Consider the following 65,082-nt stretch of genomic DNA (forward strand, 5'->3'; position numbering starts at 1 on the left):
CAAGAAGGTTTTCATTAATTCTCACCATTGTTATTCCAAAGAGTCAGCTTCAGCTAATGCCATATACTTCTTTAATTATGTGCAACTATGCTAGGGCATTCTTGGGGAGAAAAACATAAAAAGCTCCCTCATAACCCTTTCTAAGAATCTGACCACGGGGACTTTACTCTTTTTTAAATGAAGAATCAATCCATTATTAAATATGTCCTAACCAGCTATTACTCTTATTGGAAAAGCACCTCTATGAGTTAAGACAGTAAAGGTAGGAGAGACACAGCAAGACTGACCTGACTGCTTGGTTTTTATGTAATTCACCATCACTTCAGAGAAAGTTTTGTTCAAAAAAAAAAAATAGAAAGCGTGGGGAGAAGGCTGGAAGGGATAGCACTGATAGAGATGCATTATAGGCATAAACTGGACAGGCTGAATTGAAACCTGCACAACTATCTAAAGATAATAAAAAAGTAAATTAAAATCAAAATACCTAAAGCAAAAAAAAAAACAGTCAACAAATAAAACATAAAGTGTTGTCTGCACATTTCAAGCAGTATTCCAGACTGCATTATGTACAGTGAAATTGGGTGTTAGACTTTAAATAGAGACAGAATGAGCTCACTAGGGAATGAGACATCTTTGACAAGGAAGCAGGAATATTTAAAGCATCTTTAGAAGTTCTATAAATTAGATGGAGGGCTTTCCCGTTTTGATGACTATTTGTCCTATTCTTTGTTTTTGATGTTAAAATTATAAGCAGATAGCACCTAGATTAAATGCTGGTATATAATATATGTATACAATGCATAAATATTTATACACATCTGTTCAGAGTGGCCTATTTAAAATCATAATACTTTATGCTAACCTCCTATTGTGAATACTTAAACATACATTCTTCTCTTTACATGTACAATACAGGATACACACAGATAGAATAATTTCACAATAATGTGACTATTTTAAACTACCCTTTTCATTTAAAAAAAAAAGGGCTAAAAGTTAAACAACTCACTACCATCCAATAACTTTCTTAAATGTCTCATGACTACTTTTAGGTATAAACTCAAATGAAAAGAAAAAGATTTGGATAAGAATAATAACCTGGGGCTGGAAAGGTGGCTTAGTGGTAGAGCGCTTGCCTTGCATGCATGAGGCCCTGGGTTCAATTCCTCTGCACCACATAAGCAAAAACAAAAAGTTAGCAGTGTCTCTGTGGCTCAAGTGGTAGAGCTCTGTCCTTGAGCTGAAGAGGTGAGGAACAGCACTCAGGCTCAGAGTTCAGGCCCCACAACCCACTAGAAAAAAAAGAAGAAGAGTTTTAGCTAGGCACTGGTAGCTCACATTTGTAATGCTGGCTACTGAGGTAGCTGAGAGCTGAGGATTCAGTTTGAAGCCAGCTTGAGCAAGAAAGTCCATGAGACTCTTAAATCCAATTAATAACTAAAAATCTAGGGCTGGAAATGTGGCTTAGTAGTAGAGTTCTTGCCTAGCATTCATAAAGCCCTAGGTTCAATTCCTCAATACCACATAAACAGAAAAAGCTGGAAGTGGCACTGTGGCTCAATTGGTAGAGTTCTAGCCTTGAGCAAAAGAAGGTCAGGGACAGGGCCCTGAGTTCAAGCCCCAGGACTGACCAAAAAAAAAAGCTAGAAGTGGAGCCATTGATCAAGTAGTAGAGTACCACCAGCCTTGAACAAAAACACTAAGGAATAGCACCAGGCACTGAGTTCAAGTCTCAGTACACACACCACACACACATACACACACACTATTTTCTCCTCACACAGCAGCTCTAGTCTTTGTCTATCATGATCTGGAAGCCTTTGCCATGCAGATGTGAGCCAGTGATGAATAATACATAGAACTCACAACTGGGCTCCTCAGCACCACTATTGTCAACACAGCTGTTACCTTGAGTGTGATGGTTGGAGACCATTGCAGGCTACTTGGTATCTACCCCTAACTCCCTCCCCGCTCATGTCCCTCTCTCCCAGCATCCCTCATGGGCTTATCATCACCAAACATGGACATTCTGGGACATATCCTTTGTGAGTAACTCAGAAATACTCTCAACCATGAGTGATCTAGATTCACCAGCTGATAATACAGCAAAGTAAGAGCAGCCTTAAAGGGGGCCCTATTCTGCATCTTTCTTCAGATCCCAGAAACCCTTTGAGGTCTGGATTAACTCCCTGATAGGTTCATTTTTTTTTTCAGTAAAATAATCTTGGGAAGGATCTGGGAATAATATGCTTTTCCCAGTTGTCATTGCTTTCAAACTTCCTTAAAAGATATCTTTTTTTTATTTTTTATTGTAAAGATACTGTACAGAGGGGTTACAGATACATGAGTAAAGTAATGAATTCATTTCCTGTCAAGTATTGTTACCAGCTCCTTTGTTTTTCCCCTACCATCCCTTCCCTCCCTACCTCCCCAACTCCTCCTTCCCCCCTCCCCCCACTGAGTTGTAAAGTTCATTTTCAACATAGTGTATTGTGCATCTCATGTTACAATGGGTCAACCTATATCCTTGTTTCAGCATTTTGTTACTTCCCTTCCCCTCCCCAAATTAGAAAAATGTATATAAAAGATGGAGGGTACTGGAATCAAATACTGTGAAGACAGGGGTTATACCATGGGGAAGAACATACAAAGGAAACAAAAAAATCATGTTGTTTTTAATGTACTTAAAAGATACCTTTAAAGAAAAAGCAGGGACTGTGAAACTAGACGACTGCAATCTTTACAACACAAAAGATCAATTGTAAACAACTGTTGGGTTGGTAAGAAGTTACCCATAAGTAGAAGTAAATCTTCCATTTAAAAGTACAATATTAGTTGGGCACCGGTGGCTTACTCCTGTAATCCTAGCTACTTAGGAGGCTGAGATCTGAGGGTCAAGGTTCAAAGCCAGCCTGGGCAGGAAAGTCCATGTTATTCTTATCTCAATTAACCACCAGAAAACCAGAAGTGGCACTGTGGCTCAAGTGGTAGAACACTAGCCTTGAGCTGAAGAGCTGAGGGACAGCTCCCAGGCCCAGAGGTCAAGCCCCACAACCAATGAATAAATAAATAAATAATAACTAATAAATAAATGTGCAATGTTATTTAAATTCAGTCTGAGGGGGAGAAAGAAGAGAAGGAAGAAGGGGGAAAAGAAGAGGAGAGAGAGAGAAAAACAGACGGAGCTAGAGAGCTTTTACCCAGCACCTGTATTTAGAAGACCAGGGAACTCCATCAATGCAACCCTTCAGGGCAGCCTTCTGAGATACACAGCAGGAGGAGGGTGACTTAGGAAAGGAGAATGTTGAGCCCAATAACTTCCCAGACCTTCCAAGGCCCAAACCTATCCGAGATGGAGAAGAGAGGATCCATCCTCAAACAGTCCTTTTGGCAGGAGAATACTGTGTGAATTTTAAAATAAGACATACTCAAATTTAATCTTCCTAGAAATGAGCTGTAGGCACCAGGATGTTAGGTTTCTCAATAAAGATAATGGAGCAATCCTGTTCATGAGGGAAATCAAGGGAAAGCATCTGCTTAGCCTGTTTGGACTCATACAACAAAATGCCTTAGAGAAAATAGGAATGTATTTCTCACATTACAGGAGGCTGGAAGTTCAAGATCCATGTGGATTTGGTGCCTGGTAATAAAGAAGGGCCCATCTTTGCTCATATAACCTCACGTGGTAGAAGGGGTAAACTAATCTTCTTGGACCTATTGTGTGTGGTGGCCAGGGAGAGTGTGTTTGTGCTGGTCCTCGGGCTTGAAATCAGGACCTGAGTACTGTCCCTGAGCATGTTCTACTCACAGATAGCACTCTACCACTTGAGCCACAGTTCCACGTCTGGCTTTTTGATGGTTAATTGGAGTCTCACAAACTTTCTTGTCTGGGCTGGCTTTGAACCACAAACATCAGATCTCAGCCTTCTAAGTAGCTAGAATTGCAGGCAGGAGCTACCACTACCAAGATTTAGATCTATTTGATAAGGGCACCATCCCTGAGTCAGGCTCCACCCTAATGACCTCCCACAGGCTCTATTACTTCACCTTTGCCACATTAGGTCTCATCATAGGAATCTGACCATTCAGATCAGAACAGCATCCAATGATGGACTTACCAGTGTGGTTAAGTGGAAGCTGTTGGTCTACAGTTCTTAACTATACCATGTGGAGCTGTGCAACCTTTTCTTGCTTTCTGACAAAGATCAGAATGGCAACCATAATTGAAATAAGCCTTTGAACCTGCCTTTTGGCACAGAAAGTAATTCTTTGAAATTAGGTTCTATTCCTGGGAGTCCCAAGAATCTTGATTCTTCGTGCATTCAGCCAGCTGATAGCTCGAGAGGAATAGCCAAGAAAGATGAGTAAAGGCAAGCTAATTCTCCAAGCTCTCCTCTCTACTGCCACAGGGCAAACAGTGGCGACCATTTTGACCCCACCTGACCTGTGTTGAGACCTGTAAACATGCATTTGTTTGGAGGGGGTTTTCATTTGCTTTTAGTTCATGTTTCTTCCTTATTAGTTGTATAATGTGTAAGTTTTCATTGGAATATTCCTGCATATGCATATCATATATTTTGCTCATACTCACTACCTTTCATTATGTATAGTGTAGCATGAAATACGATGTTATATGTATATGTATGCATATTATATACATCATATATTTTAATAATAAATTCAATCTGAGAAACAAAAAACTCAAAACTTACCTTCCAAAATCAACCTGAAAAAAACATTCTACTCCCTGTTACTCTTCTTTTTCTTCAATCCTTTACTATATCAAGGTAAGCCTCTCTCTTTCCTTTTTCTGTAATCGGATATAAGTAAAAGATTCGATTAGTCTCTTTTTAACCTTAGCAAACACATCTAAAGATCTAGAACTATCATTCCATCATCCAGAATTCAGCTTAACCAACTATCACAAACTGATTCTGGGAGCAGATGGCTCATATCTGTAATTCTAGCTACACAGGAGGCTGAGATCTAGAGACTCACTATTAGAGGCCAGTTAGGTAGAAAAGTTCACTAGATGCCATCTCTAAAATAACAAGCTATAGGCAGCTTTGGAAGTGGGTGCAAGTGGTAGAGTACTAGCAAAGCAAGCACAAAGCCCTGAGTTCAAACTCCACTACCACAAAAAAAAAATCTACCAGCTTAACTGAATCATCTTGTTGTCTTATTCAGTCATTTCTTCTTTCTTATTTCCTTCTCTTTATTCAACACATTCCTATGGATTTGGACAGAGAGAACATGATATGTATTTTTCTTAAATATGAGAGAGCAAATTAAATTTTCAAACTAAAGAATGCTTTGAAGTTATTCACTTTTGTGGTTTCTACTTTATATTTGTAAATTAAAAATGAATAGAATGAATGGATAAATGGATGGCTTTTCAACTATGGCACAGAAACTAAAGATTTATAATGAAACAGCTTGAACCCAGAAGACTCCCAGCAACTCTAGGGAGATAATGACAATGATACAGAATTCCCTTCATGGATGGAAACGCACTGATGTAGATGGATTATCAAATACCAAATGCAGAGTATATATCAAAAAGGTAAAGCATTAAGAGTCCTATTGGTTTTTGGACAGAATTGAATTTATCATATACAGTATGTTTTAATATATATGTATGTATATGCATACATTTATACATCTCTCTGTATATATATATATATGTGTGTGTGTGTGTGTGTGTGTGTGTGTGTGTGTGTGTGTGTGTGTACATACATATTGTAGGATGGTGCAATCTAACTACTTAATAAATAACTACCTCACATAGTTACTTCTTTTGTGGTGAGAATACTTTAATATCTCCTCTGCACTTCCCCAGAATACAATATCAAGCCTTTAATGTAGTTGTCATGTTGAGTGTTAAGGTTCCTGAATTTCTTCCTCCTATCTACGTGTGAGTATACATGCTCTCACTAGTACAGAGACAGACAGACAGACAAACACAGAAAGACAGAGAGAGGCAGAGAAAGAGACAGAGAGAGAGAGAGATCAAATACCTAGCACAGAGCCCCGTGACCTGGCAAACCACCATTCTGTTCTCTATGTCTAGGAGGTCAACTTTGTTTAGAATTCACATATATAAATACTTGGTATTTATCATTTATCTTTCTGTGTCTGGCTTATTTTTAATTGACAAATAGAAAATGTATCTATTTGCTGAACATGTTCTCCACGAGGTGTTTTGAAGAATTCTATTGCCTTTGTTCCTAAACTCCATTGAAAAAGAACTTCACCCTCATCTTTGGAATAGGTGAATTTAAAAGAACAAAGAATATTTATACTCAGATCAGGACCAAACCTGGAAAAGCATATTGATTCCATAATGACTCCAACACGGTCTCTTAGGAAATCTGAACACTTTTCAGTGAATCCCGTTTCATGAAGTTTGGCTTAGAAAACAATCCAAATGCATGGGTGAGAAAAGACACACATAAACAAAAAGGCAATTGTGAGACCCTCAAGAGTGACATGAACAAAATGATCCACCTCCTCCCAAGAGACAGAACAAATATCAAACGTCCTAATAGTGGAGGCGGTCCCTCACGACGGAAGATATGGCATGCACACAATTCCCAGATAAGAGCAAAATCATGACACTTAAACAGTAGCAGCCCTGTTCATTCCATGGGATATTTGAAAAATATGACAACTGTCTCGATCTGTTCAAGTAGCACTCACTGTAAGGGTGAAATTTTATCAACATTGGCTAACTTATGGTGTATTAGGAAAGTAGCAAGGAGATAAATTGACGGATTAAAAGATAAACTACTCACAGGCAGACAAACAGAAGGACAGATAGAGTTACAGTCAAATGTGTGCTTTATTCAGACAGGAAGAAGTGATCTATCTCCCAGAAAACCCTGAGTACAGCAATTTTTTTTTTTACTATTTTCAATTTAATTCTTCCAGTGACATACTCGAGATTCTCTAAAAGTTCTTTAAAATTCTCTAAAATTTCTCCTCCCCTTCTTTCCCCTTCTCCACTTCCTCTTCTTCCTCCTCCTCCTTCTCTGGTTGATAGTCTCCATGACACAGTTTACTTTTTCCAATAGGGGTACAAATATTTTTCCCCTAGATAAACCTGGACATTAATCCAACGACCTGTACTTCCTATGTAGCTGACATGACAAGCAAGTACCACCACACCCAGATTTTTACTGTTGAGATGAAACCTTACTAACTTTTTGCCTTGATTGGCCTGGGACTTAGTCCTCCTGAAGTCTGACTCCGAAGTAGCCTGGATTAAAGATGTGTGCCACCTTGCCCAGCCTTTCATACAGTTGGGGCTTGTTTTGTTTTTGTTCTTGTTTTTAGGTAAAGTAAGCATGCTATATGTGGAGGGTCCAGGAAAACCTACCTTCTATCAAGCTAGCTGGTGCCACATCATTTTCTTCAGTAATTAGAGTTCACTCTGTAGACTGATACACAGATGTGAAATGGTGAAGCATTAGAATACATGGCCAAGAGACCTAAGGAGGATCTTTCTTCAAATGAGTAGCTGACTATCTTTCTAGAAATGACTTAAACACAGGCTGATGGAGACAGACACTTTGTAGGTCCTATCTAGTTCTTACTTCATATGGAAAATAATTTTCCCATTTAGAAAACTACTACGAGATACCCAGGGGTAGACAAAAAATACAAAGTCTATTCACCCTCAGACATTTCTTATCAAAAAAAAAAGTGCCATAGCTGCCAGGCACTGGTGGCTCACACCCTTCACGCCTGTAATCCTAGCCACTCAGGAGGCTGAGATCTGAGAATCACCATTCAGAGCCAGCCTGGACAGAAAAGTCCATGAGACTCTTCTCTCCAATTAACCAGCAGACAACCAGAAGTAGAGCTGTGGCTCAAAGTATATAGCACTAGCCTTGAGCAAAAGAACTCAGGGACAGTGTCAGGCCCTGAGTTCAAGCCCTATGACAGACAGACAGACAGAAAGGAAGGAAGGAAGGAAGGAAGGAAGGAAGGAAGAAAGAAAGAAAGAAAGAAAGAAAGAAAGAAAGAAAGAAAGAAAGAAAGGAAGGAAGGAAGGAAGGAAGGAAGGAAGGAAGGAAGGAAGGAAGGAAGGAAGGAAGGAAGGAAGGAAGGAAGGAAGGAAGAAGAAAGAGAAAGAGAGAAAGAAAGAAAAAGAAAGACAGAAAGAAAGAAAGAAAGAAAGAAAGAAAGAAAGAAAGAAAGAAAGAAAGAAAGAAAGAAAGAAAGAAAGAAAGAAAGAAAGAAAGAAAGAAAGAAAGAAGAGAAAAAGGCATAGCATTCTTGAAGACTTCTGGAATCTTAGAATGATCCAGGTCAAAATCTCCTTTGAAATGAACTCACCTACCCTCTTATAATTATTATTGTTATCATTATTGTTTTCATTCATATAACTCCTGCCTTCCATGACACCTAGTCTACACACAAAGCAAAGGAGTAAGAATGATCCTTCTATTTTCCTCTTATGCTTCATGGAAAGCCAACATGCACTTGTATTTACCTAGTCCTCTGTAAAAGCAAAAATTGACCCAATTTTGGATCATTGTCAGTAATGTGTAAATCCTGAATTAAGAACTGAGAATTTGTGATTCATGCCTGTTATCCTGGCTACCCAGGAAGCTGAGATGTGAAGATCTTGAAAGCCAGATGAGGCAGGCAAGTCCATGAGACTCTTATCTCAAAAAAACCACCAAAAAGAGCTGAAAATGGAGATGTGGCTCAAGTGGTGGAGTGTTAGCCTTGAGCAAAAAAAGCTCAGGGACAGTGCCCAGGCCCTGAATTCAAACCCCAAGGCTGGCACACTCACACACACACACACACACACACACACACACACACACACACATACATTCATCCTCAGGTTCAGTCACTGACCTGATAAAATGAAATGGACCCTGTGGAAGATTCTGAAGGTTCTTACCAGGTAAATGTTCTACCAAGATTAGGCGAGAATGGCCCAGCATGGCTTCCCATAGACCATGTCTTTTAAATGTACCTGCATTTGTCTCCTGATCCCCCTCCATGCAAGATTGCTCTTCAGCACAGAAAGTTATGTCACTTAACATTTCAAGTGACCTCATTACAGTTATTAGAAATGCACACTAGGCAGAAGTAGGGAATAATAGGTAAGAAAAAAAGTTTCATTTCTTCTTTGAGCTTGGCAGGGCAGATTCCTAACAGGTTTTTCTAGATTTCATTTTCCACTCAACTTACATGTTTCTGCAAATAGTAAGTTTTCTTTATTCTGGGTCCTTACTTTTATCTCTCTTTGGTTCTAGGATAAAACTACTCAAGTCCAAGTCAGAGATTTTATTCTCACTGGGTAGTTCTGGGACAAAGTTCTCATAAAGTGAATTCCTGAGATCTTGTATTAGGCTCAAATCAATCTGATTACCTGAGCAAAAATTTGCTTATGGGTCAGAAATATCCCAGAAGCTCTCTGTCTTGCCTGGAATGAACTACTGTGGACAAAGAGCAGACATGAGCTTCTTGTATTCCCTTATACACAAACATTTTTCCTTTCCTCCTCTCTCACACATTTCTGACGCTCTTCATCCTCTAGGAAATATATTTGCTTTCCCTGTCTCTGCATGTTTCCTTTTTGAAATGTCCCAAATGGAATTCCTCTACTTCTTACTTCCAGAGGATTCTGATCTCCCAGATCTACTCATCAGTTCAGGGTACTAGTTAACATTTGGGACTTAAAAGTTAGGAATATTTAGATAAAAATCATGCCACTTAGCAACTAGGTAGCCTGAGTATTCTTACCCACTCTAGACTTCAGTGGTGATAAGCTTGGATTTTACCAGCTCAATGATCTTAGGCCAGTGACATAATCACCCAGTCCCTCACAGTCCTTATTCATTGAGTATCTACCTTGAAATGTTGACAGAAGGAAGAAATATGATGATCAATATGAAAGTGCACAATGACCAAATCAACTAAGTACTTTATAAAATATTAGTCATTATAATTATTTCTAATTCAAATCACCAGATCCATCTTGTAGGTATGAAGTTTCCTGATTTCCCTGTGTTCCCAACAAACACTATGTCTAATACTTATACTCTATGACATCTCATGAGCCAAAGGCTTTCTCTCATGGCCCACAGACAGCTCGGGGAGCAGACAGCATAACCACACTTTACACAGTCAAGGTCTTGCAGGCGGGGATCTGAAGGTGAGTTCCTTCACACCACATCTCTTCCATATGCTCCAGCTTACTAAGGGATCAGCTTTCTCCTAACTGCATCAAACATCCAAATTATGATGAGACTGATGACTACCCAAAAAAGTCATTGAACTAAGGGCCACCCTGCAGAGGTCACAAAGGGAGAATGGATATATGTACCAAATGCTTCAGTCTCCCATAGAGGGGAAATGGATGCTCCAATTAAAGAGAATCTCAGAGTGTAAGAAGGGGAGGGGGAGTGTAGTGAATTAGTTACCTCACTGAACCCAGGTTTGTTCAACTGAAGTTTCTGGTAACTTCAAAGTCCTCTTCATCTCTCATTGCTCTTAGTCCCTCCTCTAGAAAGCAAGAGCAACAAAAAGCAAGAAGATATGTTCCCAGGGAGAAGATGTTCCTTCCAGAAATTCCAAGGAAGTTTACAGGTTGCATTTGTAGGATGATGTTGACAAAGTCAAAAGCATAACATGTTTCAAATAATACTCAAGAAAAAGCTTAAGGTTTAGATTCTGTTGTTCTAGGTGATGATGCTGATGGTAGCTTCTCTCTAAGCTCTCTAAAAAATAGAGAATTAGAATACAAATAATATATAAATCATTTTTACTTAGAAGGATTAAAATTGGAACTATGGAGGACGTAAAAACTGGAGACATTTACATTAAAAATACTTTTTTAATATTTCAAAAGACAATATTGTACCAACAGAGCAGGTTATTTTTAAATCAGTATAGTTTCACCATATATGATCTTGGAGCCAAACAATGAAGTTACATTTGGTAAGGACTTACAAGTCTTAAAAGACCGTCCACAAACACTGATCAAGTATGGTATTACATTAATATGGTATCACAGTAATGGTCAGATCACCAAATTATTTTCATACAGATGGTTGTTGTGGCTTTATTTTCTGAACTGGTTATCAGTTCTATAAGGGAATTCTTTATTGCTGTTGTGGATGGAAACTCTGATTGGCAGATTAAGTGAAATCTATAAAGCAGCTTATGTCTTCCTCATTCCCACAAATTACAAATGAAGTTGAAAGCTACAGAGTTGGAGAATGTTCTCTTCACTGATGGACCCAAGGAATTTGTTACTATACTGACATTGTTTCCTGCCTGGTACTGCATATACTAAAACTTACAAACAAAACCCAGACATATCATTTGCATTCTAATAGAATGCCCCTGAAATTCCTTCTGCACCAGATTTGATTGAAGAATCCTGTATTTGGAGAGTCTGATCTCCCCCATGGGTAGCATTAGTTCTTTCTTGTTTATAATTTGTTAGAGAATGTGGAGGGTGATGTTTGGCGGGGCATCCTCGCACACATGTTCAAACTTCTTTACGGAACAAAAAAGGCAGGAGGGAGGCATCCACATTGAAATGAAGCAGGCATTTCAGATTTCCAGAGGCAACTGTGAAGGGAACATCTGTTCGATCTCCTGGGTTTGGGGGCAGTCTGTGTAAGTCTTCATATCTCTGAGCGTGTGCACATAGTAGAGAGGGTGGAGCCTTCCATCCCTAAATCTTAAAAAAAAAAAAAAAAAAAAGGAGAAAGAAGGAAAGAAAGGAAGGAAGGAAGGAAGGAAGGCTGGTTGAGATATCTCAGCAGGCCCAAATGTACAAAAGGTCAGAGAAATCAATATACAGGCCCCACTGCAAAAAGAGGGGTAAGGTTGGGATAGAATACTGCTGCAGAAGAGATGCCCCGGAGAGGTAAGAGAGTTTCTGAATAATTAAAAAGTTAAGAATAAGCAAACTTGGTTGCTATGGGGGAAAGAGGTGGGTTGAGGGGATTTAAAAAAAAAAAAGAAGAAGAAGAAGAAGAAGAAAAGAAAAGCAGTTGATGTGGTAATTAAGAATTTGGTGGGAGCCTGGGTAGGTCACCTCCTTTCTCAGATCAGAGCCCCATCAGAAATTCTTTCAAGTGTCCTTCTGCGTCGCCAAAGATGACAACAGCAAATCAATAAGTGCTTGAAATGAAAGGGGATGTTGGCTAGCCCCCAGGCTACAGATTTCCCGCTGCAAGCCTTTTCTGAACTCCTATAGCGTGCCGTTACACGGCCTCTCTTAAGAAGAGCTACCTTTTATTCCTATTCTCCGGACGAAGGTAAGTGCTCAGTTAGCATATCTATTAAATGTCGGCTTTGACTCCAGATCTCTGATCGCTCTGAAAGCGTCTAGCCGCTGCTCCCACAGCCTGCTGTTGGGACAGGGGGACAGAAGAAACTTGGTCAGGCAGCCTGCAGTGCCCCCACCCACACCTCTGAAGCTGGCCCAGAATTTCAAAGCTTGGGGCTGGCTTCTGGGTGAAAACTGTACCCAGGCAGAGCAAAGGACCTGAATGGTCGCGACCAACCAACTACCTCTTTCCCTTTCATTTATTTACAAGCAAACACAAGTCATCACCAGCAGAGAAGAGAGACCTGGGTTGCAAAATTAAATTCCATTCTGAGTTTGAGATGGCTGTCGGTTATTCTCCTAATATTCATCTCTCCCCTAATAAGTCTTGATTTAACAATCTTTCCTGCGCCTAGCCATTCCCCAGGACGTTTTAATGAGGTAATTCATTAGTGAGTCAATACAGACATTTATATATTCTTTTAGCTCAAGTGGTTAAGTACTAATTTCAAAATGATTATAAAACACCAGAATAGGCAACGCATAATAATTTTAATTTATATGCAAATCAATCAGTTCATCTTAAACGCCTTTTTAAAAAAAAACAATTATTGTATCTTAACATCAGAGGTACAGATCAAACCTCTGGAATAGATCGTTCGGAAACAAGATCTGGATAGGGAAGAAAATTTAGAAGAGCTAACAAATCAATAATGTTTGAGGCAGTTAAACACCGCTAGCCATTGGTATTTACATACTCGCTTGTGGTCAGATAAGGAGCTGGGGAAATTGCTTGCCAGGGTTGAGATCGTAATCCATGGTGAAGAACGCAAATGGTAGCACACAGCCCGTCGGAGCTTAAAATAATACTGTACCTTTCTCGAATCCTGACTTCTGGGTGAGAGGGTTCTGGCTGGGGTCATCCCACATTTGTCCTTGTATTTTACCTGCTGTGAGCACAAAATACTTGTTTCTCTCAGCTTCCGATCTGGGTTCTGGTTCTAACAGTTCTAGCACTTTGCTTCAAGATAGTGTCAGAAGGAATAAAATTCAGAACCTCCCTTTAACGTCCCTGAATGCATTTCCGGGGTATGTTTCATGAGCTGGGTGCCCACATTCAATGAAGTGTATCATAGAAAAGTCAAAGTGAGTGACGGGAGGAAATGGGGTGATACACTGCTTGACTGAAAGGCAATTATCTTCAGATAGTATTCAAAATTATGGGAGGGGGAACACAGAAAAAAGATATAAGCTGGGAGTGGGGAGGTTTAAGATCTTCTACAACCAGTGGATTGTACCGGGGCTAACCAGAGGATCGGAGCTGGAGTTGTTTATGTAAAAGGGTAACAGCCTTGAAATTCACAGATCCACAGCTCCCAGCCTCCCCATCCCTGGCCTCCAGCCTCCAGCCCAGGCAATCTGGCTCAGAAGGAGCTGGTACCTTTGATGCTCCAATCTTGTTTACAGCTGTGGGCAGAGAATTACTCGCTTTGCTTGGACACTGTCTCTCCACCCCCTTGTAATTCGAAGTAGTAATCAGAATCTAAATACAATCACCGTGGCCCACTCTTCCATTACCGCTTTGACAGGGGCCGTGTGTGTGTGTGTGTGTGTGTGTGTGTGTGTGTGTGTTGGGGGTGGGTGGGGGGAACAAAATCTGAAATCCAAGTCTTAAATCAGCTCGGTAGTTTGTAGCCTCCCCACACCCAGACTCCTCACTGCATGCTTAATGTATTCCCTGGTGATTCTGGGCATTAATTAGTTGTTTAATAGGAGTATGACTAAAAATGTAAAAGAAGGATTAGGAGCGTGAAACGTATGTCCAGCTCCTTCCACACACTCGAGGAGAGAATGAAAATCATTCTGTATCTTCTATTTCTCCAGGAGCCATTTGCATTTCTCACCAGCTGCTCACTTCAGCTGCACTAGCCCTGGGTAAAGCAAGGACCCAAAAGCTCCGTTGACTGAGGCTGCCGGGGCTGGGGTTAAACCAGGCCCCGGCAGGCGAAACTCCAGACAGAAGTGGGGGTGGGTGGATGAGGGAAACGTGAGCTTTCTTGGAGTCCCTGCCTGCTAGCGTTGGTTGCAAAACTCTGAATTCTGCAAAAGGGGAGAGTTGCATGCATCCATTTGTGCGTCTCTGCTGCTCAGCTACTTTTCCTTTTCCTGGGTCTCTGGAGGATGTCTGAACCTTCCTGTCTTTGATTTTCACATTCTTTCAAATTTTCTAGACGATTTCCCATCCTTGCCACCAGCTAAAGGCTAGGCCCTTCTGCTACAAGCATCGCTTAATCTCTGCAAAAATGAAACGATGAGGGGGTCATATTTAACCCATTGCTCAGGAAGATGGGGGGGAGTACCCCTAAACATTATGAGAGATAAAAAATATTGTTCTTAGGCTAGCTTTTTCTGTATGCTGTGATTGGACTGGGGGTGGGGGGTGGAACGGGGCGGGGGAAGGAGAGGGAAGAACTTGTTGAAGGAATTTGATTTTTAAAAAATCTAAAACAGTAGAATTTTTTTACAAAAATCTCAAGGACAGAGAGGAAATTAAAAGTAAAAACATCACGTGGGTATTACCCCCCCCACCCCGCCCACCCCCACAACACTGTCTTGGGTTTCCACTGTGTAAAAGGAGACAAGTTTGACTTTCCGTGGATATTATTTGGAGGTTAGCAATGGCTTAAAATGTAGATCTCTCATCCGTTTTCTTCGTGGCTGAAGAGGAGAGGTCTTTCCATAAAACAAGTCCATCTGTCGACTGTTAGCTATTTCCAAGAGAAGGGATTTAGCACTCAAAACAAATTGAGCAAGTTTGTTTGCCTGTTTTTACTGCTAACTCAAATGAATTCAAAACACGGAGTAATTCAAGAAAACACAGAACACGTTGCCGACGGTCCCCAACTGTAGAGGAAAGCTCAGAATCTATGTGGCGACCCTGCTCAATGCCTGGCTTTTTACATGTGTTTCGAACAGGTCTTCCAACAGGACATCGCATGTGCCTAAAATGGCGTGAATTGGTGTCTTGATTTAGGAAGAGCAATACAACTTTTAGATGGAACTTTGATCTCGACTGGGGATCAAAAAGAAGAGTTCTTTAATGGCGGGCCTGATGGAGTTTTGCACCTACAAAGGAATGCCTAGTGGTTGGAGAACCCAGACCCAAGAGCTAAGTCCCACACTTTTCAAAAAAAAAAAAAAAAAAAAAACATACATTCACAGGACGCCCTTGAGATTGAAAGAACTTTTTCCCAGATGCCTGGCAGAAGCCTACGCACCTGGTCCTTCAGGCAAATCGTATTTATAGTCCTTCTACCCAAAGGCAAGTCGGAGCCCAAAGATCCTGCCCGCTACCAAAATACACACTGCTTGCTCCAATCAAGGAAACGGAATATCGGGGTTCAGAAACAGGGCACCCCGATCGGGTGAGAATGGCCCTCCAATCTCCCCCGCAATCTTCGCTTGGCGGAGCAACTGTGAACTCGAAGGAAGCTGCTCCCCGTCCACCACCCCTTCCCCCCACCCCCATCCCGTGCAATTTAACACCACCGCCATCGTCAGGAACCTTAACCTCGTCATTTTAAAAAATGAGATCCCCGTGACCCGGGGTGAACTTGTGGAGCGTAGGTACAGCGGAGGAAATTCTAGACTCAGCTCTGAGCCACGGCCAGGCGATCCCACCGTGAACACTGGTCGGTGTGTGGCGTCGCCTACCTGCGCCCAGACGCTCCACTCCGAGCGCTCCTGGTCCACCCGCCTGGACTCCAGGCGCGGTGTCCTGGCCACGCTGGACCGAGCGTCCCGGCTTCCTTCCACTACCAACCTGACTCCTGGGTTTTCTTCTCCCCCACTCAATCACCCCATTTTGTTTTCTTCTTTTTGTCTCCAATGTCTCTCAATCATCCTCTCTTCCTCCCATCCACCCAACCTCCACTCTGGCCCTCAAATGTCTCCTACTTTCTTCTTCCACTACAGTCCCTCATGTCTGTGACCTTTTCTCCTCCATCCCGTAGGCCCGAGAGGAGTTCACAGGCGCGCATGCACACACGCACTCACACGCACATACACACTCCACACACGTCTCGCTCCAAACCAACCCCTGCACACTATCCTTTGTTCCATCTCCTGGGCCACTTTCCCTGCCCCTTCCTCCCCAGCCGTCCTGATTTGCCCCCCTTAGAGCAGGTTTCTGCCCCCTCCTATCCCAAGAAGCTCTGATTTATTAGGGCTCCCGCTCTGGCCCAGATTCCTTTTTTTCCCCCCTTCTCTCCTGCCTGCCAGCAGGGTCGGCTGTGGTGTGAGCTCCCTGCCCTGCGCCCTCTCCTTGTCTCCCTCGCCGATCTTTTCTCGGGGCTTGCGCGAGTCCCCAGCCCCGCTGCCTGGACAGCTCGGCTTGCCCAGGGCTGCCCGGCCCTGCCTCGCCTCGCGTCGCCCCTGCGCACTGGCCCCGAGCGAGCGCGCGGTGTTGGCTCCTTCATCGCCCGCCGCGCAGCCCCGCGCGCCCGCCCCGCGCGCCACTGTGCAGTGGAGTTTGGTGGAATCTCTGCTGACGTCACGTCACTCCCCACACAGAGTCGGAGCCCGAGGAAAAGAGAGAGAGAGCGAGAGAGAAGAGAGAGAGAGAGAGAGAGAGAGAGAGAGAGAGAGAGAGAGAGAGCGAAGAGGGAGGGCGATGAGAGGGAGGGAGTGGAGAGAGAGTGCAAGACTCAGCGTGAAACCTGCAGAGGAGGAGCAGAAAGAAACTGCCTGCGATCGCTGGGTTTTTCGAGGCTAGCCCCCCTCCTCCCTGCGCTCTCCTGGACTTTCTCCGATCTCGGCACCCTTGGGAGCCCTACAGTCCTCTCCGATCCGGCTTTCGGGGCGCAGGCAGTGCAGCCCGAGCCCCAGCTTGCTGCAAATCGCGCCTGGAAGCGGTGGGACGCGAGGACGGACAGCAGCTCTTTTTTTTTCCTCCCCCCCGGTAGCTGGTAAGTGGAGGCCGTCTCTCCCGCAGGGATGTGAGATAATGCGAGTCTGGAAATTTGTTCCACTTTGGAGAATCTTCACAGTAGGTGATTTGTGGCTCTCCGGGCTGCGTTTCTTTCTCTCTCTCCCCCCCCCTCCTTTCCTCCCCACCCCCCCCCCCGCCACTTCCCGCACCCAACCCCACCCCACCCCCCCACCCCTGGAGGTAACGCAGTTGGCAAACAGACCTTGCAAAGCTCTGTTTCTTGCGTTCCCCCGCCGCAGAAACTAACAATCTACGGGGCGCTGAAGTGGAACGCTAGACCACGGCTGGCATTTAAAACGAGGTATCTTCCCTGAAATCTCGATGCCAACGGCCCAGGGACAAATCACCCCGCCGAGGATTAGCATTCTCAAGATAAAGAGCTCTGTACAAAGTTTCAGCTGCTGGAAGATTAGCCTCTTTCCCATTATTTCCATTGGAGAAAGAAATTCCATCTTTAACGGGCAGTTAGTGACCTCTCAGGCCCAAGCGAATTACCTGGGGACCCAGGCCTAGGTGCCAAGTCCGCACAATTACTTTGGATTATCAATCCTTTAATAAATTGATCACCAGACAGCTCCAATCTCACACTTGAGGAGATAAATTTTAAATGAATGCAGGAAGAGAACTGTTTTCCAACTGGCAGCTAAGCGAGGGGGAAGGAGGAAGGGGATGATGGTAAACCTGAGAATAAGTTTTTTTGTTCCAATTTATCCTCTTGACTTTTCTCTAAGGAATCGAGCTATTGTGGTTGTGATATTCTTACTTTCTTTTCTGTGTGTGTTATGTCTTATTAAAGTAAACTTAAATAGAAAAAAACTTAGACTGTAACAATAGAAATTCATACATGCTAAAATATTTTTATGAAAAAAAATCTGAGGGAGAATTCTTTTCATTGCTTCTAAACCATTCATCACAACTAAAGATGCTCCTGTTGCATGAATATTAATATCAGTTCAGAGAAAATCCATCTAAAATTCAAATACCAACCATGGCAGACACAAAGCATGTAAGCAAAATAAACTGAGAATTTTGTTGGTATCGCATAAAATAAGCATATAACTCCAAAAATCAAACTTTTCTGAAAAAATAAATTGTCACTGACTGTATGAGATGTTTTAGTTTACTTCTCAAAAAATGATAACTTATTATTCCAGCTCTTTGTCCTTAAAGTTGATCATGTTTGTCTTTAAGTATTACGAAGCCATGGATATTAGTTTGAAAAGGTTTGCACATGGTAAAATGCAAACTGTAGTAAAGCCATTTTTTTAATTTCCTTAAATGATCGCCCACTGCAAATTAATTTACTGGCTAATCACACCAATTTAGCTCATTTAAAGCATATGTTCTTATGCTGTTTATTTTTAAACTTTCCATTAATTATTCTGTTACAGGGTAACAAGATAAATGGAAAGAAAGGGAGAAATGTGGGAGCTTTTGCAATTACTAGAAGTATGGTTTCTTCTTGTGGTGTCAGTCCTCAGAGATTATGTCTAAGCAAACTTTTATTTCTTGGGGCTTGCCTGTCTATCTTACCAATGTGCTTTTTCTGTGTACACTAATTGTTGTGCTGTGCTTTTTTTCCCCCCTGCATGGCTACAAAATAAAACATAAGTTGGCCAAAACAGGATTCCAATCAGAATATATATGAACTTTAGGTGGGGGGGTGGGGAATAACTAGCCATCAGGAAATGTTCCACATCTCAATTTGTGAGATAAGCTTTCAAAGCTATTCCCAAAGTCTGGCAGCAAAATTTGCCACACAAGATTTGTCTTGACAGGGCAAGTTTAAGAATTAGCAAGCAGGTATTGGAGGTCTCTTTGTGTGTGTGTGTGTGTGTGTGTGTGTGTGTGTGTGTGTGTGTGTGTGTGTGTGTGTGTGTGTGTGTATTCCCAACTTATTTAGGCTGAATCCATCTGATTGATCTGGATATTATAAAAAGCATAAAAGTCAGACCTTGGGGCTCATCGTGCTGCAAAATGAATTCCAAAGTCACAATGACATGTAGGAGTGAGCTAAGGAACACGCCTTGACCCTTCTTTGGTCTGTACAGGAAGCCCTCAAGATCTTGAAGATTTGTTTTCTATGGCTTTGTTTGGTCTTCGATGTTGGAGCATAGGGTAGGGGCAGAATGTGTTATAATTGACTGACTTTACACCAGACGATCGGATCTTTCTCTCGTGAATAGCTCATTTCTTTAAAAAGTAAAACAAAATAAAATAAAAAATAAACTATTTGCAGTTACCATCTGCAGTGCTCGAGCTACCCACTAATAATGCAGCCAGTTCAGACATATAAAAAAAAAGATTATCGAAATGATGATGACATGCAAATTTCCCCTGAAATTATCATAAGTAAACATTTGAAGTCTGGACTAATAAAATCCCATCTGTGTTACTTCATATCGAGTTAGTAGAAAGCTGTGATAATGAATTTTGTAATATCTCACGAACAGACATCTCAATCAGGGACTAATCCTGTGATTTTACGGCAGAATCACTAAATCTGGGGCCGCCAAACTGCTACTTCTGGGCCCACGGGCCCACAAGGATCGGCAGAGTCCCCCGCTTGGCGCTCCCTAGCTGGTGAGAGAACCGCCAGTCGATCTCCACCCCGGGCTCCCCCCACCCTCACCCCCACCCCTGCACCGCACTGGGCAGCCCCTCCTGTGGCCTGCGACCTTGGCCCAGAGACCCCTGGGGGCCGGCTCTCCCCAGGAGAGGTTGAAGAGCGCGAAAACGGGACTCAGGCCAGAACTAGGCCCCTAGTGCCCAGCCCCGCCTCTACCCCTCCAACCAGCCCAGTATTGCCGGCTTCCACCCCAGCCTAAGACTCCAGGCGAAGCAGGGGAGGGGGGGTGGGGGGGGGCATCCGATCACCGGCATCCCCTTGTTAGCCAGAACCAAAAGACTGGGGAGCCGGGATCGAAGAGGCCTGGGGAGCCCTGGACCTTCTTTCTTTTCTTGTCTCCGTTTTATTAACTCACTCTTTCGGGCCCCTACTGTCCCGCCACCTACCTTTCCTGCTTTCCCTGTGGCAAAAAGGCGGGTGGGTATGCATTAAATGCTTGGCTGTCTGCTGTCTGCGCTGTGGTTGGAAATTTAAAAAAAAAATTAGCTTGCCTGGGAGAGGAAAAGAAATAACTCGAGGAGGAGTTTTCCCCAGTACTCTTCCTTGGCGCTTGGCGGGTAATAAACCCTTTTAAGAATGCTTGTTCTGCTCTCCACTGTCTCCCTGAGTCCTCCCCGTCTCAACGTTGAGATCTTAAATCATACTTTAGGGTAAATAAATGGCTGGATGAGTATCTCCAGGGGGGAAAAAATGTGGCTAAATATGGAAAAAGTGGCTCCTGATGAGGCCCGAAGTCAAACTCGCTCCTGGATCATCCAGGCCCCTCAAAAAAAGGAAAAACAAAATCCTTTCCTTTCAGAAAACCGAAGAAATCTTGCTGTGTGTGACACGAGAAAGTTGGCAAATATTTACTGAGTTCCAATTAATGGACATTGTGCCGAATGGTCTCCTTCTCAAACAGAAAGATCCACTTCACCCATCGCCAAATTGCGTGTATATGCTTAAGGCATATAGAACACGGATCCTTTGGAAAGTAGTTGTGGCGGCCTCCCCAGAGCCCGGCTGTTTTCTCGGCCTTCATCCCCTGTCTGGACCCATCTGCTGCAGTTCTTGAGATGGATCACCTGCTGGTATACAGCCAGAGGTCCTGGATGCGAGGCTAGGTTGGGCCTGGAGCTGGGGCAGCCCTACAGCTGTCAGGCCCTAGACGCGCGCCCGCAGCCCGGTACCTAGTAGGCGCAGAACAGCTAGACTTGAAGTTCACCTCGGCACAAGTAGTCTGCGACTTGTGCGCCCGCTGGACGGCTGCCGTTGATCACAGACGCTACTCTTGTATTTTTCAGATCACGGGGAATGGAGACCAACTGTCGCAAACTAGTGTCGGCGTGTGTGCAACTAGGTAAGAGCCTGTTTCTCCTACTCGGGTCACTGCATGGGAGACGGCGCCACGTGAGGGCCGCGAAAAGGCAAACGCTCCGGGGCGAGGCCCCAGCCATCGGCGCTTTTTCGAGAGGCCAGCTAGGCAGGAAGGACATTGCATCCTCTCCCCTTCTGGGGAGGTCGGGGAACAGTGGATCAGGAGGAGGCTGGGCACAAGAGTGCCTAAGGCCGAGACACACACTGCTGCAGCAGCGCTGGCAGCCAGTGAGGCGCGGAGAAAGTTCTCCACCCGGCGCTGGTTTGCAGATGATCCGGGGGATGGCATGCGTGGGCTCTTTCCTCTAATCGAGTCTTCGCTCTCTGTCCCTCTTTCTCGTACCCACCCGGGCCCTCGCCCCTGTCCTGGGCTCCTTTCGGCCCTTGGAGTTGGGCATCGCTTTGCGCCGCACGGGGGCGAGGGGCGCGCGCGCGCGCGCGGCCCAGGGCTGCAGCCAGCGGCGGTACCACGTTTCTTCTCCAAAGACTCCGAAATCAAAAAGATCGAGTCCACAGCTTCTCCGGGAAGCCGAAAAGAGGCCGCCCGCCGCAGGCTGTGCCCACGGCCGCCACCCGGCGCTCAGGGTAAGGCCGGGAGAGCAGCGCAGGCCGCGGCGCGCTGGCGCCCGCCTCCGGGACTCGGAGCCTAGGCTGAAACTCCGGCCGGCGGTGCCGCCAAAGCCCCAACTTTCTACGGCTTGAACTTAAGACTTTGGCCCCAGGGTAAAACGCGCAACAGCCGTCCCCGGGACGTTAATTCCTTTTCCCCGTTTCTAGTACACTCCTGAGACCCAACACCTCTCTGCTTCTGCTCTCTCTCACTCCCTGTGGTCTGATCTCTTCTGCAAGCCGCAGCCTACCTCGGCGCCTTGAGCTGGCGTGGAAAAGTGGTCCAACAGCGACCTCTGTCGCTAGCCAAGTCCCACTGCGCGCAATGCCGCCAGGGCCCACCGGGTGGGCCTCTGGGGCTCTGCCACCGCCCCACCTAGGCTGGTTGGGTGCGGAGCGAACGGCGCCAGGCGGGCACTAAACACGTGTTGGCGGCGAAGGTTCGTCCCGGCGGGTTGGGGTTCTGAACACTGCCCCTGCGGGGTCTGGGACAGAGACGGCGTGTGCAGTCGCCGAGGGTGGAGGAGAGTGTGAAGCTGGATGCATGCACCTGCTTTCTGTTGTGCTGATTGCCAGGCCTGGGCTTTTGGTGATGTCATGGCTTGATTGGCTGTGTGCATCTTAGACGAGTCTGTAGGCTGGTGTCGTCGTTAAATTCACGTCTCCCATCCACTGCGCCGGCCTCTGCGGAATGGAAACTTGTATTTGAGATTGGGAGGTGGATGGAGGGTTTGTTGGTGGTGGTGTTGTTCTGTGTGGTGTTTGCAAGCGGAGAAAAACTCCCAAATTTACCGTTTCCCATACGTTCTCCGACTTTTCCCTGCTCCGAAATAAATAAGTGTCTAGCCTTAGGAGATTGTTGACCTTTGATAGTGTGAGGAGATAAAGACTCCCTCCCCCCCTCCGCCCTCCGGCCCTAACCTCCTCCTTCCGGATTAAAGTGTAAGGACAGAACGTAATATGTGGAGAACTGGGAGATTTGGGACATTGGCCAAGTAAACAAACCAAATTACTCAGAAGAAAACAAAGACTCTCCATTTAGGCTTCTCCACGTATCTGAGAGATGGGGGGGCATGGTGGGGGGGGGTGGTTAGTGGATTATTTGTTAAAAATCAAATGTCTAAAGCGAGCCGGAGATTCGCAACCTGCCCCTTACACCATTATTGCTAGTGGTCCTTCTGGGCCAGTTAAACGCTCACTTGTCTGGGATTAACCCCATGGGGTTAAATGAGAGCAATGCAGAGATAATGTCGGGTGATTTCTGTCATTAAGATTGTGTTAAATTCTTCTTCTGTTTGATAATCGGTCGTAAAAATAAATTATTAGACCGGAGAATGTTTGAGATATGGTTAAATATCAAGAGCAGCGATGACTCCCGGGGAAAAATGCTTTGTGTAAGTTCAGGACCGGCTCTAGCCAGCCCAGAAGAGGTTCAGAGTGGTCCTTTCGCTCGGAGCGGGCGGGCCGGACAGGGCGGACGCGTGTCAGTGTGCACGGAGCGGGAGAGAATCCATCTGATTCCTCCTCCTCCTCCTCCTCTTCCTCCTTCTCCACCCCTTCCCACCCTCTCATCTACCCAAGTTTCCTTGACCCAAGGGATGGTTTCTGAAAAGCAGGAGTCCAAGAAAGGAGAGAAAGCCTCGGAGACTAAAATCGAGGCATGGGCGCCCGGGGGGAGGGGGTCCTCTTTGGGTAATTAGCAAGGAAAAAAAGGAAAAATAAATAAATAAAACTCGAAGTAATGAACGATTGGATTATTTTTATATGCGTAAAAGACTATTTCCTTACCTTGCCAATAGGTCTGTTTTCTACCTTTTGGATCGAAGAGAAACAATTACTGCCCAAACATGTTTCATGTCACTAATTAAGAAGAGGCATGCGGTGGGAAGAAATGGTGAAAATGTTGGTTTTATTGGCTTTTAGGGAACTGGCAGACCAAAAAAAAAAATAATAACAATAATTGTCGTACCCGAGTAAGTAAAAATAGAGCTTCACTAAAAGAAGGTGGTTAGAATAAATAACTCTGTAGCCATTCTAAGGTCATTTGATGAATACGTAGACTCTTGGCCAAGCCTGCTTTTTAAAACAAAAGCAATAATGCATTGCATTTTTTAGCATTTCTTTTACTTCAAAAAATGTGTATAATTTAATGTGCTTTTGTTTTAAGAGCTCTGATTTTGTATTGGTGGCCTGTCCTCTCTCTCCACAAGTCCTTTTTACAGGCTAGATAGGTGAGGCCGATCTATCTCCCTCTGAGAGGTCACAGCCCCGCACCCCTTTCCAGCTGTGGCCCCTTCCCCTCGATTATCATTGATAGGACCTCAAGACCAGTCGAAACTCACCAATTTTTAGGGAAAGTGTGGACGACTGACAAACCCTAAAGTAGATTGTTTGAGAGGGTTCAGAGGGATCGCTGGGCACCTGGAATGGGGTAAAAGGTGTCAAGGCAAGTTAAACAGTTATGTCCTCTCCTCCCATCCGCCCCCCACCCCAAAACAGGTGCAGACTCCCCACTGAATCTCAGAGCCGAGGTTGACTTTCTTCTTTCGGGTATCTCCCATGGAGCATTTTGAGGAACTCCTTAAATGGTCTCGCCTTCAGGAAAGAGCCAGACTGACCTTTTCCTATCAGTCGTAGGTACGGTCTCTAGAAACAAGGCTCCAATCCGGCGAGGCCCGAACACCTGGCTTTGCCTTGTCACGTAGGGCTGGTACTTCGCCCAGCCTCCCCCCAGCGGTGCCATTAATTTTTAAATAGCTTTACCAGGGGCTGTTGAACTGAACGTGGTCCGTGGGGACCCAAGTCTAACTGTGTCCAGATCCCTGTGGACATTCCTAATGGTGACCCAAGCCTTTCTCACAGGGCGCCGACAGTTCAGTCGCAACCTCCTTCCCAGCACGCGGGTTAACTCTGGCCTTCTCGTGGCCACTCGCTCACTCCTCTGCGATCGTGCATTCGTTCAGCCAATGTCTGCCAAGCTCATGTTAGTTAGACTCCTAGTGTACCCCGCACACACAAGCCAATAACCCAGTTTTCTGTCGCCTGTATGAGGTGACATTAATACTAACAAAGAAACCAGAGAGATGAGGTGATCTACAGCAAAATGCACAACACAAATCGTTGATGCGACCTATGGGCGACCAAAGTCCTTGAGAAAGAAAGTGGAAGAGGGCTCTCACGGTGTTTCCAAGGCCAGGGACAGGTGCTTGTCAAAGAAAGAGGCTTGAGGCTTCCAGAAAAAGAAGGGAGGGAAAAAAAAGCCAGAATACATCAGGAGAGCTGGCTAGTGAACAGAGGTTTCCATTTCTTTTCTCTAAGCCGATACCACCACCACCATCAAATCGGTGGCTTATTTGCAGAAGCTGCCTCTCTGCTTTGTGGTGGGTTTTGGTTTTGGGTTTTTGGTTTGCTTTTTTATTTTTCTTCTATCGGGGAGTGGGTATTGTGTCCATTCTCCAAAGGTAGACAGTCCCTGAGGATCCTGGGCAAAGCAATCTATTACAGGTCCGGTCCCTTCTCCAAGACTCTGCTCTCCAAGTTTCTCCAGGCTGCTTGGGCTTCCACTCCGCACGGCCCGCTGTTAATCTATGCAGCAGTTGTTAGAGGAACCCGGGGGGAAAAGGAAATGTATAACGAAAGCTTATTCGTGAGCAGGAATATACTAATGGAACAATCTGATGTCCTCTTAATCCTATGTAAAAAGCTTTGTCGTCTTCCTAATATTGACTGAATGGGTAATTAATGGCTCTTCATCTAGGCGAATACCCTGTAATCCAAGATAGGCAAAAGACAACAAGCCCAAGGTAAAAGACAAAAGGCCCAACTGCAAGCGCAGGTTCCTCCCCAGGGTATCCAATTGGGAAAGTTTCCTCTCAGAAAAGAAAAAGACATGAACAGGACAATACACCTACCGCATCAGGCCTAGACTTAACCACAACACCTGAGCACCCCGTTCAATTCTCCACTATTTAGTCTCTTCCCTTCCAGTCTTGCTTTTGGCATTTTTTTCTTCTACAGCCATTAGTATCTCCCCACCCTTAATTAAACCCCAACCTTTCATTTAGGGAAGTGATCAATACACACAAGGTCCCCAAAAGGTTAGTACTGCATCAAGCTCCTTTCTAATCTAGGAGATTTCTTTCTTCTTTCCTTCCATCCTTCCTTCCTCCCTTCTTCCTTCTCTATTCCTTTCTCTCTCTCCCCTTCCTTCCTTTCTTTTCTTTCTCTTCCTTCCTTCCTTCCTTTCTTTTTTCCTTCCTTCCTTCCTTCCTATCCTTCTTTCTTTCTTTCTTTCTTTCTTTCTTTCTTTCTTTCTTTCTTTCTTTCTTTCTTTCTTTCTTTCTTTCTTTCTTTCTATCTCTCTTCCTTGCCAGAGCTAGGGTTTCAGTGCTGTCCCTTAGCCTTTTCTGCTCACGGCTGGCATTCTACTTACTACTTAAACTATACCTACACTTTCAGATTTTTGGTGGTAGTTTTTGGTTTCCTGGCTAGGCTGGCTTCTAACTCGATCCTCAGATTTCAGCCTCCTGTGTAGCTAAGATGATAGGCTTGAGCCACAGGCACCCAACTTACAAACCTATTTCTTTTAAAGCTCAATGCATAAAGTCTGTGAAGTCTAAGTTGCAAAGAGAAGGAAGAAATGAATGGAGAGAGCATCTGCAAAGGTGTATATATGTGTTAGAGAACAACGGAGCGTAATTGAATCAACTTCTTTGTGTGGATTTGACATGAAGAGTGCCCAAGATTCTCCTAGCATGTTTCTAACAGGCTGACATTTTAATTTAAACCTTTAGAAGTAATTTATTACTTGGGTTACTACAATGAGGTGGGTTCCTTTTTTTGTTGTCAGCTGACAGCTTTTAAAATATTATTTCGCTAGGGAAATAAAAGCTTCATCTCAGATTATAGGTGGGTATTTTTGGATTTATGTGATTTATGGTCGCCATGACAACTAATGCTGAATGTTAGCTACCAGCATGTCTGGGAGAGAGAAAACAGAAAGAAGGTAGAGGGAGAGAAAGAAAGGGGAGATGAGCTGCAGAGAAGGAAAGAGAAAGAGAGAGGAGTTTCTATCTAATTGTCTTTTTTTTTTTAAGTGGCTTTTTCTTCCTCTTGCCACTTCCTTCCTCCCAAACCTGAATGTCTAGGTTTAACCTCACGGTCATTCATTCCCTTCCCTCCTCTTCTTTCCTCTTCTTTCTTTATTTCCCCCTCATTTCCTCCCCACTTCTCTCTCCCCCCTACACTTCTAACACACATTTATATAATATCATTCTCTCCCTCCTTTTTAAACTTAGTTCCTCCAAATCCTCACTTTCCAGACATTAACTAAACACCTAGTTGACCCATAATGCTCATATCCAAATGGGTGAAGAAAACACTGGCATGTGAGCTTAGACATTTAGGTACTCTGTCCTCAATTCCCCTCTCTTCTCTCAAAGTGAGGTGGAGTTTACCCCCATTAGCATCTTCTAGGCTGCCACCCTTACTTCAGCAGCTTTTTGGCGGCGTGAGTGTCATTTGGGTCTGCAGGGATGAAGAGGGAATGACTTCTGATTTGGGTCTGCAGGGATGAAGAGGGAATGACTTCTGATTCAAGAAAGAGTTGCTTAAGCAAGTCAGTGCCTATTCATTCCTTGTAGGGAATGGGGCAGGGGAGGTGGCGGGGAGGGAAATCGGTCACAACAAAGCTCTTGATTTTGGGGTCAGATTCACGGCAATGGGCAAAGGGGCACCTTTTCAGCTTACTTTGTGAAAAGCCTGGCTGTAGAAAGAGGAGAAAGAAAGGCCAATCTAAGGGCAAGGTGCAAGGTCTCCTTCTGACCTCTGGGCATTATACCACCCACCCTCACACGCACTCACCACCCATCACATGTCTGTGAGCTGAGTCGGGGCAGACCTCATCCTTGAGCTGGCCCTGGGCTGGGCAGCACTCCGGGGGAGGGGGGTCCCCCTTGGTGGCCTGACAGCTCTGAGAGACACAAGGACACAAGCCATCTTCTGGGTGAGCTGTGAGGACAAAAGGCTTCTAGAATTTTCAGGATCTCTTGTTTGGGTCCTAGCCCATGCATACTTTTTGTAGCTCCCAAAAGTGACCACCCAACCCAGCTGTGCCCAGAGATGACCAGAAGGAGTTTGCGGGGAGGGAAAAGGGATAGAAATGGAACACTAAATAGGGTGCAGTTGAATAAGACTTTAAGAATGGTAATTGGTGGCAAATAGGAGCTCAAAACATGCCTGACCCTGCAGGGCACATTTCTCTCCTGGAGGGTCCTTCTTTGAAAGAGTAAGCAAGAATAGCCAATTGAGATGACCGACCCCGGAATCTCCTAGACTCAAAAGCTCAAACTAGCCCTGGGTTTCCTGTTTCCCCTCCCACCCCCCACCCTGCCCAAGGGGAGACTTGTTTCTGAGAGCCAAGCTCATTCTTTTCTGGATTGAAACTTTCTGTGATGAAATCAGTCGTTTCCAATCAAGAATCCAATCGAGAATCCAATTTTCTGGCTTGCACCAATCCTGTAGTGTTGAACTTAGTAGTGCCTGCAACTTGAGTGTGCAATCCAGCTTCTTGCTGCTCTATGCCTGCCAGTGTCCAGTACAAGTCTTCTGCAGGTTAAATATTCGAATCTGTCCACCGCCAGTGCCACCTTGAAAGGATCATTGTAAAGGGAACATTTCTTAGTCTCCCACCACACCCTTCCTTTTTCCCCCATGTAGATTTCATGTTGGAGTCAGTCCTGTTGTTCTGGGGAAAAAGTGTCACTCAATTGTGGCTGTTCAGAGTGTATAAAGTGATTAGGAGATTAGGAGAGGGTTGAGACTCCAACTAGAAAAATGCAAAGAAAATCCTCACTTTAAGTCAATTATGTGGAAAGCTAGGACTCTGTGTGTGCGTGTGTGTGTGTGTGTGTGTGTGTGTGTGTTTATGGGTATGCAAAGATCGATAGATATTCTCTGTATATAGATACTATCTCAATATATTCTGTATATTCTATATCTATATATTTATAGAAATATATGATGAAGCCGGGCGCTGGTGGCTCATGCCTGTAATCCTAGCTACTCAGGAGGCTGAGATCTGAGGATCGCAGTTCAAAGCCAGCCAGGGCAGGGAAGTCTATGAGACTCTTATCTCCAATAAACCACTAGAAAAAAAAACTGGAAGTGACACTATGGCTCAAGCGGTAGAGCACTGGCCTTGAGCTGAAGAGCACAAGGACAGCGCCCAAGCCCAGAGTTCAAGCCCACAACCTACATAAAAAATAAATAAATATATGATAAATGTATATATATATATATTATATTTGAGAAATAAAGCTTTAAGGAGCATGGAAATATGGAGCTCACAGATACACTAAGATTTAAAAGATATATGCATATACATATATTTATATATATCACATATGGGTGATAAGTAAGTTTTGTTTTTGCTCTAACCAGTATTCTAGATTACTATCTTTATTGTCCTCTTGATTTCAGTAGACCCGGACAATTGAAGATTCTTGCTCTTTTTTAGGCTTCAGGGCTACCAGCAAATCCCCAAGCATTTCCAACATGTCTCATACTTTGGCACTATAAGGAGCTGTCACTTACACTTGGGGTTTTCATCCACTTTGGTGGCTGGCTGGCTGAGGTCTTTCCTGTGTGTGTAGGTTTGACAGGATGAAAGTTCCATAGGAAAAGCAGAACCATCCTAGCTTAACAACAACAAAAGCTACGTACATCATAAAAGACAGAGCTGAGAAATGTATATGGCTCTTCAGAGCATCTCAGGTTTTTTGGCGGGGGAAGAGGGGTGAGCATTTTGAAAAAATATCCACACTTCAAACATATCATTTCCTCCAAAACTAAAGTTTTGTGGGGGGGGGTGTTGTTTTTTGTTGGTTTTTTCTTTTTCTTGCAGTTCTGGGATTTGAATCCTGAAACAAGGGAGAGAAAATGCTGTCTATAATGGAATTTTTTTCATTGTTTGATATGATGAAGTCTATTCATGAAGTGAAGTTTTAAGGGGAATGGTATCATAGGAATCATACTGAGGTTTAGAAGAAGAATCTGGAATATGATTAGTAAACACACTGGGCCGAAAAGAGCTGGATTCTTATTGACTTAGTTATAGGTCATCGGCTGGTAGTGCAATGGGAGAAAATATTTACTTTACACATATACTTTATGATCTTGGGGGAATTAGAGGAAATTCAATAAGAAAATGGCTAGAAACATTTAAAACCCTTATTTAAAAGACTTAAGCAAATTAGAGTCTTATCAGATTAAAAACCACTACAAATGTAAGAACATTGTCTTCAGTGGAATGCTGTGGGGTCTGAGAAGGAGATCTTCTGCCAAATCTCAGGGATAAAACACGTCATTTAAGCACCAGATAATGAGCAGAATGTAAATTAATTTCACCTTCTTTACCAACAGGCTGCTGGTATAATATGTATAATTTAGTGATAAGATTGCAGAACCTAATATAGCTAGAGGTAGAAGCTTCAGTTGATGCAGGCCTGTCACGTGGGGTTGTGTTGTCCTCGGAGCAGGTGAGTGTGAGTGTGTGTGTGTGTGTGTGTGTGTGTGTGTGTGTGTGTGTGTGTGTTACATGCGCATGGACTGGGGAGAAGTGGAATAAAAGGTTAAAACCAGAAATGCTGATTGGAAGCTTACCATTGAAGCAAGATTCCCTAGTAGCTAACTGCTTCTTACAGTCAGATAATGGTGGTGGAAGACTTTGAAATGATCCTCGCTTGCTTCGACTTCTCCCAGGTGTATTTAAAATGGGGGAGGAATTTTTATAGATATGATTGGACGCAAAGCAAAGGGGAGAGAAATTTTCTAACCATATTTGCGGTCAGCTTCCTCTGCTCAGTGCTAGACTGAGTAAGTTTTTCAATATGGTGAATAAGGATTCGGAGAGAATTTGTGGCTGAAGATACCTTATGGTGGTGCTGCAAATCATTGACAGTAACGTCAAACAAGTCCACATTCAAAGATGATAACACTAACTCCACAATAAAACAATTGTCAATGCAGAAACCTAGGGGAGATTACTTTGTGTTCTTCAACTGACCTAAGCCAGAGGACAAAAGGACTTTTTTTTTTTGGTCCTGTTACTTTCTAGAGCACTCCTCCGCTACAGTCCCAGCCATGTAAGAAGACTTTGCAAATTTATTTTGCATATATTGCCCTTAGTTCTTTAATTTCCTTGAAATAGAAAATTTCCCTGGGAATAATACTGTAAATAGTTGATTTCCACTACTCCCCCAAGGTGATTTTGTGTTGTTTCATATAAATGAAAAGGGCTTTGTGTGTCCTAGTTGAACGTCGTATCTAAACTTAGCTCACACTCTATACCTCTGCCTGTCTGTACTTTAAATCATTCCAGACAGTCTTGAGTTCCCTAGGAAAAGAAAATGACTGTTAAAAAATTATCCTTGAAATTGGTTATTTGGCAACATCCTTAATTGTATGGAAATTCATTAAAGCATATTTTATATATAATTAGCTCAAGGTTGTTGATTCTACAGGCTCTATGGATTTAAATGTGATTGATAATAAAGTAAACAAGAGAGTCGAATTTAAAGCATGGCTCTCTCGGGTTAGGACGAGCTTAATACAGTGTACAAGGAATTTGAAAGATCTAGGATGTGTGTCTTAATCAGCGTTAAGTAGAATGGATAAGCTTTCCGCGTTTTCAAAACGCTGGGTTAGGGTTTCTCCTCTATTGTGTGCTGCTTTCTGTCTAGGGACTAATAAGCATTACCAGGACGTGATTTGAGGCGACTTTTTATTCTTGTATAAATCCAGAGTGAACCACCAAACAGTTGTTCGTCTACAGCCAAAGTGATTTTCTTTTGACGGGTCCATTTTCTCCTCGATTTCTAATTTATTAGCCTGCCTTCCACCCCACCCCCACCCCACCCCCAGGACCCTATCTCCTTTGCCATTAAAGTAAAGCTTCCTTAGATTAGCGCGGCATTCACCTGACAGACAGTTTGGGGGGGGGGGGGATGGGGGAGGGAGGTAGGGGAGTGGAATTAAGCACGGAAAGGTGATTTGTGGAGGTTTTCATCATTTTGGAGTTCTAGGTAGGGTGTCTTTTTAGACAGAGCTGAGCGGGGCGGGGAGAGGGGAAGAGGGGGGAGTTCTCACTACAAATAGATGTCAGGAGACACAAAAGCAGGAGGCGGGGGGCAAGGTGGCTTGTGGATCCTTCCAACTGTCCACTTTTCTTTCCAAGCTCCATTCCTCCATCCCCAGCACCTATCTTAAAGCCAGATCGCCTGTGGCCGGTGTGGCTGGGCAGGGGCAGAATTCCCAAGAACTTGCCTGTAGAGACCGGGTGGGCGCAGCTAGGAATTAAGCCGGCCCCGCACCGCTGATAGGTGCAGACAGCACAAGGCCTTCCAGGGCGGCTCGGAGCCTCGGGATTGGTGTGGAGTCACGTCACTCCCAGCCGGGGGGAAGGGTCTAGGGAGGAGGAGGAGGAGAAGAAGGAGGAGGAGGAGGAGGAGGCGGAGGCGGGGAGCGCCGGGGAGGGCAGCTGCAGAGTGACGTCTCAGCAGCAGGAAGCCCGCCTCTGGTTTTAAGATGTTAGGCCAACAGGGAAGCGCGGAGCCGCAGATCTGGTCGGACGCTGGCGGGGGTGCTTGGAGCTGAGCAGCGCTGGGGCCCGGCTCCGGCTCGACGGGCCGGCGGAGGGGGGTGGTGTGTGCATGCGCTCTGCCCGGGGGGTGTGCTCGGGGGGTCCCGCGCCGCTGCTGTGGCCCAGGCCTCCGCTGCGGGAGATCTAATATCAGCTACCTGTCCCTGTCACTCTTGACACTTCGCTGTCAGGGCTGCCGCGCCGGGGGCGGGCGGAGCGCGAGCGGCGTTAGCTTTCCTTATTGGAGAGGTATTTGGGGGAGGGAGGGAGGGAACGAGGGGGGTCTTGGCCCATTCTTGTTTCGCTTTGGATCTCCGAAGCCTGCTCCCCAAAGACGCTCGGAGCGGGTGCCCTCCCGCCCACACTCCCCCCCCCTTCCATGTCTCCGATTGCGCGCCGCTGACACTCGGTTGTTGGACTTTTTTTTTCTTCTTCTTCTCCCGCTTTGAGCCTTCCGGAGGAGACAGGGGGCGGCTTGGCTGCAGGACTTGGCGGGGGTGACGTCCCCAGGCTCTAGCCCCGGTCGCCAGCGCAGGGGTAGGGAGGAGGGAAACTCCGCGCCTAGAGCGCAATCCAGGAACGGGCGGCGCGGTACACCCCCTTGGGGGGTCGCGGGGCGCGAGCCCAGGACTCGTAGCGCTGCTCACTCCCTCGTCCATGAACTGCATGAAAGGCCCGCTGCACTCGGAGCACCGTGCGGTCGGGACCAAGCTGCTGGCCGCCTCCTCGTCCGCCTCCTGTCACCATCCCCAGCCACTAGCCATGGCTTCGGTCCTGGCTCCCGGTCAGCCCCGCTCCCTGGACTCCTCCAAGCACAGGCTAGAGGTGCACACCATCTCCGACACCTCCAGCCCAGAGACCACAGGTAAGGCGCCTCGCCGCCCCGCGGACACCTCCCAAACCGCCCGGCACCGCCAGATCCCTGGATCTCAGCGCCCTTCCCATCCCGCCCCGAGGAAATCGCCCCTCTTAGGGAGGAAGGGGGGGGGGAGTGCGGTGGGGGAGTGGTCGTCCCGCTGGATCTCTGCAGAACTTCCGGGAGCCGGGATTCTGAAGACCCGATCTTTACACTCTACCTTCTCTAACCTGGCTCGTGGGGCGCGAATGTCTCGTGCAATACACCCCCACCCACCTCCTAACCTGGCCTCCTTTCTGTGTCCTGGGTCACCAAAGTTCCACCTCTTGATTCAAGGGCGTTGGGAGGCCACCCCACCTCCACTCTTGCTCGCCTCTGAAGGAAGGAACTCCCCTGGTTAGGAAAGGATTTTCTGAAACCACTCCGAAACGCTGCTCTCCGAGAGGTTCCCTTACCCATACTCTCCCTCCTACTTTGCCCCCCTCCCCCCCCCCAAAAAAAAGAGCTGGCGAACTTGAGTGCCTAATCGAATCCCAGCGTCTACTTCTCCGAGCCTTTCCCAAACCGCATGGAAATCGGAGATTTCTCCGGGGGGGGGGGGGTGTGGAATACGTGGGGGGGGGGGGGGAGTCTGTAAAACGCGCGCGCGCGCGCGTCCCCAGAGACTTTGGTATGTCTGCGCACAGAGGCGGAGAAATCCACTTTGAAAGCGCGGGCTATTAAAAAAAAAAAAAAAAGATCGTGCCGCCTCCATGAGATAAACATGTAAATAAAACGCGCGGGCGCTGCGCGGGGGAGGGGAGGAGATGGGGCGCACACACCCACACTTTCATCTGCACACCCCACCGACCCAGGGCTCCCTTGGCCACGTCCGAGCCGCCGGCTGGCGGGCCGCGCACCGCACCGTTCCGCACCGCCTCGGCCGCCCGTCGGGTCCAGGGAAAAGACGCGGGTTGCAGGTGGGCCCTCTGAGCCAAGTCTTTGTGTGTTTCATTTTCAGAGAAAGATAAGAGCCAGCAGGGAAAGAATGAAGACGTGGGCGCCGAAGACCCCTCCAAGAAGAAACGCCAACGGCGACAGCGGACTCATTTTACCAGCCAGCAGCTGCAGGAGCTAGAAGCCACTTTTCAAAGGAACCGCTACCCCGACATGTCCACGCGCGAAGAAATCGCCGTGTGGACCAATCTCACGGAAGCCCGAGTCCGGGTAGGAGCCAGGAACTCAGTTTTGGGGAGAGGGTTGCGGGCATGGTGGAGCTGCAGGCCCGGTAGATGTGCGGGGCAGGGAGCGGGGGAATGGAGGTGGTGGCTCGGGCCCCCTGCAAGGCGCGGGCGAGGAGCCTCTCGGCTCGGGCGCCAGGCTTCCGAGCAGCGAGGGTAACAAGGTAACAGCTCCCCCTTCCGAGGCCGAGCTGCCCCAGCCAGGCACTGGCGCCCGGAGCCGCACCCGCTCTCTGCCCGCCATCCTGCGCCTACCCAAGCTGGGCCGCGTGGGCATTCCTCTCCAAAGGGCATTGTGTTCCCGGCTTACAGTCGCCAGACGAGCACTAATAAAATCCCTCCCGGCCAAAAGCGGCAAACAGGCTCCAACCTGTGCTCCTTTAACAAGGAAAACCCGCCCGAGACAAGCAAGGGTGGGCCCTCACTAAACAGCGTTCCCTCCCCGCCTGGCCCAGCCTCTTCTCTCTGGGCCTCGGTCGCACACCTTACAAGGCCTTTTTTGGGGGGGTGGGGGGGTTGACCGCTCTGATCTCTCTCACACCCTATCCTCCCCTAGTTCTGTAATTTCCGCGAGCAAACTACGATTCTGCTAGCTCTCTTAGAAAGAAAAAAAGGGGGGGGGGGACTTTTCAATTTGGTTTATTTATCTTCTCTCAGGAGTTGAACTCTTTGAAGACTGATTCACCCCTCCGCTTAATTATAATCATAGTTTTTTTTTTTTAAAAAAAGAGAGCTTACCTTAGCTTTGTAGCAAATCTGCACTTTATGGATTGGCAACAAAAAAAAAAAAAGGAGAGAGAGATTAAATAAAATCAACCAATAGCAACATCCTGGTTTAGGCTGGTCGATGGAAATTTCCAAAATTGTTAGGATTTCTGGAAGCAGAAAACAGAACTAAGCAGCATCCAGAGGCCTTTTTGGTTTTGGTTTTGGTTCTTGTATTCTGTATAGAAAAATAAAATTCTTCTGGGTAAAGAATGAAAAATAAAGAGACCCTTAGATAATAATAATAACAACGAAATAAAAACCCAGAGGCGCTCCAACCATAAAGGGAAGGAAATTCTGGGTGGCACTTGTGCGGGGTCTGAGGCTACGCTAGTAGATAAAAGAGCCCGGCTGGAGTTGGAAATGGTTTTACTTTAACCGCTCGGGGCCCGAGCGTTCGGGCAGGGACCTCGTGGTTTTGCGCAAGGTCAGCCTTTCATTCGCTTTAGAGCGTCTGGGAACGGGCCTTGCACGTACTCCTCTCGCCTGGGCAAAGTTTAGAACGCTTAGGGTGGAAATGGCAAGTCATTAAAGTGAAAAGGCCGTTCGTGGTTCCCTGGACTCTTTGGGAAAAGCCTCTCCACTCCACTGGCTTTTTCTGCAGCCCTCCCAGGTCCAGTGCAGCGCGGTGCACGTTTCTCTCTCCCCCTCGTTCTTTGGGTCAGCCAAGTGGGAGGGAGGGAGGCGTGCTTTTTATAGCAGACGGGTGCAGAGGACGGAGGATAAAAAGGAAATTGAGAATGGAAGGGGGGGAAAAAGGAAGAAAAAAAAAGGCGGATTAGGCGGCTGGGCCCGCCGGAGATGTGTAATGTGAAACATCACTGGTGTCTGCTTAGGGACGTGGAGCCAGGCCTTGCTCCAATACACAAAAGCCGCCGTCTGGGGCCACCAGCAGGCCCGATGTGGATTGGGAGAGGGGTTGCGGCGGGGCCACGGGACGCAGATGGGGTCTGGCCTGCCTAGGCAATCACCGGAGAAACCAAATTATCCCACTGGGCCGGGCCAGGCTTTAGGTGGGCAGAGAGAGCTAGGAGGCTCTGAGGGTAGGAAGTGGAGGGAATGGGCTGTAGATGGACCCATGGTGGGTTCTCCAACTTTTACGCGCCCAGCTCGTGGGATTTAACCCGGAGCTTTTTTATTTGGTTGTTTTTTTTCTAAGCGTAGAAGAATGCGGTGTCCAGGCCCGGGTTTCAGGACCGCGTTGGCGGGGGTGGGGTGGTGGTGGGAATGTGTGGAGGACGGCGGCGGAGGTGCTAGGGAGGAGGGAGGAGCTGCGGGGGGGAGCGCAGGCCCTCAGGTGCCCTCCCAGGCCCTGGTCCTCGTCGCTGGGTTTGTGGCTTTGGAATGGAAGCAAGATTGCCAGGTCGGGGAACGGTTGGGCCTAAAGCTGACTGATCCCGGTTTCTTTTAGACGAAGTGTTCTGGGATCCAGGGGAAGGGCCTGGGTTAGCGATCCAGCCCCCCGCAGGCCACTGGGCGTCGGACTAGGGATTGTGACCCAGCCTTGGGCCCAGGATCGCCCGAGCGGAGCGGGCTGCATCACCCAGGACAGGCCTCGGTAGCTTAGCAGTGTGGGCGGCGGAGACTCCTAACCCTGAAGACGCAGACAGACGCGCGTGCGCGGCTGGGGGGCGGGAGGGGGGTGGGCTCCGATGCTTTGATCGATCATGATTTTACTAATCTGTTCTGTGGCCTCTGTTTGTTCCCTTGCCCTCCCCCCACTCCCCCTCCTTTCCGGTCCCCTCATCATCCTCAGGTTTGGTTTAAGAACCGCCGGGCTAAATGGAGAAAGCGAGAGCGCAACCAGCAGGCCGAGCTATGCAAGAATGGCTTTGGGCCACAATTCAACGGGCTCATGCAGCCCTACGACGACATGTACCCCGGCTACTCCTACAACAACTGGGCTGCCAAGGGCCTCACGTCGGCCTCGCTGTCCACCAAGAGCTTCCCCTTCTTCAACTCTATGAACGTCAACCCCCTGTCGTCGCAGAGTATGTTCTCCCCGCCCAATTCCATCTCGTCCATGAGTATGTCGTCCAGCATGGTGCCCTCGGCGGTGACGGGCGTCCCGGGCTCCAGTCTCAATAGCCTGAATAACTTGAACAACCTGAGCAGCCCATCGCTGAATTCCGCCGTGCCGACGCCCGCCTGTCCTTACGCGCCGCCGACTCCGCCGTACGTTTATAGGGACACGTGTAACTCGAGCCTGGCCAGCCTGAGACTGAAAGCCAAGCAGCATTCTAGCTTTGGCTATGCCAGCGTGCAGAACCCGGCGTCCAACCTGAGCGCTTGCCAGTACGCCGTGGACCGGCCGGTGTGAGCCTGAGCCGCGCGCGCGTGCGCGCTGCGCCGGGAGCCTAGGACTGTGCCGAAGGGGCAGCTCCGCCCTTGAAAAGACTTGGGAGAAGGTCGTGCGCACTAAAGAAAGGCAGAGGAAAAGAGGATAGAGGGGGGGGAAAAGGAAACCACTGATTTCAAGAGAGATAGAGAAAGAGAGAGAGAAAGAGAGAGAGAGGGAAAGAGAAGGAAAGAGAGTTCCTTTGATTTCAAAGGAATGGTCTCCGTGTCTGACATCTTTCACTCAAAAGTATTTCTTTCCAACACTTGCAAGGACATGTTACACCAACAAAACGTTTGACTGGATATGACATTTTAACATTACTATAAGCTTGTTATTTTTTAAGTTTAGCCTTGTTAACATTAAAATGACTGAAAGGATGTATATATATGGAAATGTCAAATTAATTTTATAAAAGCAGTTGTTAGTAATATCACAACAGTGTTTTTAAAGGTTAGGCTTTAAAATAAAGCATGTTATACAGAAGCGATTAGGTTTTTTTCGCTTGCGAGCAAGGGAATGTATATACTAAATGCCACACTGTATGTTTCTAACCTATTATTATTATAAAAATGTGTGAATATCAGTTTTAGAATAGTTTCTCTGGTGGATGCAATGATGTTTCTGAAACTGCTATGTACAACCTACCCTGTGTATAACATTTCGTACAATATTATTGTTTTACTTTTCAGCAAATATGAAAAAAATATGTGTTTTATTTCATGGGAGTAAAATATACTGCATACAAATTGGTCTGGATTCTTTCTCCTCCCTCTGCTGTCACCTAGCCAGGGAGTCTTATTTACTGACCCCCTAAACAAAACCAGTCTCCCCTGGCTCTCTGCTAAACTTGTAAGGTATCAGTATTTATTTAAATTTGGTAGAAATAAATGATAACCAGTCATTCATCAGAAACTAAAAAATAAAGTGGGGGGGGGGAACACTCCTACAGTGGAGGAGAAAGACTTCAAAGTCTGGTCTTGCATCTCAGATTTTTTTTTTTTTTTTTTTTTGCTTAAACCCAGAAGATTCCATTAGTGCTAGCAAATAATGAAACAGAGAGAGAGAAGAAGAAGAAGGTTGAAAGAAATGTAGAAGTATACCAATTTGCAATGACTCTGGTTTACTCCATTAGAGGAGAGAGCCACACCTCCAGTAAAGTGTTCTGGAGAAATCTGCGAGTGTCCACATGTCCAGTTTATATACATTCCTTTTTAGGAGGAATACATCTATAATAAATTCACAAGGAAAAATCCTCCAGTTCAAAATATTTAGGCCTCGGCGTTTATCTTTAAGGCTTAAGTAGAGAGATCCTTCATGCTATATTGCATTACTATTTCTAAATCCTTTGGAGACATTAAAAGAAACAAAGACCATTTCTAATAACTACAAGCCTCCAGCTTTTTTTTTCCCGTTTCAAAGAGCCCAGAGGTTGAGAGGTTAGAGTAAAGTTTCCTGAGTCTTGTCCAGCAATATGTAGTTGAGGTAAAGGTCAGGATCCCCGTGTTTTGTTTTAAATAATATTGACCCATTAATTCTAAACCTGCTTGTTCCTGAAATTATACAGGATTATAGTTTGCAAACTGCGGGACAATGAAGCAAATCAAGATGAATTACAGCCCTGGCCCTCCCTCCTACCCTTTGACGTCTAATCAGGAATCAGGTCCCTGTGAGTGTTTTAAAGAACTTGAAGCACACGGTCCACCTTCATCAGCTCTTTTCAGCTTTTTTTTTTTTTAATGTGAAATTTGATTTCATAACGAATAGTAGCAAAATAGGACCGGTTCCCAAAGAGTTCATCACCAGGGTTGAGATGGATTTAGAGTGGAGGAGGGTGAGTGCGAAGTCTTTTGTTATTCTTGTCACCTCCCTCCTCCCCTTTCCCAGTACGCTAGGACAAACACCAAGCCTGAGATCCGAAAGTGAAAAGTAGCCGCAGTCGAGAAAAACCTGTGTTTTTGCACTTAGATGGCTTTTGTCTGAAATTTTAACCTAGCTCAGACACTGAGTCTTTGTTCTGCAAGGAGTTGTTGCTGCTGCTTACGGAGGACGCAGATCAAAATACCCCGACTTAAGACCAGTGCCCAACGCAATTTAACTTTCTTTCTCTTTTAAAGCTTTGCTTCCGACCTGTGACCGGTGGCAGAATCATGTGGCAGTCGGGGTGGGAAGTGCGGGAAGGGGGGGTGCAGATAAAAGCCCTTTGGACGAGGGTTACCTCGGTCCCTGTTATTCGCTCGGGAGCAGTGGAGAGGAAAGCGGTCCCCAAGGGCGGACTTTGGCTCCTGGAGCCCCAGGGGCCCAGCGATCTCCGCCACCCCAGCCTCGAGAGGGGGTGGAGTGGGGGTGGGGTGGGAGGGGAGAAACTGGGATTTGGGGATCCAGACTTGGAAGCGCCGAGGAGACCTGTGGGGACAGATTGGCTTCTCCACCAGGCGCGCAGAGGGTGATATTTGGAAGAGACGATGGACGCACTACGGCCTAGTCTCTTGGATGCCTCATACAGAACTCGACTCCAGCTAATCAACCAATCTGCGGAAGAAGAAGAAGAAGAAGAAAATGACTTACAGGTTTGGAAGTAGTTGTCACGATTTAGAAGTGTGTGTGTGGTGGGGGCGGGGAAGGGGAGACGGGACCGAAGAGGAGGGTGGAAGCCTCCGGCTCCTTTGCTGCTACGATTTCCAGAAGGAAAAGTTGTACCTGATCCTGGCTTCGAGCCCTACTCCTCAGTGGCTCACCAGCCAGGCCACCTCTCTTAGTTCCGGGGAGCCGTCTAGAGGGCCCCCCTCTACCCCCTCCTGCTCCAGCCTTCGCTGCAGCCACCAGCTCGGTTCCACTCAATCGATTTCTGATGCACGTCAACACTTATTACCGGTGAGTGTGAGGGTATTTTTTCTTGCCTCCTTCTCTAGGTCTCTTAATGATTTCTGAGCTAGTTGTGCATTAAAGTGCTTAAAGGAACCTTTAATGTAATCTATAGCATGAAGACCAACCTCTCTCCATCCCCCCCCCCACATCCCTCCGAGTTTTAAAAAAAATGGCGAGTTTGAGGTCTTCCGGAGAGCGTCAGCCCACCACCGCTGCCCACCTTCTCTGGTGCCCAGAGGTTGGGCTGGCCAGGCACAGAAGGCCTGTATGGGCACACCATCAGAGCTGTAGGGGCTTCAGTGACCACCTGTTACTCTCTTGCTCCTTTCCCTACCTTTCTGTCTCTGGCTTATTCTCTAGTTGTTGTTGTATTTTTTTTTTAATTTTATCTTTTAAAAACTTTCTGAGACATTTTTTAAGTCCTCAACTCCCCCCCCCCCCATGGAATGCCCAGTTCGGATGAGGAAAGGTGTACCCTTCACCCACATTTCGCTACGCTTCCACTTCCTAAATCTCTGCTTTTAAATGCCTTACATTTTTTTAAATTTAATTTTAATATATCTTGGGAAACCTGGGGTCTATCTGCAGTTCAGTTGGACCAAAAGTTCTCCCTGGCCACACCACCACCCTTTTCCAACAAGGTGCTGAAAGGAGGGAGGTGTTTGTTTGTTTGTTTCTGTTTTTTGACAGTAACAAAAAAATTAATGGGGAAAACACAGTGTCTTAAAAATCCCAATATTCCTCGATAGCCCTATAAATTAACCCTGCAGAGAGCCGTGAGCCCTTTTAAGGCGAACCTATAAAAATCCTGCCCGACCTCACCAGAGACCAGCCCTCCCCCTAACCTCTGTGACCAGACAAAGGTCTGTCTTGCAATCCACATCCTACTCCACAAATCCCCAACCGCCATCACGAAGGACCATTCCCGAGCCTCTGCCATGGCTCTGGCTGGACAATTCAACTTTTTAAAATTCTTTTTAAAAAGAGGGGTTAGGAAGAGGTGTAATCAGATCACAGGCCTTTATGAATATAGACTCTTGATTGATGGATTGATTTATAAACTCCTGGAGAACAGTAGTTAATGTAAAGCACACAGAGATGAGAGAAATTTCTAATAGCAGATTTTCAGAAGTTTTTTTTTTAAAACCCTTTTCTCTCTCAACCTTCCAAACAATTGCATTTTAACTGAATTTGAGAGATTGCTAATTCAAGATGAGATTTAAAAAAAAAAAAAACTGGGTTAAGTAGAAATACCATGTTAAACAGTAACTGATTTACCTCTTTAGCTTTAGCAGACCAAATCAAGAGAATTTTACTCCAATCCTAAAAGTTTTAGTACCCTTTCTACCTTCCATTTCTTCTGTCTCTATGCCAGTGGAAACCTTCTCCTTATTAACGTTTTATCTGAAAGTGTAGAGAGCAGAATTTATTGTGTATGAGGTGCATAACTTCATTTATATGCTTGGTATTTTGTGCGTGTGGTGTAAATGTCGATTTTAGATTTGTTTTCGGGATTGGGGGAAGTCCTGTGAGAAATAAAACATGCTAATGAAGAGCTACCTTGACTACCTTTAAATAATGTAACTGCCTTTAAACTTTAACTACTTTGAAATTTTATTTTGTAAGAATACACTATGAACAGTTCGGTGGTAGTTATGAAAAAAACAGGAGATACTTAAGTGTAAACTCCTAAGCCAAAAAAAAAAAGTGCTAAAAGAACCATCCTTTTAGTTCCAGAGAAATACGTTTACAACGTTCAGTGCCTATAAGGAAAAGACATTTACGGAAAAGGACATTGTGTCTGTGATATTGATGGATCGTTCCAGGACTACTTCTCTTATTCTAAGAGTCTAGCAACCAAAAAAAAAAAAAAAAAAAGTCTAAGGTGTTACTCCTGATCTATCTTCCTTCCTTCCTTCCTTCCTTCCTTCCTTCCTTCCTTCCTTCCTTCCTTCCTTCTTTCCTTTCTTCCTTCCTTCCTTCCTTCATTTCTTTCTTTCTTTCCTCCTTCCTCTTTTCTTTGTCTACAGCAAAAATTCTGCTTTGCTTCGTCTTATTTTCTCTTTTCCCTCTTCTATCCATTTAGAAAATGGCTCTTATACCAAGATCTAACGTACCAAGATAAAGGCATGGAGTTTCCGCAGAGCTGATGGCTTGCTCTCCCCAGAGTCCTGGGCTTCGCCAGCAGTTTGCCAAAGAAACTCTCACCCGCATACAATCCTGGGCAGGAATCCCCTCCCTAGCGGGGGGGGTGGGAGGGAGGAGGGGATGGGGGGGAGGAGGAGTGACCCTCTGGGAAGAAGAGACCTCAGCCGTCCCCGGTGGTCCCCAAGAGAGCGCGCTGTGTCACCTCCTGGAATGTAACTCGGAACTCACACTCGTTGGAGCCCAGCGTTGGGGCCGGTTCACCAACTCTGCCTGGCTGCTGCTTTCTCGGCGTGGGCATTACCGTGCCATGACTGCACCCAATAAAAACCCCGATGGCATCTTTCTCTGTCCTTCCGGATGGACTGGCACAGCCTTCTCCCGCGTCCCTACGCGCGCGGTGCCCGCCTTTGGTGGCCCGTGTCTCTGGCGGCGTCACCCATGCTGGGCGCTGGCCTGGGGGAGGGGGAGGGGAGAGATCATAGACCCAGGGTGAAGACCCTGCCCACCCACCAGGGCGAGAAAACCGGGCTCTGCCTGCCAGAGCCCGGCTCCAGGCTCCAGAACACACACACACACACACACACACACACACACACACACACACACAATACTACATATAATATATAATACTATATGTAATATATAATACTATATAGTAATACTATATATATATATATATATAGTATTCTATACTATAGTATTCTCTACTTTAGGGACTCCCAGCAGCTCCAGGCCACCCCTACTCCCCCCACCCCACCCCCCACCGCTTGAAGTCTAGGCAGTCGGTCTTATCTGATGAGGCCGCGTTGTTTATCTGTTTCTCTGACAAAGAAGAAGGGGGGGAAAAATCCTCCCGCCCATCCTGGGCTGCAGACCCCAAGCCCCGAACTTCCACTAGCGTGGCTGGGACCGTGGATCGGCACGTTTTGGATGTCTGATCTTGGCCCGAGCCGTGAGGCCTGACGGGTTGATCAACTTTAGAAGCAACCCCAACCACCTGCAACCACCACCGGTGGCCTAAGCCGTGGTTTGGGACCAACTCGATCCTCTCCGACCTCTCTCCCATGACCACAGCCACTGCTACGTCTTTAAAGATCGTTTTGGGGTTAGCTTTCCTGGGGAAAGGGCCTGTGGTAAGCCATCCTCTCTCCCTTTCAGAGGCTTACACAGAACCTGGAACCCACAGAGTCACCCTGGGTTTTGTCCCATTGGGTCCCGAGGTACCCTGGTTTCCAATGCATCGGCACAACCAAATCCAAATTGAACCTGCCTCCCCTCCCCCTCCGCAGCCTATAGCCCCAAGTGGATCATCCAGGTCCCCTGGAGTGGACAGTTCCTCAGAGGGTCTAGCTGGGGACAGGCATCGCCCAGGACCTGGGTGGCTCCCTCCTGGGCGGTCCTGGGCGAGACCTTGGAACCAAGCCTCAGGAGGCGCGCTGGCTGCGGATGCCACAGCTAGTCCACTCACATCCCCCGCCACAGGAGTCTCCCGCACACCACGTCCCTCCTCACCCTCTCGGTGGCCTGAGCTTCTTCATTCTAGGGTGGTCAGTACCCTGAGTGGGTCATCCCTGCCTGCTTCCTACACAAACTGCCTTGGAATCCTGGGATTGAACATTAACTGGCCCAAGCTATAGAGTAAGGTAAAACGTTACATATAAAAATGAATCATCCATTCCATGGCGGTATAGCCCGCTGTGCGGCCACAGCAGCAGCCCTGGCCCTGTGCGGGCCCACTCTCCCAACTGCCACATGCCTGGAGACCACAGGTGGTTGAAGACAGGCAGGGAACTGCAAGGCCACCTTGCAAGTTCTTTGAGCTTTAGCACAAACAGACGTCCTTTCTCTCACTCCCAAAGTTCAGGTCTCCATCTCTTACCAAGGTCAGCAGAGGCCGATGCAATCTGGGAGAAACAGCTACCTTCAGTGCTGGGAAGCTTTAGGTCTCCGTCCCCCTGGTGCTGGAGGAGGCAGGATTCTGAGGGACAGGACTGGACGGGAAGGGAATGACAGCAGAATCCTAGAAATCCAGATCTGGTGAAGACAGGAAGGGTAAAAGGTGGGTGACATGTGGAATTTGGAGCTGGCCTGGGGGCAGAGACCCCACACAAGCTGTTGGTTGGTGGCTTGAGAGAAAAATCCCAGGCTCTGGCTGAACATCCCACCCTCCTCTCCCAACACACCCAGTCTTGAGCTCTGCCTTTTCTGACTCTGACTGATTTGTTTCTTTCAACATAAATAATCTCAAGTAACAATGTTACTTCTCCATTGATTTATGTACTAGGGCCACGTGTCTAGACAAATATACAGAATTTATGAAAAGATAACAAACCCCAGGTATTATACAAGACTGTGCACCTCCTGGCTTCTCATACCTTCACTTGGAAACATTAACAACTCAGGGGCAGAGCAAATTCCTGACGACGAAGGTGATTCCTTTTCTCTCTCTGCCCTTCTGCTTAATCCTCCATTCCCTTCCCCCCATTCACAGAAACAGATAAAGTGAGTACAAGCAAGAGAAAGCTAGGATGCGACATGGAGCTCTCCAGGGTTGCTAATAAATGATAGAGATTTTTATACTGTGTGTGTGTGTGTGTGTGTGTGTGTGTGTATTGGTACTCAGGCTTGAACTCAGGTACTTTGACTTGGCTTTTTTTTTTTTAACCACTTGAGCCACATCTCCACTTTTGGCTTATTTTGGGGAGGGGGGTGTTAATTGGATAAGACTTTCCTACCTGGGCTGGCTTTAAACTGGGATCCTAAGATCTCAGCCTCTAAGTAGCTGAGATTACAGGTATCTGTCAATGCCTTGGCAAGTTGTTATATTTCCTAAAACAACTGGTTTGTTGCTTATGCAGAAGAGTTACTTGATTTAAAATGCATATTATCCTTTATTCTTCCCAGGTGGAACTTTTTCTCCCAAGCTGGACAGTACCTCTGAACTATTTGCTGGAACAGCAGAATTTTTTTTTTCTAAGAGCATTCACCTAAATCTTTGCAGCAGGCTTGTGGGGTGGGGGAGGGGAGAATGTGGAATTGCGCATGTCAGCTTTATAGTCTGAATGACTTCATGCAGTATGTTCTTAGCTTCTCCAAAGGCTGTCACTTCTTCATTGCATTCACAGCCTGTATGGTAATCCTAAGACTTCAGGAGAGGGCTTTGGGCCCTCAGCAGAGACAAGGAGTGAACAAGGTCCTCCAGAAAGAGCATACATCCAGCTTGCATAGAGTAATGTGTCCAGACATTAATTGAGTACATCTATTCAGTTCTTTGGTACAGAGTCTTGCTTGAGTTGAAAATGTAGTTACATAATCTCTTCACTTCTTGTAGCTTGTCACTGTTCTAACTTCAATGCACACAATGTTCTGTGGCACACCAGTAAAACTGTGACAGCCCAAACTTTGCCATCACCCAATTTGGTGTCACCCCACTCCCCTAAGAAAAACAGAATGGACTCAAATGTTCTACCAGTTTGCTCCCAAGAGACGATGAACTCATCAAAGCAAATAAATAAAAAAAGAGGTATGAATCATAGGCACTGTGTGTTAGGGACTTAGAGATGCAGAGAAGCGTAGGGGAGAAAAAGGACATGTACTTACTTCTAAAGGTGTGGGTGGCTGGGGAAAGCAATATTGGGAAGGGGATGGTAGCATTCACACTGTCTCCTTCTTCACCAAACTACCACGTTATCTGACACTCTCAATCTATTTGTGTCCTGGGGAACAGACAGTTTGATTGAGAGGTCACAGACTAGAGGGTTTGCGTGACTGGAAACAAGCCTGACAAGGAAGGAATTTGGGTGGGGTGCTTACATCGAGGTGAAGAGAGGACAGGGCCTCTGGAGCAGGAGCAGCCTGGCCACCCCAAGAATCTGCCTGGACCCTGCATTCACCTGAAATGCTTCTTCTCTCCCTGGCTTTCATTATTTCATGCCTTCTTCATTTCTGCCTTTTCTTCTTCCCCTTGTTTCCATCTCAGTCAGTTCTTCCTGCAATTCTAGCTGCTCCTGTTGAGATTCTGCTTCTCTTCTGTAATAAGACTTCAAGGCTGTCTTTAGGGTTCATTATTTCAGATGTTAAGAGTTGGTATATGCAAACAAGAGTCTACCTGTAATCCATTGGTATTCATGAATGTGGAGTGTTTGTGGGAACAATGAAGGTTTCAGGACCTGCAGTGAGGAAAAGCAAGCCATAGTAGAAGTCATCTAAGAGCATAAGGACTTTGTGTGTTCTTTAATGAGGCTCCCATTGCATGCTGGGTATCCTGGGAGGGACATGACTATGGTCACCTCCCTTCAGTGTTCCTTTATCTTAGCTGCTTCTCCTCTCTGAAACTACCACCTGTGGATTTGAACACTGTGTTTAATTTTTGTTGTTGATGTTGATGATTAAACTGAGGCTTGAACTCAGGGCTTGGGCACTGTCCTTATATTCTTTCACTCAAAGCTGTTGTTCTGCTACTTGAGCTAAAGTTCCATTTCTGTTTTTAATTTTCTTTCTTTCCTTCCTTCTTTCCTTCCTTTTGTCCTCCCTTCCTCCCTCCTTCCCTCCCTCTCTCCCTCCCTCTCTCCCTCCCTCTCTCCCTCCCTCCCTCCCTCTCTCTCTCTCTTTCTCTCTCTCTCTCTTTCTTTCTTTCTTTCCTAGTTAATTACAGATAGAAGTCCCATAGACTTTATTGCCTGGAGTTGGCTTCAAACCAGATCCTCAGATCTCAGCCTCCTAGGATTACAAGTATAAGCCATCAGCACCCAGTGCGTGTTTGAAATTTGTATTTCAGGAAAACACAGACCAGACCCCTGTTGATTTTATGTATTGATATCTGTTGCTTTCTTCATCTTTTCATACAAAGGTGTTTGTTTTGTTTGTGCTCTATTCTTTTGGCTCAGCAGTGTATTGTGGTGATATTTCTTTCTCTCATTTTTGTGATTGGAAAATACCTTCATAGTCTTCTTGCAATTCTTTTAGATTAGAACTTGGCTGAAAGATATGTGTCCGCCCCAGGAGTGCCCCGCTACAGTTTCATTTGGCCTCTTTCTTGGTAATTTCTTCCAAAATTTCACTTCCAGGCAATTCTAAAACTTGAAAGTCTTTTTTTTCTTTCTTCCTTTTCTTTCTTCTTTTCTTCTCTTGTTCTTTTCTTCCTCCTTTCTTTTTACTTTTTAATTTCTTGATATTTACTTTTTAACCAAATTAAGTCTTTGGCAATTGCCAAAGGTATTTTATTATGAGTTAAGGTTTTAAGAATCTTCTTTCCACTGCTTCTTGGAGCCTTGTATAATGCCTTATAAAACAGTAGATGTTCAATAAATGTCTATTGATTAAGTGATATAATTAAAGACTTTGTTCACAAATAAAACTTTAAAGACAATATAATCTATTCAATTGACAAAAATTAAATCTCAGATTAATTTTAATTAATTTCTAATCCTCTCCTCAATAAACCAGATGTGTAAATTCTATAGCAGAAAAATTTTTCTTAATCATTTGGGTTATCATATTTTGTCATCTTTTTAGGATGATGACTCAGGAACAGGGTTCAGGAAATGCTGCTTACATTTTAATATTTTAATATATCTATATTAAAATAAAGATTTTAAAACAACCTCTAACTTGGAGAAAATCTGTGTTAAGACTGTACGTAGGTAATAAGGGACATCAAGAAAACATAGACGTTTCCAGAATACAATTGTTGCAACTTGGTAGTTAAGGAATTATGATTTTCAATCTTCACAATAATTTTATACCTTAATTCTTTTACTATTTACAAAAGTATCAACATATGCTATGGCTCATAAGAAAGTCAAAATTCACTACAGAAAAAAAATTGATTTTTCTTGCTGAGTACTGATGACTAATGCCTATAACTTTAGTTACTCTGGGGCTAAGATCTGAGGATCATGATTTGAAGTCAGCCTCGGCAGAAAAGTCTGTGAGACTCTTCTCTCCAATTAACTACCAAAAAGCTGGAAGTGGAGCTGTGGCTTAATGAAAGAGCACAATCTTTGAGCAAAGAAGCTCAGGGACAGCATCCAAGCCTAGAGTTCAAGCCCTAGGACCAGTACACACACAAATTCTATTCAGGAACTAAAAGGAAAAATACTCTTAAATTGCTGTTGAAATAATAGTGCCTAATTACTTTTTAAGCTGAAGTGCTCAAAATATGATGACTTAGTGAATGAACCAAAGATAAAGTTGTTTTTCTGCTTCACATTTGTTTTATGGCAAGACACACAACTTCTCATGGCATCTTGACATGTGGCAACTTAGATATGACAAGAAAAGCAGCAACCTCTTGCTAAAATTCAAACAAAGATATGTAAAGATAACTTTTTTACTTACAATTTTTTTTTGTCAGTTGTAGGGCTTGAACTTGGGGCCTGGGAGCTATCCCTGAACTCTTTTTGCTCAAGGCTAGTGCTCTACCTCTTTAAGGGACAGTACCACTTTCGGTTTTCTGGTGGTTAATTGTAGATAAGAGTCTCATGGACTTTCTTGGTTGGGCTGGCTTCAAACCTTGATCCACAAATCTCATCCTTCTGAGTAGCTAGGATAACAGGTGTGAGCTACAAGTGCCCAGTAGATATCATCTATTATTATACATATTACACATTCTAATTTATTCATATACACATGTATACACATCTATGTAATATATATGTACACATCTAGATTGATAAGAGGTGATATCTTCCCTTAATTTGCCTTCTCCCAGCCGTAATGTCCCTCCACATCTCACCTTAGACATCCCTGCTCTGGGAGAATCGTCCCTCACTCCTGGGTGCTGGGTTAGAGCCAAGTGTTCCTTCTGTGAGCAAAACATACTTTCATAAACTTAAAGCCTTTGAAGATTATAAGCCGTCTTGAAGACTGTCTCCATTTGGCTATTTTGGACTGGTTTTTTCATGATTGGATTCAGATGACAGGTTATCTGAGGTCATTGGCACAGCACAAGGGGGCGGTGCTCTTCGTACACATCATGAGGCACACGAAGTCCATTTGCTCAGCACTCCATGATGTTAATTGATTACTTGATCAAGATAGTCACTGCCCATCATTTTTATATTTAAGGGCTTTTCATTATAACGGTTTCTTACTTGTGTTCTGCATCTCCTCCCCCCACCGTGGTAATTAGCATTTCATAGGCATCTTTGTGGCAAGAAACTGAAGCCTTCTGCCAAAAGCCATATGAGTGACTTTGAAACAGAATTCACCAGCTCTTCAAATAATCACAACCCTGATGAAGTCCTAGAGCAAGAACTCAAGTACGCTGCTCCTCAGGATTCCTGGCCTTCAAAAACCTGGATGAAATAACATCTATTGTTCTAAGGTTTGCATTGCTATCAAGAATTACTGTAACATCGACTTCCTGTATTCCCAAAGTGGTGGTAAGTTTCATCTATTACAACCAGTTGCAATCTCCTTTGTAATTGGGCGCCGACTCTCCTTCTGTAGCCATTTTAATAGCATTTTAAAATATAGAACTAGAGTAAAACAGATTCAGTTAATTCACCACATTTCAACCAAAGTCCAAGGAAGTGTAAGCAAAGGACTAGACTTAGTGGTAGATAATCACTTGAGATAGAAATGCTGTAAGAGGCTGGGAAGGTGGCTCAGTGGTAGAGCGCTTGCCTTGCATGCCTGAGGCCCTGGGTTCCATTCCTCAGCACCACATAAGAAAAAAGCTGGAAGTGGCACTGTGGCTCAAGTGGTAGAGTGCTAGCCTTGAGCTGAAGAGTTGAGGGACAGCGCTCAGGCCCAGAGTTCAGGCTCCACGACCAGACTCCCCCCCCCCCCCAAAAAAAAAAAAGAAAAAAAAAGAAATGCTGTAAGAGACAGATAAAGACATTTTACAGAAAACAGAAATAGACTTTTATCCATAGTTAATAAATAAACCTACAAATCTACTCCTGATTTTTTAAGGATCCTCTCTATATCTATCTCTGTCTCTGCTCTGTCTGTCTCTGTCTCTCTGTCTCTCTGTCTCTCTGTCTCTGTCTCTGTCTCTCTCTTTCTCTCTCTCTCTCTCTCTCTGCCTAGACTGGTCCTTGAGTTCAAGCTATCTTCCTGCCCAGCCTTCTTCACCGCTGTGACTACAAGAATGTCTTACCACCTCTAGCTTTATTTTGTTTGTTTGTTTATATATTTGTCTATTCATTTTTGCCAGTCCTGGGCTTTAACTCAGGGCCTAGGTGCTGCCCATGAGCTTTTTCCACTTGAGGCTAATATTTTACACTTGAGTTTCAGCTCTACTTCTGGCTTTTTTGATGATTATTTGAAGAAAAGAGTCTCAGGGACTTTCCTGCCTTGATTGGCTTTGAACAGAGATCCTCAGATCTCAGCCTCCTTAGTAGCTTGGATTTACAGGCAGGAGCCATTGGCACCTGGTTCAATTTTTACTTTAAGAAACTTAATTTTAACAGTTCTTGCTTTGTCTAGTACCATCTTTTTTTCTGTAAGTAGAACGATATTCCTTTGGAAGGTAATAATTTTCTTTTTCTTCCAGTCATACTGTTTCGGTGGAGGCTGTCAATCATAGACCAATTCTCTGTGTTCTGAAGATTAGACACACAACCTCAGCTGGCCCTTGGATCCTTCCCCATGGATTTCCTCATCGAAATTTATACACAAGAAGCAGTTGTTTCCAAAATGAAGAAGTGCCTCATTAAAAGCCATGTTCTCCAGGGCAAAAGTCTACAGTCTCTGGTGAAAAAGAAAGTTGACTCAGAGAATCACAAGTGAGAGTTTGGAAGACAGAGTTTGGATGAGGTATGTGAGGTCCCATTAAAGCTGGACCCCTTGTGAGATTTTGCTACTTAAGTCAATATACTTTCTGTGTTTTTTTTTGTTGTTGTTGTTCTTGTTGTTGTTTTGCTGTTCGTGGGGCCTGAACTCTGAGCCTGGGCTCTGTCCCTCAGCTCTTCAGCTCAAGGCTAGCACTCTACCACTTGAGCACAGCGCCACTTCCAGCTTTTTCTGCTTATGTGGTGCTGAGGAATCAACCCAGGGCCTCATGCATGCAAGGCAAGCACTCTACCACTGAGCCACCTTCCCAACCCTATACAATTATTTTTGAACTACGTCTCCCCTTCTCTTGCTCTCTCCCAGTTCTTCCCTTCCATCCCCACCCACAGGATGTACAGCTCATTTTCAACATAGTGTCTAGTGCGTACCACGGCTGCATTTGTTCACCCTTTGCCCCTCCATTTGTGTACCCCTTACCTTCCCAAGGACAGACAAATGAATAAAAAATACAAATGGTACAGAAAACAAAAACAGCAAGTAACTACCAAAACCAAAACAAGACAAAAAGGCAAAAGTGGAGTTGTGGCTCAACTGGTAGAGTGCTAGCTTGAGCACAAAAGCTCAAGGACAGGAAACAGGCTCTGAGTTCAAACCCCAGGATCTTGTGCACACACACTCTCTCTGTCTCTGTCTCTGTCTCTGTCTCTCTCTCTCTCTCTCTCTCTGTATCTCTCTCTCACATACACACACAGCCAAAATACAAAAAAAATTAATAAATTTCTCAACTTCTAGTGGCTCTTAGCTAACCCTACTTGATATGAAGGAGAAGAGTTGTGTGTACAAACACACAAGCATACATCTAACCTATTAAAATGTCCACATCACAATTAACATTTAACCGAAGGACTGTTAGATTCCTAACACTTTTGCAAACATTTGTTCTGTGTTAGCTGAAGACACTAGATTTTCAGACTGTTCTTAATTATAGATAAGATAACAACTTTAAGATAGAATATGTTAAATATTAATCTTTACAAAGTAGGAAAGTCAGGAGTAAGGATCCTGTGTGCTTTTCCACACACTTTTTCAGGGTTGATCAGTCACTCCTTGAGCCTTTTCTGCTGTTTGAAAAAAAAAAAAGTTATCCTAAGAAACTAAGAAATGGGATTTCAGTTTCAAATGCTGAGTCAGTATGATGATTTGAAGGACTTGTTTCTAGACATTTTGGGGAAAATGTTATATATTTTTTAAAAAAAAGAACCAAAACTTGGAATCAAACTATAACTAAATAGCATGACTCGCCTTGTAATTCTAGCTGTAGTCATGTGAGCTTGTGTTTCTTTGGGTTTCCTCCAAAGAAGGGAACTGAAACATGTCAGCCTCAATCTATGTAAATAGACTTCAGCTGAGGTGAACTGTGGCGTTCAAGGTATTCATTCCAGCTTTGGTTATTACTTTGAAACTTGGACAAATAATGTTCATCCAGTAATTTCTTATACATCCTACCCTCTTTTTTCTACACATTGGAAAATTATTACAATGGCTTACAATGACCCTGAAAATAAGCCTAAGGCTGATCAGAAAAAGATACCAACTTTTTCCTTTCACTGTAGGTGGTCCAGCAAAAAATTCCCCATGGTTGAGAATCTGGAGCCTGCCTCGTGTTCCCAGGAGCTGTAGCATTTAAACATTTTTAAAATATGTAATTTAAGCTGTTCACTGCTATAACAGAAACTAGGTAGTGGTATTTTTTCCCATTAGAAATTATTAAGGAATTCTCAATAGAGTCTGTAGAGTTAAGATGATACTACAAATCTGTGTCCAAAAATTGAAGTTTCTCCTCTCTTACTTAAAAAAATAAAAGGCCTATCTGTTTTGTTTTGATTTGCTCCAGACAGGGTCTCTCCCTAGAGAATCCATATTTGCCTGGAATTCACAATTCTCCTGTGTTAGCCTGCCAAGTTCTGGGATTATAGGCACATACTACTGTGTGCAGCTAAGAAAATGTAATATTTAGCCCAGTGCAGAATGGCTCACACCTATAATCCTAGATATACAGGAGGCTGATATCTGCAGATCACAGTTTGAAGCCAATTGGGGCAAAAAAAAAAAAGTCCCCATGAGACTCTTATCTCCAATTAATCACCAGAAAACCAGAAGCGGAACTATGGCTCAAGGTATAAGCTAGCCTTGAGTGAAAAAGCTCAAGGGACAGTATCTACACCTTGAGTTCAAGCTCTACATCGGACAAAAAAGAAAAAAAAAGTTACATCTTGTCTCTTTATCATTTTTTAATGATTCATTTCATGTCTTTCTAATGATTTTTTTTCTCAACTGTCATGCACAGGTGTATTTAAGACGTGACTCAAAATTCATTTTTTTTTTTTTTGTCGGTCATGGGGCTTGAACTCTGGGCCTGGGCGCTGTCCCTCAGCTCTTCAGCTCAAGGCAAGCGCTCTACCACTTGAGCTATTGCGCCACTTCCGGTTTTCTGGTGGTTTATTGGAGATAGGAGTCTCACGGTCTCTCCTGCCTGGGCTGGCTTTGAACTGCGATCCTCAGATCTCAGCCTCCTGAGTAGCTAGGATTACAGGCGTGAGCCACCAGCGCTCGGCTCAAAATTCATTTTTATGTTTATCTTCAAAATAATGCATTTACTTAATAAAAGAGGAGATCATGGGGCACATGTGGCTCTTGCCTATAATCCTACCTATTCAGGAGGCTGGGATCTGAGGATCATATAGTTTGAAGCCAGCCTGGCCAGGAATGTCTGTGAGGCTTTTATCTCCAATTAACCACCAGAAAACCAGAAGTAGAGCTGTGGCTCAAAGTGGGAAAGTGCTAGCCTTGCGCAGAAGAACTCAGGGACAGTGCCCAAGCCCTGAGTTCAAGCCTCATGACTGACAAAAAACAAAAAAGATGAGGGAAATACAGCTATAAGACTCCATTAAGCACGTGTGGGGATGGGAAGATAATAATTATTAGGATACTTTATTTATTTATTTATTTATTTATTCATTCATTCATTCATTCATTCATTTAGACAGGATCCAGGCTGACCTGGAACTCCTGATCTTCCTGTCTTAGCCTCTTGAGTGCTGAGATTACAAGCATACACCACTATGCTTATGAAATGGACACTGCTATGTCACTTTTACTGATGAGAAACTTGAGGTGACAAAAAAATATATTTTCTCCAAATCATTCAGCTAGCAACTAATAAAATTTAAGTCTGGAACTGTTTGATCTCTATTCTCTCCCCTGTCCTGGAGCTTGAACTCAGGGACTGGACACTGTTCCTAAGCTTTTGTATGCAAAACGAGAGCTCGATCACTTAAGCCACAACTCCAGTTCTGGCTTTTTGGTGGTTAACTGGAGATATGAGTCTGATGGACTCTTTGAACCTGGCTGGCTTTGAACCTCAATCCTCAATCTTAGTTAGCTTCCCTGAGTAGCTTGGATTATAGGTGCGAACTTCTGTCACCCAGCTTTTTATTTTCTCCTGTTCTGTTAACCTACTGCACTGTGCACTACTGACCAGAATACAACGTATAATATCATTCTTTGGTTTCAACTCCTGAAGAACTACCTGTAAACAGAGCAGTTATGCTAAACAACCTCACATGGAATGTTTTAGCCACGTTCTTGGGAAACATAAGACATATCAGGGGAGAGAAATCACATAGGTGAAATACTAAGCCCTCAGTGAATATCTTAGGAGTGATACAAAGTACCATAAACTTTTAGAAAAATAAATTCCTTAGGCTAGAAGAATCAGGACATTGTGTTTTTAAGTCCTTTGATTTTGTTTGTTTTTGTTCTCTATGCCATTAGTGGAGTTTGAACTCAGCACCTACCTATTGTTCCTGAGCTTTTTTTTTTTCTTGTTCAAGTCCTTAGCCCTACCACTTGAGCCACAGCCCCACTTCCAGCTTTTGGTGGTTAATTGGAAATAAGAGTCTCGAGGATTTTCTTGCCCAGGCTGGCTTTGAATCGTGATCCTCAGATCTCAGATTCCTGAGGATTACAGGCAGGAGTCATCAGTGCCTAAGTCTTTTCAATTTTGACTATAAAGAGCTGAACAGGGTTTTATGAAAAGTGGAAGGGAAACATATGATGCAGTAGGTAGAAAAAAAGAATGATTTGATGGTAGTTGTAGGATGAGTTTCGTGAAGCAAGCCCAATGTGGTGTGAACTGTAGCAGAGGGGAAATTTGGAAAGTTGAGCTGTGGCTAGAATATGGTAGATGCTGAAATCCACTCAGTTTGTAGTTCATTGTGGAGTCTGCCTGGAGATGGAGTAGGGGTATCTGAGATTCTGAATTTTAGTAGGTCAGTGTGGTAAAGATGTGTATCCCAGTAAACTACAATAAGAAATAAATGAAAGGATTTAAACTAGAGTTATGGTAGAAAGAAAAAAGAGAGAAAGAGAGAGAGAAAGAGAAGATGAAAGAAAGAACGAACAAAAGAAGGAAAGAAAGGAAGGAAGGAAGGAAGGAAGGAAGGAAGAAAGAAAGAAAGAAAGAAAGAAAGAAAGAAAGAAAGAAAGAAAGAAAGAAAGAAAGAAAGAAAGAAAGAAAGAAAGAAAGAAAGAAAGAAAGAAAGAAAGAAAGGAAGGAAGGAAGGAAGGAAGGCAGGCAGGCAGGCAGGCAGGCAGGCAGGAAGGCAGGAAGGCAGGAAGGCAGGAAGGCAGGAAGGGTAACCCCAAAAAGCTCAGCCAGAAAACTAAAGTTTAGAGAATGAACAGATTAAGATGAACTTCTGGTTTTTGAGTTCCTACCTTGGGCCACATCATGAGGTCATTAGCAAAAAAGGGAAATGGTATTCATTTGAAGATTAGTATCTCAAATTGGAGAACCAAGGGAAGGAACTGTGTTAGGGATGTAGAGTGAAAGAAATGAAAGGTTTTGTTGCTGTTGATAAACATGGAGTTTGAACTCAGGGCGTGGGCACTAGCTTTTTTGCTCAAGGCTAATGCTATATCACTTTGAGCCACAGCTCCACTTCTGGTTTTCTGGTGGTTAATGCCTCACAGACTTTCCTGCCAGGGCTGGCTTCAACCCAGGATCCTCAGATCTCAGCCTTTTGAGTAGCTAGGATGACACTTGTGAACCATCAGCACCCAGTGAAATAAAAGGTTTGAAAATCTCAGTAACAGGAAGCCCAGATACGTTTGGTAAAAATGTTACTAGCTGACATGTATATTCAAGACCAGGCCTACAGAGAGGCCAAGTGAGTGGTAAGTTATTATGGTTTATAACAACAAACATTTATCCCAAACTTTACATGTCAATTATATCAGAAAATCCACTCCACTAGATACCCTAAAATAAACAGACAAACCTAAATTGTATTAGATTGTCCAACTTCTTTTTGTTGTTGTTGTTATTAGTCAGGGGGCCTGAACTCAGGGCCTGGGTACTGTCCCTCAGCTCTTCAGTTCAAGGCTAGTACTCTACCATTGAGCCACAGTGCCACTTCCAGCTTTTTTTGCTTATGTGATGCTGAAGAATCGAACCCAGGGCCTCATGCATGCAAGGCAAGCACTCTACCACTGAGCCACCTTCCTAGCCCAACCAACTGCTTTCTTATAAAAAATAGTCACTAGGGGCTGGAAATTGGGCTTAGATAAACAGAAAAAGCCAGAAGTAGCACTGTGGCTCAGTGGTAGAGTACTAGCTTTGAGTAAGAAGCTCAAGAATAGAGCTCAGGCCCTGAGTTCAAGCCCCAGGACCTTAAAAAGAAAAAGTCAACATTAGGGCATAGCATATAGTACCATGGTATTATACTTGCCTAGCATTTATGAGGCCCTGGGTTCAATCCCAAGTACTGAAAACAAATACGAGTTTAATTTTGATTGAATAGAGTGGAAATTTTCAAAGTTATCTGTGTAGATGGGTGTCAGTTGCTAACATCTGGAATTCTAGCTACTAAGGAGGCTGAAATCTGAGAATCCCAGTTTGAAGCCAGCCCAGGCAGGGAAGTTGGTGAGATTCTTATCCAAATTAACTACCAAAAAGGCTGGAAGTGAAGCTATAGCTTGGGCTGTGGCTCAAATGGTAGAGCACTGGCCTTGAGCAAAAAAGTTCAGGGATAGCACCAAGGCCCAGAGTTCAAATCCCAGGAATGGCATAATTTTTTGTATTAAGAAGGTTCTTTTTATTGTGAAAATACCATACAGAAGGGTTACAATTACCTGAGCAAGGTAATGAGTATATTTCTTATCAAGCATCGTTGCTTCCTTCTTTGTTTCCCCTTACCATCCCTGCCCTCCCATCCCCCCCCCCCCACATACTTTTTTTTCTAATTAAAAACTATATAGGAGCTGGGAAGGTGGCTCAGTGGTAGAGTGGCTGCCTTGCACGCATGAGGCCATAGGTTCAATTCTTCAGCACCATATAAGCAGAAAAAGCTGGAAGTGGTGCCATGGCTCAAGTGGTAGAGTGTTGTCCTTGAGCTGAAGAGCTGAGGGACAGCACCCAGGCCCAGAGTTCAGGCCCCATGAATAACAAATAAAACCCCCAACAACTATATATTGGTTTAGAACACTGAAGACAGACTTAAGGTACCAATAGAGAATCTCTAGTGGTAGATGGATTCGGGTACCAAGAGACCAGTCAGGAAAGACTTCATAATCAATTAATAATATATTAACTACTACAACAATTAAGACATATTTGTGGGGCTGGGGATATACTTAATGGTGGAGCATTTGTTTTATTGTATAGAAGGCCTTAAGTCACTAGCAGCAAAAAAGTTAACAAAAAAGTATATTATAATAAGGTACTAGGTAAGTCTGATGGAAAAACCAATAAGCACAACAAGGAAAATATTACCTGCACTCTGAAGTGGGGGGCAAAGCATAATGCATTTTTCCTACCTCATCATTTTGCCAGGGGCTAGTACTTATTGCATAACTCAAGCAATTCAAGTATATGTTTCTACTTTACAAAGTAGAAATTTTAACCCATAATCTTTAGAACATCCTTCTTTCAGAATTATGATAGAATTCCTGAAAAAGTTGGAGCCACAGCTCACGCCTGGCTTTGTTTGTTTGTTTTGTAGTTAATTGAGGATAAGATTCTCAAAGACTTTCTTGCTCAGGCTGGCTTCAAATTGTGATCCTCAGATCTTAGCCTCCTGAGTAGCTAGGATTATAGGCATGAAACGCTGGTACCCAGCTTAGAGCTATTTTAAAGGGCTGGAATTTGGAGGGCAGGGAGTTCTTGCAGTGGGTGGAAGTACAGTTGGCATATGCAAGGGAGGTTTGACATGGGGAGATAGGGAATGAACTCTCTCCTGCCAGTTACCAAGATGGCCTCCAAGAATCGTGGCCTCTCCTGCTCATGCTCCTGTGTTGTCTCCTCCCATACTGGGTAAAACTGACCTGCACAACTATACTTGGTATGTGATAAAGATGATAATAGGTAGTTTCCAGTGCTAGAAGGTAAACAATATTGTGGCTTTTAACTTATTCTGTCTTGAATCGCTCGATCTGGGGGAAGCCAGTATTACACAATTCTGATACTTAAGCAGTCCTGTGAAGTTATATTGTGAAGGACTAAACTAGAATAAAACAGACATCCGCTGAATGGGTCACCTCAGGAGCAGACCTCCATCCCCTGACAAAACTTCAGATGACTACAGTCCCAGCTTTGGTGTCTCTATGGAGATTTTAACCATAATTTCATGAGAGGCAGCTGAACCAGAATAGCCTGGCTAAGCTGGTGCCCAATTCCTGAACCACAAAAGCCCTGTGAGATATTTGTTTTTGTTTTCAGCCACTGCGTTTTGGGCTAATTTGTTATGCAGCAATAGGTAACTAATACAATGAGCTACACTCTTGGTATGATTCAAGAGTATGACATAATTGTTTAGAAATGTTTTGTGTTCTTTGGCTACTTTGATTGAATAAAGATACAGGCTATGGTAATAATCTACTTCTAGACTTACCCTAAATGAAGAAGTTGTATTGGTGGAGACATTGAAAATCTTACACATCCTCAGAATGGTGAAGACTAAGCAAAATTCAGAGGGTCCCCAAGTTAAAGTGTGTCAACTTATGACTTTTTTGACTTTATGATGATGCCAATGCAATGTATATTCAGTAGTACTATGCTTTGACTTTCTATCTTTTTCTGGGCAAGTGATACAATATGATTGGTAGCTATAAGAGTGGTTTATAAGCTGGGCACCGGTGGCTCAATCCTAGCTGCTCAGGAGGCTGAGACCTAAGGAGGGTGGTTCAAAGACAGCTAAGGCAAGGAAAGTCTGTGACACCCTTATCTCCAATTAACCACCAGAAAACTGGAATTGGTGCTGTGGCTCAAGTGGTAGAGCGCTTGCCTTGAGTTGAAGAGCTCAGGGACAGCACCCAGGCCCAGAGTTCAAGCCCCATAACAAGAAAGAAAGAAAGAAAGAAAGAAAGAAAGAAAGAAAGAAAGAAAGAAAGAAAGAAAGAAAGAAAGAAAGAAAGAAAGAAAGAAAGAAAGAAAGAAAGAAGGAAGGAAGGAAGGAAGGAAGGAAGGAAGGAAGGAAGGAAGGAAGGAAGGAAGGAAAGAAATATAGCTATAAATAGTGATGATGGGTAGTGATGTTGGGTAACAGCAGTAGTTGAAACTACATGTAAAAAAAAAAAAAAACAAATTAGACCATTCCTCGATACTCAGGAGGCTGAGATCTAAGAATCACTGTTCAAAGCCAGCCCAGGCAGAAAAATCCATGACACCCTTATCTCTAATTAACCACCACTAGTAAAACAGAAATTGTGCTGTGGCTCAAAGTGGTAGAGCAGAAAAGCTCAGAGACAGCGCCCTGGTCCTAGGTTCAAGCCCCACAACTGCCAAAAATCACACACAAAAAAACTAGACCATGAGGATCAAGAACAAACTCCCTGCAGTGTACTGTATGGGTAATTGGCCGTAGTCAGTAGATGAAGTGTGTTACATGCACTGTTGACATGTATTTTCCACTTAAAATGCATTTTTGACCTGTAACCCTATCCTAAGGTGAGGCAAATCAGTATAACATGAGCTTGAGAAAACTGGTGACAGTTAATCCTGAGTAGATTGAGCAGGGACATGGTATTTACAGATAGGTGTAAAACTAGTCCTGGGAGCAGGAAGTACTGGAGATAGCCTATACATCCTGTGTTCCCAAACAATAAAGGGCTAGGAGTCATAGAATGGGAGATTTCAACAAATTAGATCTTTTTTTATGCTTCCGATAGTCTAGCAAAATATTGCTTTTCAATCTGATCTAAGATATATAATTACCTACATTATTAATTTATTGTTTTTGTTATAGACAATAAATGTTAGATTTATAAGAAGTCCCTTACACAAACTTCCAAGTAGAAATATCATCTTAGGTGGCATACAGGATGCTCTCTATTGGTCTTTTCCTCCAGCTACATGAATATTTAGAATCACACTCAAAAGACAACTGTAAGCTGGGTGTTAGTGGCTCATGCCTTTGATTCTAGCTACTCAGGAAGCTTAGATCTGAGAGGATCCCAGTTCAAAGCCAACCCAGGTAGGAATCCTAAGCTTGTGACCTCCAATTAACCACCAAAATTTCCAGAAATAGAGTTATGTGGTAGAATGCTAGCCTTGAGCCAAAAAAGCACAGAGACAACACCCAGGCTTTGAGTTCAAGATCCAGAACTGGCACAAAAACAAACACAATGAAAAAGACAAATGTAGAAGGACACTGTCACTCCTTGTTCTTATTTGGTAGAAAGAGAGACAGAGAAGGAAGGAAGGAAGGAAGGAAGGAAGGAAGGAAGGAAGGAAGGAAGGAAGGAAGGAAGGAAGGAAGGAAGGAAGGAAGGAAGGAAGGAAGGAAGGAAGGAAGGAGAAGGGAAGGGAAAGAAGAGAAGAGAAGAGAAGAGAAGAGAAGAGAAGAGAAGAGAAGAGAAGAGAAGAGAAGAGAAGAGAAGAGAAGGGAAGGGAAGGGAAGGGAAGGGAAGGGAAGAGAAGAGAAGAGAAAAGAAAAGAAAAGAACCAGGCACCAGTGGCTCATGCCTATAATCCTAGCTACTCAGGAAGCTGAGATCTGAGGATCATGGTTCAAAGCCAGCCTGGGCAGGAAAGTCTGTGAGACTTGTATCTCCAATTAACACCAGAAAACTGGAAATGGCGCTGTGGCTCAAGTGGTAGAGCACTTGCCTTGAGCTGAAGAGTGCAGGGACAGCAACCAAGCCCAGTTCAAGCTCCATGATCGACGAGAGAAAGAGAGAGAGAGAGAGAGAGCGCACAATGGAGCGAGAAAGGGAGAAAAAGAAAGGAAGGAAGGAAGGAAGGAAGGAAGGAAGGAAGGAAGGAAGGAAGGAAGGAAGGAAGGAAGATGTAGTTTTGAAACCAAGGCTCATATCAAAAGCAGAACTTTGAGGTTTAAAATAATTTATGAGATTTAAAATTAATTTGCATATGACAAACTACAAAGAAGATAAGCATAGGTCATTTTCACTAGAATAATTGAATTATCTACTGTTTGAGGCTTTCCAGGAAGACCATTATGTGTCATACATGTAAGTGGTCAACTTCCAATCAATTTACCAAAGTTACATAATTACTGATGACACAGCTGGGAAAAAAAACTGAATTCTTAATGGAAAACTCAGAATTCTGGACTCTCTCATACAGCTTTTTTTTGACTAATAAAAAATTAAGAAGACAAGTTGAGGTTCTCGTTCTTAAATAACAGGAATTATAAGTGGAATAATATGTATAAGAATAATGACATATCTGGAATTCCTCATTAGATTATTACAAATATAACAAGAATAACTCCTTAATATGAAGACCATAGTGATTTTTTGCTTTTGTTTTTGTTTGTTTGTTTGATTCACCAATTGCCTCTGGAGTTAGGGTTCTTTTTCCTATCAATAGATTAGAATTAATATTTATGTAGGATATTTTCTTTACACAAATACTATATATATATATATATAGTGCTTTGAAGATGAAGAACCTGATAATTAGAAACCATTTTTGTTTCATATTTGAAATTTCTTAAGCTATTAATATCATTTTCTCAACAATAATGTATATTCTTTTTTTTTTTTAAACTGCACAGCGACATAACAATAATGTATATTCAAATATTGATCTCAAGTCTGAAGTCAACTTTGTTTTCTTTTTGGTTGGTCATGGGTCTTGAACTTTGGGCCTGGTCCCTGTCCCTCAGCTCTTCAGCTCCAGGCTAACACTCTACCACTAGAGCCACAGTGTCATTTCCGGTTTTCTGGTGGTTAATTGGAGATATGAGTCTCACAGACTTTCCTGCCCAGGCTGGCTTTAAACTGTGATCCTCAGATCTCAGCCTCCTTAGTAGCTAGGATTATAGGTATAAGACAACCAGCACCTGGCTACATTTTTTTTTTTTAACATTGTGTAGCCTCACTTTTCTGGCCTCTTCTGCCAAGAAACTAGCTCATATAAAAGCCCAGTCTTAAATTATTACCTTGGGAAAATTTTATATTCAGAATGTTTTTCTTATCATTGCTCCTATGGGTTAATCCCTCCATGTTATTATTCCACTTTTATGAATAGATCTACAAATATAAATTAAGTAGAAAAATACGTAAGGTAAATTAGGCATAAATGTGGCAACATTCAAATGTAGAGATTTGCCTTTGAAAATCTTGTTTACTAATGCCAAAATTCTTGGATAGTTCAAAGTCCCTAAATTCTTGACATTACAACTGAGGGGAAATGCATGTGCTAGCCTATGAACCTTCACCTGTCCCTGGGATCCGCTGGGATTAACATGTGTAAATTGCAAATACACACAAGAGGCAAAGAGCCAAGGACTTCCAAATAGGTACAAATATATTTTCCTAGCAGTGTAAAGAAGGCAATCCTAATTAGCATTATTGGAAGCAGGGAACTCTACAATGTACATCATAGTTAAATATGATTTCTCAAAGATCTGAAAAACTTAGAAGTGTTATTTCCAATAAGAATTGGAATGGCTAATTTCACCTTTGATATTTATTTGTGCCTCTCTATTAAATATTAAATGTACTAAAATCTGGTATATTTGACTCTCTTCATGAAAAGGCTAAGGGCTTTGAAGTTCTTTTTTTAAATTTCATTTTATTGTAAAGATGCTGTACAGAGGGGTTACAGTTGCATGAATAAGGTAATGAGTCCATTTCCTGTTGAGCATGGTTACCCCCCTCCTTTGTTTTTCCCCTACCATCCCTTCCCTCCTCCACCTCCCCAGGGCTTTGAAGTTCTAAAGTCACTGTTAACCAGTGCTTGAAGACTTGAAGAACGATGTAGACTGAACTAAATAAAATATCACCAGACTATCTTTGAGTATGAAGTGTAGCTTTTATTGATATGAGATTGTTTCCAATAATGGGAGCTAAATCTCAGAATTTTTAAAAAGAATATAATTTTAACGGTAAGGTAAATGATTTCTATTTTTCTGTAAATTGTACACCAATATCATAATTTCTCACTGTTAAATGAAACCAGGAGACTTGAGGGGTATGGGGGTTAGGACAGATAGAGACAAATGATGAAAGGGGCAATGTTTATCAGGATACACTGTACTCACAAGCTGACATGTTGAAATGAAACTTCTTTGTACAAGTCCTTAAAGATAATTAAAAAGCATTACTTTTAAAAATTACATAATTTTTTTGTTATTGGTACATAGAGCATTTGTGGAAGTCCAGCAGTCCTTGGTAAATCATAACTAAAGGGAATTTTTCAAGCCAGATGCCGGTGGCTCACAGCTATATTCCTAGCTGTTCAAGGAGATGAGATCTGAGCCAGCCCAGCAGGAAAGTCTATGTGACTCATTTCCAGTTAACCATCAAAAAGCCAGTAGTTTTGGGCTGGGAATGTGGCTTAGTGGTAGAGTGTTTGCCTAGCATGCATGAAGCCCTGGATTCAATTCCATAATACTACATAAGCAGAAAGGCCAGAAGTGGTGCTGTGACTCAAGGGGTAGAGCACTAGCCTTGAGCAAAAGAGTTCAGGAACTAGGCCTTGGCCCCGAGTTCAAGCCCTAAGATAGGCACAAAAGAAAAAGAAAAAGAAAGAAAGAAAAGAAGGAAGGAAGGAAGGAAGGAAGGAAGGAAGGAAGGAAGGAAGGAAGGAAGGAAGGAAGGAAGGAAGGAAGGAAGGAAGGAAGGAAGGATTTTCAGTGTTTGACAAAAGAAAATTTAGCTATTTTCAATTTGTGTCATCTTCAAACTAGTCGTGGGTTTTCCTTTGAGCCTCTGATATTTATACTTTATTCATGCTACAAAATAATTTGAAAAAAAATGCTAGCAAGTCAAAAAAGAAAATATCACTATAGTATTCTGGAATATGATTTCATAGACATTTTGATACATCACTAAATTTCATAGTCATCTAAGATTTATTCAGAGTCTTAAAATACTGTGTAATTATATAATATTGTATGCAGTACAACAAGAAAGAAGAGAGATTTGGTATGAACACATTTTAACCAGGAGACTCACCTGTTCTCTTCCTTTTTAAGTGAAAAAAAAGATCAAAATCTTCAATATAATAGCACACATGTACTCAGATTGTATGTGTGTGTGTGTGTGTGTGTGTGTGTGTGTGTGTATGTGCTCAGATTGTGTGTGT

At 44.2% G+C, this 65,082-nt stretch overlaps 1 protein-coding gene and 1 long non-coding RNA gene across 2 annotated transcripts; one reads left to right on the plus strand and one right to left on the minus strand.

Annotated features, from left to right (window-relative positions):
* Nucleotides 1-26,043: 26,043 nt before the first annotated feature.
* LOC122127060 lies at nucleotides 26,044-40,580 on the minus strand. The gene is made up of 4 exons (XR_006151072.1): nucleotides 40,502-40,580; nucleotides 39,327-39,330; nucleotides 32,896-32,904; nucleotides 26,044-26,056 (listed from the first exon to the last, which is right to left on the minus strand). It is a non-coding gene; the product is annotated as an uncharacterized LOC122127060 (long non-coding RNA).
* Pitx2 (paired like homeodomain 2) lies at nucleotides 32,800-38,468 on the plus strand. The gene is made up of 3 exons (XM_042701568.1): nucleotides 32,800-33,395; nucleotides 34,387-34,592; nucleotides 37,128-38,468. The coding sequence occupies exons 1-3, from the start codon at nucleotides 33,188-33,190 to the stop codon at nucleotides 37,689-37,691; spliced, it is 978 nt and encodes a 325-aa protein (XP_042557502.1). The 5' UTR covers nucleotides 32,800-33,187; the 3' UTR covers nucleotides 37,692-38,468.
* Nucleotides 40,581-65,082: the final 24,502 nt, after the last annotated feature.

This window comes from Dipodomys spectabilis, unplaced genomic scaffold (assembly GCF_019054845.1).
Source record: "Dipodomys spectabilis isolate Male_0828 unplaced genomic scaffold, ASM1905484v1 ptg000297l, whole genome shotgun sequence".
Lineage (NCBI taxonomy): Eukaryota > Metazoa > Chordata > Mammalia > Rodentia > Heteromyidae > Dipodomys > Dipodomys spectabilis.

Bases quoted from the DNA above. Each gene is read 5' to 3' on its own strand.
- Pitx2 (XM_042701568.1), top strand. From the start codon at position 33,188: ATGAACTGCATGAAAGGCCCGCTGCACTCGGAGCACCGTGCGGTCGGG. The intron at 33,396-34,386 runs GTAAGGCGCCTC...TTTCATTTTCAG, and splicing joins CTCCAGCCCAGAGACCACAG to AGAAAGATAAGAGCCAGCAG. The intron at 34,593-37,127 runs GTAGGAGCCAGG...CATCATCCTCAG, and splicing joins TCACGGAAGCCCGAGTCCGG to GTTTGGTTTAAGAACCGCCG.